Below are 71183 nucleotides of genomic sequence, written 5' to 3'. Positions count from 1 at the left end.
GTTTTTGATCATATATATTTATATCATAAATACCATTAAACACCTTGATTAATGTCCCTTTTCCTCATCCCATCCCTTTAAAAAAGGTGACTCAGTTGTCTCATTTTTTTCTTCTTACAAAATTTATTCTACCAAGGTTTTCGTTTATCCTCTTAAATCTTTGTTATAACTATTATTTGTCTTTTTTCGTTTGTTCATTTATTCTAGAAAAAGTGAATATTATAATATGTACATATTTATGATCCAATATAGTGAATAAATATATAATTAATTTTCTATCGTTGTTTCGATAAGGAGATCATCAAATTTCTCTCATTCCATGCTTTAAATTAAAAATAAGTAAAAAATAATTACATAAAAATTTATTATATGTCTGTTATCATTTGTTGATTGTTCATTGGTAGAATTCAAATGAGCTCTTAGGTTTTACTTCTGGTATAACTTTTGTATACACTCTCAACCTCGACTGTCGAAGGGGAAAGGAAAAATTTGAAAATAACTTGGTAGCTAGACTTCTCTATTTTTCTTGTTGTTAACTGTTAATTATTATTTAGAGAATAAATATTAAATATATTGAATTGATAGTGTTTCAAATGACAAAGAATAAAATGACAAGAACTCTAAACGAAGGACCTTGATGTATTATATACATACATTAATATAAATGTAATATATAATCATATCTATTACTTTTTGAGTTCATAATACATAATGTCAGCTGCTTTAAATCATAAACGAGTCAAATAATGAAATTACTAAGAGTGGCTGAAAGGAAAATACACTACTACATCTTTGTTTAATTCAAAAAGTGAGCCATGCTCCATTGAAATAAAATTTGCATTGTATTTTGTTCACAGGTATCTGTGTATGCTTTGTGAACAATTAGCACACAAAATATTAAATAATAACTCCATAGTTGAAATGGAAGGACTAACTACCAACTAATTTTGGGATTTTTTTATATTTCCTTTTGGTGAAAAGGTTACATGATACAATGAAAGTACCTAATAAAAAAAAGTTATTGTATATTTTGTTATTAGCTCTCAATTTTTCTCCATATTTTACCCTTATCAGTGTTCTGAACGTGGAGTGGTTGAATTCGATTTGGCTCAGCAGCTCTGAACAATTCCCAACAATGATTGAATATATATCTCTTTCTGTTTTCTTTCAAAGAAAGGTTGCGATATTCACTAAAGTAACGAACTTAAAAAGCCTAAGCCTAGTGTCATTTTTAAAAGAATTCGTAATTATATATTATTTGTTTTCCGAATATTAAATCCTACTTATTATCCATGAATTTTATTCCGTTTCCTTACTCTATTTGATTTTAATGCATTTCTTAAGTGAATTGTGACAACTAGAGTGAATTATTATGCAAGTGTCCACTTTGATGTGTTATGACAGGAATCACTGGCTAAATACATAATTCATCACTCGTGAAATTTGTATGAACAGAATTAATAATTAAAAAGAGTTCTCCGGGGAAAGTTTTGCATATCTTATGGTTGTTGTTTTTTAATCTAAGGAAATGTCGTTTTCTTAATTTAATTATACATAAGAAAGGGAGAATGAGGACTCTTGCAACATGATAAATTTTGCTCAATTACAAGGAGCTGGTTTAATAAAAGACAAGTCTAAATTTAACACACATTACCATCATCTGTCTTCAATTGCTTTAATCTAATTAGATATTACCGGTTGTTTAAAAAGTACTTTATCATCTCAAAATCTGACCAATTTTTAAGCTTAATTCAAATTGGCGAAGTTAAACATTATTATATCTCTTTAGAAATGTATTTTACATTTATGAAACATCCTTAAACATTCATATGATTTCAATTGGTCTCAATAATGACCTACAAGGGAGGCTCGAAAGATATAAAAACTTTTTAAATATAGTCCACATCAATTTTCTTCATCCTTTGTTGACAAATCACTTCTGGTCATCAATATTATAATGGAGTATTATTCAGCCTCTGGAATATATTTTTCGTCATTTAGATTAGTCAAATGAATGGAGGTTGAGGATGTGTGGAAGCTAATATTTCTTAACAATAATACATAAATCGTCGATATCCTCAATATTAATGCCATAATTAGGCGTTGGACTTTAATTTTCTTATATAGAAAAATAGTGTCGTAATACTATTTTATTTACCAAAATGGGCTTATTTCTGACCTCTATAGGATTTATGCATTTCTTTACTGGCATCTTCCATTCTAAAGATAGCTCATAACTATTTTTAATTTCCCTTGAGCTTTTGCAGAATCCCTCTAATCCTAATGAGTAAGTGGAGAGTGTCTTTAAAAATGTAGGCACTCCATTTTCAAAAAAAAAAAAATCATCTATCCATAACCCAAGCTATTTTATTTTCCTTCAAAGGGGCCATTCTATTTAAAAGAGTCCTTGGTATGAAGTCATAACTTATTTATTTCCTGAATTAATTTTCATAGCTAGAGCTTAAAGAAAAAAAAGTTTCAGAATTTTTTTTTAAATGATAATAATTTCAAATTTTGAGCTTATAAAAACGATTATTAAGAAAAAGCAAGAATACTTTAAGTAAAAATCTCATTTCAAACTAGTCAACCTACAAAAAAAATCCTAGTCAAGTCTCTAGTCCAGTGATGTCAAACCCGTTGGCTGGATTGCAGAGCATTTAATATTTAAGTGGGGGTCACAACTCATTCTCACTTCAAGTAATATTTTCTTAACAAAATTGTCACAATATCATTAAAACGCGTAGAACGTACATAATAAGTACAAAATTTGAAAAATATTTCACAAATTAAGGAATTTTGAAAAATTATCAGTCTTTGGAAAAAAAATTAATAAGGAAAAGAGAAAAAATAATATTTATATATAATCACGTGAATGCCCCTGAATAAGGTTGCCAGATTAGCCTTTAGTTAATAGTCTGGTTTTTATTATGCCACTTTTCATAAAACTTAATTTAATAGGTTCTGTGACCCATTAAAATATTTCAAGCGGACAAGGTTGGACATCTCTGTCCTTGTCTCTACTAAAATTTGATTTGCCTCTCCTTGGATATGATTTTGGATATAGAACTGATCAATATCTTTTATGGAATTCATTTTATTTTTCGTATATGTGTTTACTGGTTACTATTATGTAGTATGAAAATAGTCGGAGCTTATTTCTCAAGAATTCTTTAAAAAAATAGAATGTATTTGAACACTTATTTAATTCTTATTAGATATAAAGTTTTTTTTTATTATGCCCAAAAAATAAGACCCTTGAATATTGTAAGTGAAAAATCTTTCTGATTAGTTCTAGAGATTGTTTAATGAGAAAAGTTCTTAATTCATATATTTGTCAATAAAATGGAGAACTGTTCTGATTAGATACGGTTATTTATTACCCATTTATTTATTATTATTTTTTCACCGGTTGAAACTTTTTTCTTAACCTGTTTATCTTCTTCTATTTTTTTAAGCCTATTTGTGATAGATTATAAATTTTGAAAGTTTGTGTAATATAGGTACATTTAGATGTACCGTAATGACAAAAGTTGGGAATTTGGTACCTCGGGATATTTTTTACTTTGCCTTTTATTCCTTAAAAAAGAAAATAACCATCAAACGTCCAAAAAAAAGGTACTTCATGCTCGTGTTTTGATTTGAAAGTCTGTATTTGTCAAAAAAAATGAAATTTTGATGTTGTTTCTTTAAAATCAACTATTTGAATACAGTTACAGGATTTTTATTTTATTAAGTATTATAGATGAAGCATATATTTAGCCACAACATTTTAACAATCTTTCTATAAATTACCTCATGGTATGAGTATTTTAGTTCCAAACATGATGCTAATACATAAAAATTCTCTTTTGATACCGCGTATAGCGCACATTTGTGTTGATGTTTCACTTCCTTTTTACAACTCAAATCTCGTTTTTTGATAACAAGTTTCCAAAATATTATTATCAAATATACTTTTGTTGTTCATTTTTTCCAAATTTGACGCCCTATTTAACCAATTTATAATTAGACTTTAAGACTACAAAACTCTCAATTAAACTTTTAAAAATGTCATCTTCTTTTTAAATTATTCCTTTATTTCTAGGTTTGATTTTTTTTATATATGTACATTGTACATATATTTTTAGTTTGATATTCTACAAGTTTGATATTTTTCATTTATATGAATATTTAATTCCTTTCTTTTTCATAAATATAATCATTTGACTTTGAGGAATGACTATCTTAAATAAAGGCCCAGTAGCGTTGTTCCAATCCTGGATACTAATAATTGAAATAACAACCAATTGATGTTAGGTGAACAGTATGGCCTCACACTGATATCTCCCAAATCACTTCAATTTCTTATTTATCATATTTTTGATATTCCGAAATATCTATGTTCTTGCTTAGAGATTGATATTAAAAATACTTGAAAATGATATCTGTGTAAATAATAGAGAAATTTTTGGTCCATAGACTTTTTTGAATAGTATGTCAACTTCATACCAATGAATTGCTACTACATTACATAATAACTGAGCTTGATTACCTCCAAAAATGGAGGTAACTAGTTTTTATGATATATACGAATAACTATATATCAACTTCATTATGTGTTTATTTATTACAAAATAGGGAAAATAATTTTTTTAACGTTCACAACTTTGAATTTAATAATAAATATAAGTTATAATATAAGTTTCCTGCTACGTGAAATATCTGAAAGCGTCGTTGATAATTTGTCTAATGATCCATTTTATGCTTATTAGATTATAAAAATGATTATCCTAGGAATTGCAGTTGAATAACTTCTTAAAATTGTTTCAAATTTAATATGGCTTGTAACAGCAAGTGTTTTCGTATGACTCTACCTCTCAAAGCATGGGTTGCCTCAAGATGAAACAAAAAAATTGCGCGAGTCGAGTTCATTGTATACTTTTATTTCCATATGTGATTAGAAAATAAAGTAGATTCAAATATTTTAACCACTCCATCAAATACCATTAATTCAAAACATCAACAAAAAAAAAAGATATCCATGAAATTAGTAGAGGAAGGCGCGTGTCATGATCACTCCGAGCATGTTATACTATCTTTATTATCAAGCTCTAAGCTAGATAATAGGAAATTTGGGATATCAAAATCATGGCTTATTTTTGATTTATGGTTCGTTACATGGGTACAGCGTGTAATAACGCTTCAGATTTCTATGATTTTCCAGCATTCAGAGGTGGGCAGAAGTATTTACACTAGTTTTTTTATATGCAATATTTATGCCTCGTCTTTTTTAAGTGATAGTTGTTGTTTCGAAGTAGCTGCAACAAATATATATATATTAAAATGTCCAGAAATAGCTGCTCCAAATTTTTAATGCAAAAAAAAAAAACTATACTCAAAAAAGAAATATATAAAATTATGGAACTATAAAGTGTAGTGTAAATACTTCTGCAGACCTCTGTATATGATGACGAAATTACAGAATACAGTTTTTGTAGTGAAATATACATATAATCGCTTCACTTAGTAGCCAAACATTGTCATGGAGTCAACAATAGAAAATTTCAAGCCTATTGCATTTTTAGAATCAGAATACAGGTGCACTGTTGTGAAGAACAACCTAGATATTAGCAATGTTGAGGTCCAAAAGAGGACATGGATCGACAAAAGAAGGGTTTTTAGAGTTGAAAAAGATACAAGTGGAGAACAAGGACCTCAGGGGAGTGATCACAAAGAAGGAGGCGACTGACCCACTCGAAATGTGTCCTACTAGCTCCTGAGTTTGATGAATTATTTTATATTGTGCTACTTTGAGTCAAAGGTCAACAGATGTCATCACATCACCAAAAAGTCCCTGATCAACTCCATTGTCCTAGAATGCAAGAATTTTGATCAAACTTTAGTTTCCAGGTCTGCCGCTCGGTTCAGAGCCCGAGTCAAGGCCGTTATTGAGGCCAATGGAGACTACATTGAGATATATATTCTCAATGATGGTTTCTGCTGCCCATTTTTTATTTTTTTAATCAATCTTAAAAATGACCATTTTATATCAATAGGGCCGGATTCTGTTGCTATACGCCGAGTAATATATGCTGTATATGTCTCACTGAACAGAAATATGTATAAACAGCCTATACATATAAATAATATGAATAAAAATATGATATAACGATTTCATATTATACCAATATGATAAAATTTTACTAAAACCTATTCATTTATCCTCCAATGAAAAGAGTAACTATATCCAACATGAATGCAAATACGAAATTGATCAAACTTATTCTATAAGTAGACCCGTAAAATTGTATGAAGGTTAAAAACTGTTATGTATTCTCCAGAGAATACCCACGAACTACGCTAGTTCATATTCATGATGTTAAAAGAGTAAAACATGAAATATCATCTGAATTAGAAAATTGGGGTAGGAACAATACATCATCCCCCACGAGGTTGGAGTTGATTCACATGTCTGACCCGGACCTTGGAATATAGTCCATATAAGTTGTACAATTTTGTCAATTATAACTACAGATATCCATTTAGGACAATTGGATCTGTAGCTCTTGTATCGCGCATTTATATTTTGTGAAACTGTACATCTATTACACTTAATAGGAGTAGCAATAACTCTATCGATTCTTTTACGAAACAAAAGTGAGAGCATAAGTTAAGTGGGAGATTTTAGACTGCTTAAAGGAGTAACTCAATAAGATAACATTAACTCATAGAGAAGAAGCCCAGTATTTTTCTTGATGAAGTTATTTACAATCTTCAAGGGCCTATCGGCTTGTTCATTTAATTGGTAATGATATGGAGGTGAAAGAGGTATGCACCATTACATAGCTTTATATAGATCATATTCCTCTCTGCCACCCTCCAATAAGTCCATTTCACAATTACAAGTATATTTGTTGGCATGCCACATCAACAGAAAGATCAGCCACAGAACCACGAGAGAAAGCGTCTGTATTAGAGTTATATTAACCCATCACATGAACGATACTGTAATCAAACATCGCGAATATGATAACAAAGCGGACAGACATAACAAAGGCTAACTTCTTTTGGGGATTCAGACTATAACGTAAAGCCTTGTGTTCTGTCTTAATTGTAATATGTTGAACAAACATTTCGAATCTCGAATATTTCGACTTTTTGTATCCCTAATTTGAGAATATTCTTTTTTTCAGTCTAGGATAATTTTCCAGAGTCAAAAGCGACCGAACTTTCTCTACCATCATCCATCTAAGATTCAGTCCAAACGTTGATCTTTAACACACTCTAAAAACTGTAATTACAACTTTGGGGTTTATTTTCAAAGCTTGGAACCTTAAATATCGGGAGGATATTGGCTCTGGCTCACATATACAGTAGAAAAGTCACAGAGTTACCCAAAAAGTACGAAACTATGAATTTTTTCTTAAATATGTTCGGGGGAATTTATACGGAAAAAGTTATATAACAACACGCAGAATTAGAAAGACTTCATCAACATCTTTAAATCAGAAGTTGGACGCTCTTGGTGAGGATCTCCCTCTTTAGGACAACAGGAGGTCTTAGGTCCTCTATTTTCAGAAACCAGTAAAAAAAGTTACGGGACTGGGTCTGTTATCCTTGTAAGACCCAACCAGATTGAAAGACTTCCTCTAGTTTTGCTTTTTTTTTTTTCGAACACTAGTTGTCGTAAAGTTGGTGAGGAAGTGTTCTTTATTATAATTCCCCCAATCCTATACTTCTCATACAGAGCATTTTACTTGGTATATTGTAGTCTACTAAACCTAGTAGAGGCGCAATAAAGAGCAATTTTGGGTTCCTGGATAAATAGTAACTCGTGCACACATTGGTTCGTTGTTCAAACTTAGATTCACTAGACTCTGTAAAAAGTTGCATCCATACGTTCATTATCATTCCCTTACTTCAACCCAATAACAGTTTTTATGAAGATTTTTCTCCCTCCAGCGGTAATAGTCTATATGCAAATAGAATTTCATCTAGACCGGCTGTAGGATTCTTGTTATTCATGTTTTTCAAAATTACTATCTGTCAATCGTTGAAGAGGGAGAATAAGGAATTTTTATTCCCCAGTATGTAATCTTATCTTCGAATACTTCGTTGGTGAATCTTATATGAATGGACGTCTTTAGGAAATGGGAGCACGAAAACCATATGAATAGTTCATAAATGTTCACAAATCCTTTAATTCCGACAAAACTGTGAAATAAGATGGTGAATTAAATATCGGAAGTAGATCCGGCAGAGATTTTTTCCCCTTTGATATCCGATTTCACAGCAATAAGTCAGTAAGACACTATTAAACAAATTTTTTATTACTGTAAAAAAAATGATAAAGCAAAATATATTCTTCTTGTTTTTAATATGAGGCACTGAGCGTATACACGTTCGTTGCTATATCTAATTTAAAGTCACATTTATAATTTTTTTTTTAATATAATGTACTTATCTTATCTTTTCTTTTTTTCAATGCATTTTAGCTACACATGTTTGTTGTTAAAAATGAGTCATCAAAATATATTTTATACAACTTTATAGCATTATAAAGTTGTATAAAAAATGAGTTAAGTTATACACCTGTGAGATTTCATTCATTTTTACAAGCCAGCATGTCATATTTGATACAACATACACATAGGATGAAAAAAATATTACAATTGAAGAGAGAGTAGTATCTTACCTAGTTGCACTCGATTTTTTTTTTCTTTTTTTTAATTTTCCAAAGCTGTTATCATAATTCTACTATTCTAGAACAGAGAAAAATAAGTATAAAATAATCTGCTGTGCGGGAAAGTCAAACAGTAACACTGAGAATTTGTTGCAGAGTTATATGTGTAAGTTCATGTTGGACTGGGAATAGAATTGAGGATGGACATTGGAGCGATTTCTGCTTATTTTATTGCTAGATACGGAGTGGGGGTTTGAAACGTCATGAAAGCTAAGCTACTCTTCTCCCCAATAACATCCAGTTGTCAGGGTAACCAAGTTAATTTTCGGTTTCTTATTTTAGGATGCCTGTAGATCATTTTATTTTTAGCAATGTTTGAGGACGAAATCGTTATGGAAATTATGCTACAAATTATGATATACAATGTTAAGAATAGGCATGTTAAAAGAAGAAACTGAAAATCAACATGGTAATCCTGACAATTTGAAAAAATTTTAGGAAGAGAGAAAGAATAATGCTCGTGACTTTTCAATAGATCCCCTACAATCAGCTGTGATAAAGGAGGAATAATTACTCCTAATTCGATGCCCACTTCTACTCTGAGTCCAAATATAACTCCGTAACAAATCCTTGGGATTGCGCTCCCTCTTTTCTGAGCACATACGAATGTTAGATCAGATTTTGAATATAATTGAACCTATTTAGGAAAGGATGTTCACCACTCAGAAATTAAATAATAATGACAACTGCTAAGGAAACGAAAATTTATTCTTAAGATTACTAATTCCAAAAAACAGGCCTCCTAAAAAATACCCCTGATTAAGGATATCCATAGACACTTTTTTTCTTTTTAATAGGGTGCGCACATTCAATTGTATTGTTATATCTACATCGCCCTAATTTACACTCAAAAATTACTTTGCAGAAAGCTTACAAATACTTACAGACACGTATTGTTTTTCTTTCTGAGGAGGCAATTGTTATTTTTTAAGCCTCTTGTAATTTAATTCAAATTTTGTGGTTTTAAAACAAAGTCAGTGGCCATAAGGGCACTTTTAATTTTTGCATACCGTAAAAAAAAGATCTACTATCAAAATGGAGGCTCAACGAGCTCCAATGGCATAGGAAAAAAATCAAAAAGAGTTGTCTTCATAGAAAATGTCTGAACCACTAGAAGAAATTGTGGGGCATTTGAAGAGGAACAGCGAAGAGATAGGTTATACCAGGTTGTTAAATGATATGGGGTTGAGAGAAGACTGGTAAATGGTGCTCCAAACAAATTTAACAATCCCAAAAAACCAAAGAATATTGACTGTCTGTATAAAAGACTTTTAAGAAGTCCCAAGGGTGAGGTTACGAAGAGAAAGAAGGAAAAAAAGTAGCTAGTTATACGGAAAAACATCACTAGCACATCAATCAAAGAAATCATAAAGATCAACTGTTCATATATCAACACCCAGCATTGTAAAACAGCAAACTCAGAACTTACACTTAGAACATCTTAGCTTTAATAATAGAACCATACATCAATAATGGCACCACAAAAAGTCTTCATCTAAGTGGATACCCGATTCACACTAAATTAGAATCAAAACATAGGGCCTGCAGTCGAACTGTTATCACTTGCATACATGGTTTGTTCGAGAATTCTCTAACAGAGATGTTTGCACAATATGTCTACAAATTGATGAATTTATAACTTTAATGCCCATAATCATCTTTGAGGTACCAAATATATTGACACAAGAGGAGAAATTGTTAAGAACATCACTGATGAATCTAATCTTATATTAATAAATGAGGGAAGTGAGCCTACATTCGTTACTCAGCGAGCTATTTCAACCACAATTATAAATTAGCATGCCTTCAAAAAGTTACAAGATGGCATGTGGATCTTCGACCATCAATATTAGATCATCGATACATAGGTTTTAACTTTGGAAAGTACAAGCCAATAGCTGAAAATTCAAAAGACTTGAGGAAACCCCTTTGGGGCACCTTCAGATCCCACACAAAAAACGAATAACTACCTGAAAAACTTTTCAACGTAAGTATGATAGATCAATAAGCACAAATACTAAATTGAGTCAAAAAATGGCATTAGATATTTCCAGCTCACTGAGAAAAATGACACAAACAAAATCGGTGCCATGGTGGACAAAACATCTCGCCAGCTTGAGATACAAACATGGCAAACTTGAACGAAAGAGTAATTACAATTCACACAGAGAAGAATACCTAACTACTGAAAATGTGTGTCGTACAGCACTCAGAAAAGAGAAGAAAGAATCATGGAAACATATCTGCAGCAAAGCTAAAAGTCCTAAAGATATTGCCAAACTTATCAAAATTCAAAAGTCAAGTACTCACTCAATTGGTCTCCTCAAAACAGACAGGGTTACTCACAATCACCTGCTGAATCTTTAAAAATACTCATGGAAACTCACTCCTCATACTGCAGAATCGATACTACTTGTGATATACCGTTGCAAGAAACCAACTTCGATATTGATTTTGTAGACGTTAGTAAGGTCAAAGAATCATTGATCTCCTCTGAACCTCACAAGAGTTCAGGACCAGATGGACTGAACCAGCCGTACTGCAACAACTTGGAAACAACGTCGTCTAATATATCTCAGAACTTTATGAAGTAATTATCAGCATTGGCTACACACCAAAGACCTGCCTAAAGATGAGAGTGGTAAGACCGGCAAAGGTGATTAAAGCTCGGTAAAATCTTTTAGGCCAATCGCACTCTCAAAATAGATCCATAAAGGCCTCGAAAGAATTGTACAAGGGAAAGTCAGAAGATATAGCAATGGCAAAGCTTGGAATACAAGAGAGCATCATATTTTGGTATTGTGATCTTTTCAGCAGTCAAACAGCCACAGCTAAAGTAAAAGGTGAAAAAATCAACGTCAATCCAGCATGAAGTAGTCCTCAAAGGGGAGTGCTATCTCCGGTGGATTGGAACATTATTATGGGCATCCCCAGCGAAATGAAGGTGCAGTCAAATCAATGTTTGTGTGGATTAATTAAAAAGTGCAGACTTATTATAAACAGATTTATGCAGTCTCACATGAAAGATGTCAAGCAATACAAGAAGAAAATGAAAAAGTTTTATCGAATGTTAAAAAATGAAGAAAATTGTTGATAACAATTTCAATGCATTATCAGAATCTGCTGTAGTAGCAGAAAACCCCAAGTGGATCGTGTTTTCATCTTCCTGTTTTTTTATTTATTATTATTCTTTTCACATATATGTCTGTGGTAAACAGACATAAATTTTAACAAACCTTTTTTACATACAAACAAACAGCCAAATTTGTTTTATTAATAAAGATTTGATATATTTACAATTTATATCAAGTAAATAAAATTGAATATTTAAACACAAAGAAGGTCCAGTTATTTATTCCTCAAAAATTATTCTTTAGTTTAATTTTTTGAGTTGCCAAACTGAAAAGAGATTTTTTTTTTCTTAAGCTTAACCTTTAATTTAATTCCTAATGAGTGAACTACTTTTTCTACCATAAATAACATATCATTGATATATAGGAAACCGGATTGAACATTCTCGCATGCTCATAAAAGATGGAGAGTAACCCGGAGGATTTGTCGCGGAGTTATAATAAAAAATCGTTTTTGCACTCAGGGAAGAATTTGAGGATCATCATTGTAATCATTCTTCCCAATCTCCTTATCCTTTTCTTCCTCCTCCCTCCTCACAACTTATTACAGCTGATCTAATGACGCGTTTTCAACTTTAAACTTCCAAGAATAACTCATAGTATTATTTTTTGTTTTTTTAGACTTAAAATTTCTTTACTTTTTTTAAGTATAACTTAACTTTAGGAAAATTTTAAAATTATCATTTTATATCATTTAATTTTTGCTAAAAATTGCTTTTGTCAAGTTTTGTTCTTATGGGTTTTTTGATACGAATTATTATAAAAAATTCAAGAAACACATAAAAACCCAATAGAATATTAATAGATATTCTTGCGTTGACAAAATAATATATGTGTATATTTATTCTAAAATAAGAGCACAGTAATTGAAAAAAAAAAAAAACTGTAGATTTAGAGCTAAGAAGAAATATAAAACGCAATATTTATGTTCACGAACGTTACATAAAACTACTTTTTTTGTACAAAAACAAAAAATGAATACAAATTAGTATTAAGCCACATTATTTCAAAATAAGCAAAATTTTGTTCCAAGAAAAGAAATCATATTTTTTGTGATGAGAAAATACATGAATAAGAGGTTAAAAATTGTATTCATAATTAACCGTCCGCAGAAAACTGCCTTGGAGAAAATTGCACGTGGAAGATTGCCAATATTTTTGTAATTTGCAAACCGAGGCAGACCAGGTTCTAGAATAGAATGCCTTGAGGTGCATCTGATATTACAGGTGGTGCACTACTACTATACTAAAACCACCTACCCAGCTTATGTTCAGACTTTGCTTTTTTGTACCCAGGCCTTTCTACCATAGACAAGCACTTCTGCGTAGTTCTACAGACATTTTGGGACAACAAACAATTATTGTGCTTAAAAGATGGTATCATATCATGTCTTGTGATGTTGAGAAAATTTTAGTTACAGCTTTAGCTTATTAACATTTTAGATAGCTTTGCATATGATATAGGGTTTTTGATATGTGTGATGTGTGAGGTGTAAAAAATTCAATTCAAAATTAACGTTCATATTTTATAAATTGGGGCAGGATATTTGACGTAACAGACAATTTTACATTGCCACTTAAAAATAAAACACTTTCCGACTTTGAACTTTGTCCAAAAAGTAATCAGTATAATTATTAAATTTTACATAAGAGTAAATAAATACAATAAAGATAAATATGGATTCTTATAAAATAAGCTTTTGTTGACATATATGATCAGACGAATTTACAATGTCATTCAAATTGTAACAACTATCATTATGTAGACATCAGCCTATGAGCAGACATTTTCTCAAATTGTCCCAGGTTTCAAGACAGGGGCACACTTAATCCACCAGGGGGCTCAGGGTTAAACTATGTACATAACAAATTGTACATTATTATATTTAATACAGATGAGGTATTTCCCTCCCCCATAGTAGAATAAAATGACTAACATTATCCAACAACTATAGCAGTGTAGGATAGATATTCATGTAAAATTAAATATAATACTTGATACAATTAAATCTGAAATGTGATTACAAAAAAAATATTTCTTGCCCTCAGAAGAGCTACAGCCTCTTTGAAGCTCTGCTAAATATTCTAAGTAGCGTCTCTTTCCACTCTCCAGTTAACAGCTTGGTAAGTTCCTTCATCACAGTAATCTGGATGAGACAGGTTTTTCTGTGTGGAAGCATGCTACTTCTGTGTTCACTATAAACATTTTTGAGAGTTGAAAATTAATTTTCACATATTGCAGTTGATGCACCGAAGGTAAGGCTCAGCTTGAGTGTTTTTAGCAAAGCTGCTAGAGGCTCACAGTATCGTATCAAAATGTCATGTGTAGTCCAGTTTTTATTTAATTTGGTCATTTTGTCCTGCAGAAACTGCTGTGCTACAGCAAACTGAGCTTCCTTTATCTTTGTGCCTGTTAGGTCAAGCAATGACCTCACTTTGTTTGTGTTCAGGAAATATTCACGGGCTTAAGGCGCTCAGGGCCGGCACCCGTTGGTTGTTTCTTACGCTGAATCTTGCTTTAATCTCCCCACTACAACATCCAGAGTACTAAAATACAGTCTTTTACATCCAGTCCTCTCTTCGGCTTCTTTTTGACGGTGACCAACTGTGTTCATAGTCCCTCAAATGGCTCAAATTTCTTGGTAGTTTCTGAGGGGTGCTACTGCAGGGGGCTGTGTCTGTTTTGAGAAAATTGATTCCAAAATGTTTTAAACTGAGTATCACATCACAGCTTCTCAACACATGCCAAGGCACTTTGCAACAGTCTGACACCAGTGTAGATGTCTGTGGATTTTGCTTGGAGTTAAGTGTTAGGAGGATCAAGCAAACTCAATATTTGATGCGTCATGCAGGCAATGAATAGGAAGCTGGGCTGGGTAATACCTTCAAAAGCCATGTGGCCTCCATTCGCACCTCTGCTGGACTGGTTTGAGTGATTTCGATCCCACGGAGCAAGTGGACAATGTTGTCAATTGATTTCAGGATCACTATCATTTGTTGTCCGTCTACCGTTGCTCAAGTAACCTCTTTAACTTCCCTCCCGTGTATACAATGTAGTTTGTTGAAGTACTTATAGAATGAGGTACATACACTGAAAGTTTTCCAGTACGAAATCAAAAGATATGGCGTGCACCACAATCAAATGCAACTGATGATTGAATTAGTGTACGTATGGCACCTCTCTCTGAAATTGTATATTCCAGAGATGACACTTACCCCATTGTAACACTGACTGAGTACATACACTGTATTTATCCCAATGTCTCTTAACTGTGCCAAAACTGGCTGAGTCAGAGACTTGGCATTACATTGCTTGGTAGTGGATTTTGAGAAAAGTCATTCCATTACAGTGTTGCTCATGTCCACGGAGTGAAGCACTATGGAGATATTTTCGCAGCCAGTGGGATCTTTGGTGTCATCAATCTTTAATGTGTACCGAGCCGCTCCTATATCTTTCACTATTTCCTCTATGATGATTTTACTCATAATAATTTTATTTTGTATGTGATGTGTATATGGTATTCGCAGGGATGATGCTAAAAATACTAGCATTATCCTTTTCCTTTTAAGGGATGCAAGAAAAGTGTCACTCCCCACCACATCTCTTGCATCCAAAGCATAATTTAAGCCACAAAAAGGCAGCTGGTTTAAAATTATAAATTGAAGGATATCAACAATAGGTGCTACATAGGTGCAGTTCCTCTCAAGTTGTGCTGTCCTTACAGTTGTGGAGATCTCTTTATCAGTCACGCTCCTTGTACGCCTCTCCTTCTACAATGTCACTGACTTTATGTGATTTTCCCCGTACAAGAGCATAGCGCCAGTTGTTGTAGCCATTCATGGTGAAAGCATTGGTGCTATTTTTATTTGACCCAAAGTTTCTGCAGGCATAGTAGAAAATTGAATCTTTCTCACACGAACACTCTATCAGTAAACCACGACCTGCAAAAGGACCCCTTTACCCCACTGTACAGGTGAGTCGAGTATGTTTTAAGAAGTACCTGTGTAGGCTGTATTGGTTTGAGATCCCCTAGTACTTGCAGGCCGGCAACGAGTGGCAGTGATGAAGCCGAAGGTTGCTTGTCCAGGAGTGAGGGCGGCACTGGTAAAGGGAGTGAGTCGGGCAGGATTGAGCTAACGTTGTTAACGCTATCCTCTACAGCAGTTATAGTGCTGACGTTGACATAAGCCAAAGTTACGTCAACGGTTCCGGCTGTCGTGTGACCCAAACTGTCATTAATAATATTAAGCGAATTTATAATGTGTTATTATTCATTATGAAGTTTGAACTAAATACGGAAAAATTACTCTGGGGCATTTCTCCTCCATGGCAATTTTCTACAGGGCAATCTTCCACGGAGAATTTTCCCAAGGGTAGTTTTCCTATTACTATAATTAATATATCAACTATTACCTTTGTGAAAAAAAATAATTCTTTAAGTAACTTGCTAAAATATCTTTGATAAGGAATCGCTCGACATCAATATTTTTTCGAAAATATATCTTAAGAAAATTATATTGAAAGATACAGCCCAGGACTTGATGAATCATTAAACGACGAATAGGTTTTATTGTTATAAGTTACACAATTGTTCAAAACTGTAAAATACGGTAGAATGTCCTCTTTAACAAAAAACGAACAGCCTCACAATGTATGGCATGGCCTTTATGGACATCCTTCAACGTTTTTTTATTACCACTACTAAGATTGAAAATGACAAATTTGAAAAGTTTTTGCAAATATATACTGAATTTGACTGACTTTCAAGCCACATTTAGTTGTCATATTGACAGACGTCCATAGATCTAATCTAAGGGATGCAAAGAGAGAAATTTATTTTTATACATTTCATCCAATAAATTATTGTCTATAACTTAGTGGATTATATATTTTTTCATGTTACTTAGATTTACATTGGAAATTTTTATAATAATTCTACCCGTAACACTAATACGTATTTAAATCAAATGTTAAGTTTTACTTTTTAAATTCAATGCAATCACGATTACCAACAATATTTATAATGTGCTCGTATATATATAAGTTTCATTAAGTAAATTATGAGTTCAAGACGTTTTCAATTAAGGACACTAATTTACGAAAGGAAAATAATATTCCAGCATGGAATTTAAGAACAGTTTTGGACCAAAAATTGGGATGGCTGAATTCAAATTTGATCTTCTATTTCTCGACCCTAGTACGTTTTTGAGTCATAAATATATATTCTATTTTAGTGGATTTCAAGAATAACGTCCCCTTTTATTAAGTATTGTAACATCAGGGCCAGGGTTTTTTGGTCGATTTATTTATAATTCAGTCTCCCAATAAACTGGAAAATAACTTTGTTTTCTTTTAACACAATTATCTTGAATGGAATAAATATATATAATCTATTTACACATACATAGAAATCATATTTATACAAGAGTACAAGAATTTCATTGAACTATCTTCTGAAGTAAAAAAGTGATCAGTCAATTTCTTGCTTGAGTCTTATTCAAAAATCAACATGACCAAGACCAAGGAGTACAACGAGGACATTTGCCAGCTTGTAGTCTTGGCATAATCGCAGTGATGATGAACTCAACTACTTCTGCACTGTGCTGTGGTCAGATGAAACAAATCAAATCAGCACATTTGGCAACAAAAGCGTCATGCCTTCAACCCCAAAAAAATAAAAAAACTATTCCAACAGCGAAACACAGATGTGGAAGCATCATGATTTGGGCTTGTTTTGCTGCCAATAGAACTGGACAACTTCACAAAATTTATGGCACCTGAAAAAGGAAGACTACATGAGATTCTTGAGATGATTCTCCATCAATTAGCAAAGATGTTTAAGCTCGGAATACATTGGTGGTTCCAGCAACAGAATGACCCAAACACACATACAAAAAAATTCAAGAATGGCTCAATAAGATGGGCCAAAGATTGGCCAGCCCAAAATCCTGACCTTAACCTTTGTGATAATCTATGGACTACATTGAAAAAAGCAGTGTGGAAAAGACATCCAACAAATCTCAATTACTTTTTGAAATTATGTCAAGAAGAGTTAATCAAAATCGATCCCAGTGTTTGACTCAAATTTAGTAATGCCTTATCCCAAGCGTTTTCAAAAGCCATAGGCCATGTCACAAAGTATTAAATCATTTTGCTCTTTGGGTAGGAAAACTTACGAAAGGCTAAAAAGTAATATTTCTTTAATTATGTCGAAAAATGAATAAATTATTACCACTTTTTTTTTTAGATAAGAGTAGTTTTTGATTGAATAAGGATTTTCTAAATGAGTTTTTAGATCCAATATGAACATCAAATTATGTTTTATGGACATTTTTATGAGGGTAGGAATAGTTTTGGGCTCAACTGTATTTACTATCCTATAAGTACCTTTTTTAATAATAGTTTTATATACACAAGTTTGTTCCTAAAAATGAGTCCTCTGCGAGATTGCAATCATTTTTATATTAGATTAAATATATAGTCCTAAGATACAATCATAAATTACTGTACAGAGTACATAAATACAAACAGAGAAACTTCGCTTTATTAATATATAAGATGACATACGTCAATATATAGCATGTAATATTTCCATTCTTGCTGCTCTAACAATGGCCCTAAATCTAAGAGAAGAAAGTGGTCAAATGATCCAAATATATTTTTCTACATCTGCAGAAGCTTTACATTGAAGTTCAGAGGTAACAGATTACTGATTTCGTTAAGAGCGTGTATTTTGCGAACTTCAAGCGTTTGGAGACGAAAATAAACATTGGGATCCTTATAAAGTGTACAAAACCTGTGTTGAGAGTTTGAGATCATTGTCTTAAGGAAAGAATGCTGAACTTAAGTTTGGTGTATATATGATTGAGAAAGAACCAATCAATGAGTAAAATGATTGTTATTTCTGCCTTTTCAATGTAAAAGGTTTTAATAAGATAAGCAGGAAATTTTTGCAACACCGAAGTATTTTTTCAGTTATTCAACCCACAGTGAATATATTCTTGTACGATATTTATGGAACTTTAAAAAAAAGGATGATATACTATTCGGTCATCTGATGAAGATTGTGACAAACCTTTTCTGTTTACTCAGTATGTTCTGTATTATTTGGTTGGAGGTCTTTATCTACCAAAAAAGTGTCTTCTGAACTGTTGCCTTCAAGACTAAAAGAGAACCGCATCCTAAAACCCTTGCTCAAGTGTCTAGTTTATTGCTAAAGGAAAGCACAAATGCGTAATTATTTCCATTAGATCTCCAGCTTATCTATTTTACTGATGTAGAAAAGCTGAATCTTTATATTGGACTACCAGCATATGATTCAAGGGATTATAGGATTTTTATTGGCAGTTCCAAAATAAGTTTGAAATGTATTATTTCACATCATGGAAATAAGTATTGCTTTGTACCCATATGTCATTCTGTAAATATAATAACTTCAAGATTATTCTAGAGCGTTTGCAATATGATGTTCATGGGTAGTTAGTTGGTGTCGACTTGAAAATTGTTAGCTTTCTTTGAGGTCAGCAAAGAGGGTATTCAAAATACCCCAATTTAGTGTCTTACTTGGACAATATAGCTACAACAGAGTATTGGATTAAAAAAGAATGGCTCAACGACAGATTTTGACATCTGGCAATATAAATGAGTGGTTCCCAAACTTTTTTGAGTTCCACCCTTAAAATATGTTGATATACAATGATAGACCTACAACACCTCTCACGGATAGATTAATATAAAATTTTGAGTGCATTTTTTGCAAAAAAATCACTTATAGGTCATATCAAGCCTTTAAAGTTCAACCCAGAGGCAAATAATAAAACTCATTTGACTATATTGATCAAAAATGAAAATTTTAATTCTACATATATTGAAATATATATATATATAAAATAAACCATTTAGCGACGAAATAATCGAATATATTGTAAATATAAAATGAGTGATATAAATGAAATCATTTAAGTTATATCAATTCTCTTTTTACCCATAAATAAAGTAAAAATTGAGACTCACAAACAAATAACATTACAGGCTGTGGATGTGAAAATCAGTTTATAAAGGAATCAAGATCTTAATGTGACGGATGTGCATTGAGAAAAACAGGTATATTCTCGTTTAATTTTGGACACAGTAACTTGAGAGCATCCTCCACGTTAAGTCAAGATTTGTATTTATTTGTGATATAAGTCAGGACTTTTTTTCAGAATTGGATAAAATATTTTACGTAGATATACTAAAGATTATTGTTTATGTTAACTTATTTATTTCTGAAAAGTACATTTATATAGTACCCCCTTTATAAGTTAATATGGAAAAGGTTTTCTCATATAAATAAGTTGAGCCATATAAATATGTATTAAAAGTATATTTAGCCAGCAATGGGTACACATTCCTCAAAGAAATCCAGAATTTGGCAAGTCCTTTAGAATTAAAATCTATTTTTAATGTTTGGTCACATGAAAGTCTGATAAGAGAATCTTCCATAAAAGACGACAGATGATTAGCTGTGGAGGTTAAAGGGGCGTATCCAGTTATATTTTTGTGAAGCACTATCCTCTAAGAAATACTTTTTTAAATGATCCAGAAGATACTTATAAAAAATAAATAGATTTGTAGCAGAGAAAAGAGGAGAATGACTCTTTTTCCGTCCGTTAGATGCCGCTTAAACTGTTAATAAATAATAAATAACATGAATACAATAATTTCAATAAATTAAATATCAAAATAATAGCATTCATTACGTTAGCTTTATGTTTTATTTTTATATCAACATTAGTCTACACATTCATAATTATTTAAGTTTTAATGCCACTCAAAAGTAATGTCAATCTAAATTATATTTTTCTTTTTTTGGAAATCCTCTTGTGACCCCTCTGTTCTGTCCTCCAACCCCGAGAAGGGTCATGACCCCCACTTTGAGAACCATGCTTTAGGGGATATGACAAACATAGTCTTTCCTCCATTCCACATAAAATTTGGTTTGGTGAAGCAGATAATCAAAGCTCTTGATCAAAGTGGAGAATGTTTCGGCTATATGTGTTCAACTTGTCCAAGTCATAGTGTAGAGAAGAAAAAGATTAAATATGTAATGGACTTCAAATAAGAACACTAATGAGAGAAAAGAAAGAGCTTGGAATGCATTTGGTAATGTGGTGAATAATTTTCTTGGTAGTAAGAAGGCAAACAACTATAAAGAGAATGTGGAAGAGATACTAATGATCCTGTGAGATATTGGATGTAGAATGGGTATCAAAGTTAACTATTTACATAGTCATTTGGATAATTTTCTGTTGAACCTTACGGATGTGAGTGAGGAACAAGAGGAGCATTTTTATGAGGACATTAAAATAATACAATAACGCTATGTGAATACGTTGGTATTCACATATGATGGCGAGTTATTGCTGCAGCTTGATGATAGACAAACCAGAAGCTACACCTTAGAGCTTACTCAGAAGAAAAAAATTTAAAAATACTATTTGCACCATATGTATTTTTTAAATTTTAATTAGATATCTATATTTTATTGTAGTTCCTTGATTAAGAGTATACAAAATATAGTATTAAAAATCACGTGTTTTTATCTTGAAACATTGGATATATCGGCGGATGGTTAATTTTTATCCAAAATTGAAAGATTCTTTGTGTCAAAATGTTGATTTAATGAAGAAAAACTGAGTTTACATTTTTAATTAGCAGCCCACATTATTTAAAACTTCTTTTAAAACCTTTTGTCAGTGATTTTTATATCGATTTTGGATATTTTTTAGAATTTATTGCAATTGTTTGGTCTTTTATATAGGTGAAAGCAAGTAAGGCTTATGACTTGAAAAGAGCTATCCATTCATTTCCCTAATAGGATGGCGTAATAAAAAATACGTTAAATTTCTTATTTTTTTCCTACAAACTGTTTTACATTGGATCTTTTAAATTCTCTTTGAGTAATGTTAATAGCTCTATAACTTAACCTAACCTCGAAAAAAAAATCAGAATGTATATACTTAAGTATAAGATTTCAGATAGATTTATAACAATTAACGCCATAGTTTTAGAAATATGTGATTAAACTTAGCAAAATTAATATACTTTCCTACAAAAATGTTTCCTCTTCAACATTAATAACCCTCTCAATTCTTATTTAATTATGTAAAAAATTTGTGCGTAGATTAATTAAAAAATATTAATTCCAGAAATGTAAGTTTTATGCCTGTAAAATACATAAATGTCGAGAGATAATTATTTTAAAATAGCTACCCGTGATTTTCTAGACAAATTTTTATTTTTTGAAAAATAAACAATTCAATCTAAAAACAAGGAAGACATGGCATAGTCGTCCTTATTCTTCTCTTTTCACTAGGAGGGAGACTCACTCCTTCATTCCCCCCTCTTCAAAATTGTCAGCTGCCATAAAGTCTATTTTAAAGGTCCTGAATGTAATTTATATAATACTTTGTGGGCTCTGGCAATACTAATTAACTGTAATATATTTTTCATAGTAGGAGTGTGTAGTGCAGTGTATTATAATTATAGATCAACTTCGAATAAAAAGTATCCAGGCTTATCGGCCACGAAAATGTTTAATTTTCTAAAATACATCAATCGAAGGATGTTGTGGATGAATGCCATCAAATATGCGAATTGGACTCCTTTCAAAGACTCAAGAGTTTGCCAAGTAATATAATCAACTATTTTTTATTATTTAAGGGATGTGAAAATTAAATTAATGGACTGTTTTATAAGTATGTCACTGGGCTCCATATTATGATTATTATTCATACTTAAATTATAGGCTTTATGCTCTCTTTGAAGAATCAATGTTTCTGCGGAATCTTCAGAAGGACGTTAGCGTTTGTTACAATATCCAATTTGTACTTTATTTCAACATTCTAAGATAAAAAAAAAACGAAAGCTACCGTTTAATTGAAACAAAAAAAGTGCAATTATCCATGGAATTGTGTAACACATGTTTTCATTATTGGCCACATTTAATTATAATGAACTATTTAAATGTATTATTTCTTAATAATATTATTAAAGTGCAAAATTTACTTAAGTATATAATATTTAAAAAGTAAATTTGGTTGTTTTTTAACTTTATATCCATTTTTTTAAATTAGATTTTTAATCGAATTCTTTAATAAGAATAATAAAACAAAGTATTGAAAAATATTTTATAAAAAATAACCCTTTTTAATCATGAATCCTTGGAGAATAACAACTATATATTAATCGGTGTACGAAAGTACGAAAAAATTCTTGGTATTAGGGAGTTCCTCTTTACAACACTATTAAATGCCATTAATTACTTTTTTCCCAAAATTAGTGCAAAGTAGTTTTTTTGAAATATTCTTTGCGAATTTTGATTTGGCAATTTTAAGACAAAAATAAAAGACACATTTTAAAAAAATTCATAATAATACATTTCATATAAATGGAAGGGCAATGTTGCCAACTAAATCACTTATTGTAAAAGAGAAAAAAATTAGAGTTTAAATGGGTTCCTTTCTATAAAAAAATACGATTCACAAAGTTTGAACAATTTCTATCAATATTTAGAGGTAGCTCAACTGAGCCAAAATTTTGAAATTTTATACATATTTTTGGGAAAAAAACGTGATTTTGTTTTAATATCATATGTATACTACTCATTACAGCTTGTTAGTAGAATTAACAAATTCAGTTAAGTTAATCTTCTATCAAAAGTTTTTTTTGTAAACGTTTATGATAATTCATTTTTTACGTATCTCAAAGAACGACAAAAATATTTAAATTATATCTAGTATTTTTGTCTACCTGTCTACTTATCTGTGTATCGCAGCCGATGGGTAGCGCCTGATATCTACAAACATTTGAAAATACATTTTTTACTTATATTAATAAATAAAAATGCCAATTTTAATGACCTTTTTTGAGGAAAAACACCTATATAGATAAATTTTATAAAATAAATCAAAAAATATTGCAATCAATATTTTGTGGGAGCTAATTTTATATAAAAAAAAAGGACATCCGCCGTTATTTGAGGGCAAGAGCAAGGACATAAAATGCTTTTTGGTGCTGCTCCTAAGTAAGAAGTTAAATTTATGATACCTGGTGCAATCCACCATGCCCATTGGCTATCAAAATTATTCTATTGTCTTAAAATCTTAATGTTTAAATCTAAATTTATATTAAATCCCAGAGAAGAACGAGGGTTGTGAGATATATGTGTTTTGATAGTTAGAATATTTATAAAAGTTTAGATCAATGCATTTAAGGGCTCAAACGCTCCTAACAACGACCTTAATTTAATGAGGTCATTAATAAAATATTCTATTAATAGTCAAATTTCCAAATCAACATCATGCAAACCTTCAAGACATTTATTGTACTTGTAGGAAGAACTTATAGAACTCGCCTTTTTTGATAAAGGAGTAAGTTTGTCATCCAAAAGATGGATGCTGAGCTCTTTAAAAGTCAATGATAGAGAACAACAACAGGCCTATGAAAAATATGTTCATAAAAATATAGAAGATTTTGTCTCAGATAAGACAATAAATTTTGTGAAAATTATAAAGCTTCCTTATGAATTTTTAGAAGTTGACCCTGCATCATGGAAGGATAGGAATGATTACAAGCAGGGATTATAAATAATTGGATCTCTCATTATTATTAATGATCTTGCCGAACTAATACAAGAATATAGTGGGTTCTTAACTAATGTCGAATCAGAGCTGAAATTTATTCTACATGTAGTTGAAGAAAATAGAAGATTGTATCCTGACTCAAAGAAGAAAACTTTAATAAAGATACATAAGCTTTTTTTTAAATATTATGTTTATAAAAAAAATTTAAATATGAAATCATTATGTTAATAAAATATTCTATTACTGCAAAAAAAAAAAAAAAAAAAAGAATTACAAATGAATACTTTAGATTTGTTATTATATTAATTAATATAAGACAATGTGCTACAATTTAATAATACTTATTAAGTTAAAAATATATAAATTTCTATAGTAAACCCCATCCTTATTCTTGGCTTCAAATTGACTTGGATATATTTTTTTATAAAATTAGCTTCTATTAAGAAAATATTGTTTTTATTTTATTAGAAACATTTTTTTGATTTATTATTTAAAACTTGGCTATATAACTGCGTGTCAGGAGGATTTGCCTTGAATATTTTCGCCTTTTACGTTTTTCCCTTGTACGTATTTGCCTTGAGATATATGTATAATATATATATCTCATATTCACAAATACATTAGACTTTCATGGACGAGGTCCCCAGGTCGTGATCTATAACTCTAGTACAATCCTTGATCTAAGTAGATATATAAATATCTATTTATGGCATTTTGATGAAGAAATGTACTACATATGATTACTAATTAAGCCTTGCAACGAAACGTAGCAGTAGCATGGCGTGATTTCTTCACAATACTTTGAAACCTGCATATTATTTGTATATAATTAATTAAGATTTGAAGAATGGTTTTTGTCTAGCTTGTTTACAAATTGTAGGCAAATTCTCCTAGAACCATATATCTGTTTTTCCTTTTAAAAAGTCATCAAGGTTAAGGTCATCCAAATTTGCAACTTTTTTTTTTTGTTAATCCAAGTAAAAACCGTATTTTCAAATTTTAGTTGATATTTTTGCACGTTATGTAATAAAATGTTCATAAATTGAAAATACTGTAGAAATCAATTAGACTCCAAAATGTATCGTTTTGTGGCATTTCTTTTTAACAAATTCAAAATTGACTTTTGATGAAAAAAATGAAATATTATTCAGAAAATAGCAGATGTCAGTTAAACATCAATTTTTATGAGTAAAATTCATGAGCAAATAAATTTCAAGAAAAACATCTAGAAACTTTATTTATTTACTAATCCAATATTTCATTTGAAGTTCAATTTTGCACCTGAAAAAAACAAAATTGTAATTTTTACCGATTTCTTTTTTTGACCATAACTTTATATTTCTGCATAAATTTAGAAAACGTATTTTTTTTTTTAAACCAATCACCTATTGAATTATAACTCAATCTCTTATTTAGTCTCCTTGAGTTGCAAAAACTGTTTTTCTTCTGTTGTGTGTATAGGATAAGGCCCCTTATATCACCCCCCAAAAAAAAAAAAAAAAAAAATCAACGGCCCGTTTAGGCCTGACCAGATTCAAAAGAATGACCCATACAAAATCTCAGCATCCTAGGCCCAACAGTGTGAGTAAAAATAGGAAAAAAATTAAAATTTTATGATTATAAAAAATAATTGTAATTTATAGAAAAAAATTAAAAAATTTCAAAAATCTAAAGCTATACACAAAAAATAAAATTTTCTTAGAAAATTTCAAAAAAAACAACAGCTATGCAGAAAAAAATTAAATTTTATCATATAAAATTTCCAAAATTAAATTTCGAATATGAAATTTTTTGAAATAACTAAATTCCCCTATTTTTGACTAAATTTTTTCCATTTTGCTTCGTTTTTCCACAGCTTTTCGCAAAAATTATTTTTTTTTATAAGAAATTTTTTTGTAAATAACTTTAAAAATCTACAGTTCACCAAAAAATTTCAAAAAAAAAAGCTATTCTCAAAATATTAAATTTAAAAAAAAAAAATTTCGAAAAAAAAATTCAAAAATTCACAAAAGTATTTTTTTTTTCCATTCAAAAATTCATCGTATTCTAAATTTAAATTTAAAAGTTCATAGCTTTTTGTAGAAAATTAGATTATATTTAAATTATTAAATTTTCGAAAAAAAAAAAATCTTCTAATAACAAAAATTCCTTTATTCCCACTGCAGACACCCCTGAGTTATATACCACATGTAAAGTATTCTTTCAAAATCTCAAGTACTTTTGGAGTGCCTCCAAGTACCAAGGGGTACGCGTACCCCCAATTGAGAACTACTGGTCTATATAATTAATTATGCATTAAATACAAATGTAGAATTATTTTGTTTTAACTTTTGCACAGAAAAACATTCAAATAATATCCTAAGTGCATTGAGCTCATAAACAACATTAAACGTGTAGATATAAATATTATATAATTTGTAATATTAAAAGTTATAAAGATTAAAAATATCACGTTGGTAATCTTCAATAATTCAAATTTGAACAATCAACATTGTTCAGCACGGAGTTATCTCACTAAAAAAATATACCCAGTATTTATTTGTCGGCTATAGATGCCTCTTTTGCACTATTAATTAATAAGTGTTCTGATTTCTCAACATTGATTGTTGGAATTAGAATTAGTTATTGTTTAGCTGTGCGTCAAATTATTGTATAATAATTTCATAGTTGGGACAAATTTGACCTGAATTGTCTATCTACCAACTGATTTTGGGCATTATTTTTGTTTCTTTGCGTATGAAAGGTTATTTGATATAATAAAGGTAACTACTTATCAGAACACTGATTAGGCCAAGATACTTATCCAAGGTGACTAAATATAACGTGTCCGATAAGAAACTTACAACGCAGTCTGGTTGACGTTAGCTGATTTTTTTATCGCGTTACAACTGAGTCAAGTTCAGTTTTACTGACTAGTATTATGTATGAACTCCCATGATTCCAAGAATAGCGTATGAGTGAAGGATTGTGTTTAAATATTATTTATTTAGTATATTCATTTGAAAATTTATGTTCTGACCTATTTCTCATTAAACACAACTTTTAATTAATTTTTTTAAATAATTTTAGTACCTTAATCGTTCTAGTGTAAAAATGTTCAATAATAGTATTGTCCGATAAGAAAATAAAATACTATATTATAATGTATAAATGAATATGTTTTATCGAATTTACTCCTAAATTGGGTCCACTGTGACGTCATCAAAATAGCCAGTACAATTGTAAGCAAAACCAAAGAAATCTCTTATCGACAGACCTTATATATAGTGACCTTGGACTTGTCTCTATGTATCTTGGATTAGACCAGGGGAAAAGAAGCAGAAACATCGACAGCTGACAACAAAATATATTGAATTTTTTTTGTGTCAGTGAGGTCAAACCGTGATCCATACATAATATTTAAATATGCTAATGAAAATGGAATTATTTGATGAGGATTACATAATTTTTTCCGAAATGATATGCATTAACTGGATGCATATATCATATTGTATAATTTGCATCAATCATATTTCAATCATACTTTTTAAATATATATAATTGCATATGCACGCTAGTAGTAAGACACCGTTCCTAAAACTTTTGAAAGCTGTTTAATTTTTATATGTATAATGTCTATATTCATTGATTTTGAATGGTTAAAAAAAATATTCGTCCTTTTTTTGAGGAAATTGATATTTAATGTCCAATTTTCCATTTTTTAATTAGCTCAAAATAAAAATGTTTGAGCGGTATTAAATCGATAAAAATTCAAATTTTTGTGAAATATTATATGATCAAAAGTATAGCACTGCATTATTACTAAATAATCTTAGAGCTTCAATTAAAAATATTTGAAAGTAAATTTTATACAGGTTCTTTTTGTATTTTCTAGTCAAATTCGTTAATTCTTATTAAAAAGTATTTTTTGCAAATAAAATAGAATTAAGTTAAAAGAGCTTTTTGAAAATATTTGTAGAGCTAAACATGATTTCCTATAAATATTCTTTAATTTATCATTTAAAACAAGATCCATCCTATTTAAAAAAGGATAATAACAATGCAAAAACTGTAAATAAAAACGACATTATTTTAATATAAAATTTAAACTCATTTGTGTCATTAATAGGTGACTTTACTGCCTCCTGGGTTATTGAGTAGGAGCATAATTTTATCTTTTTGTTTTATTAATACAACCAGGTACGAATATTTTTTATTGATATAACTATAAAAATTACTTAAAAGGGTGTGTGTGGGAAGGGAGGGGGAGCAATGGTCTAATGGCTCTTGTATCATAGAACTAAACAATAGCTTCGGGATAATAAATAAATTATATCAATAAACAATTATGAGAATAAATATAGCTTCAATTCATAATGCTTAATAATCATAATTATGTAATATATAAACTCGTCTGAGAAGTACCTAGTTTACGACCTAGCAAAAATCTTAAATCAATCATTATAAAAGTGATTTAGGCAAAGTTTTAAACTTTTTTTTCTAATTTTGGCTCTGTTTTGACTAACATAACTTGTATTTCAAAAAGTGCTTTTCTAAACGGAATCATATAAAAAATATCCTTTCTTTTTTATGGTTCTTGCACTTAAAATATTTTATTCACCTCTGGTCTAGACAGAGCCCTTTAAGTAGAGTTACGACCCCGAGCTATCCGCTTTGACGATAGCTGACTTCCTCATATGTTTGAGTCACGGCTCAAGACATTCAAAATTTAATACTATATTTTAGGTGAAGAACTCGACAAAGGCGATATATTTTGTTAAAATACCCCAAGTATTACCCTCTTGTCGTGCACCGTGGATTACAGGAATCGATCTTGAGCTGAGGGGATGACACTTTTTCCATTCCATGGGACAAATTCCTTGTAAGACAATGAGTACTAAAAATGAAATGAAATGAAATCTTTGGAAACCATAATATAATTATCGATTTAGAAAAAATAAGGAATTCCAACTCTAAAGCCATCCCAACATTGTTTATACATCTAAAACCTAAAGTTCCAAGGCTCACCGAAGACTTCAACATACCCATTTTCATTCGGGAAAACAATGCTGAAGCTAAGAAAAATTAATAATTAAGGAAATCTCAAGCACCTTTCTTATATCGAATTTCAGGTAAAAAAAAAGATCTCCACAATTTCAAGATCATACATACTTTACTCCTTATTTGGAACCTCCTACTTCCGAAAATAAAGAAATAGACATAGTGGACATGAATCCAATTGCACCAACAATAGAAGATGAAACTTCTTATAATGATATATATATATATATTTTTTTTTTGCATTAGTTACTTTATCCTTAGAAAATAATAATTGTATGTATTATAGGTAGATATTTCTCCTGAGGTAAAACATCAAAAGGAAATAAATACCAACATACAAATCCAACTTGGAGTCTATGAAGCAGAAATAAAGGAATTAAAGAAGAAGTGGAAGGAGAAAGATGTCAAAATTTGGGATGCAGAATCAAAGTTTAAGTATTTAATTCCCACCATATAAAAAGTTTAAGTTGCAAGTCTTCACATTCCAAAATCCAACTTTGGTCTAATAAAACCATTGAGAATTCACTTCAGTTAAGATTCGTTGAGGAACTATATGGTGTCCAATTTATCTATTGCAGCAAGAACTGTTTGGATCAATTTGCAAAGTTAGAGGCTTTATTCAAATCTTATGTAAATAAATTCAAAAAAATGAAAAAAATTGTAAACTCAATAACTGAAGGAGCAGTTCCATTAATTAAGTCGTCTATAAATGCCGCGAAATGTCATCAAATTTTATGTTTACTGTGTCTAAGTATGCTAGTATAAGAATGTAATACATTTACGAATGCAAACTGCGATTATCAAAGAAAACAGAATAGATGCTTCTACTTTCGGAAGACGAAGAATGTGTATGCGAAATTCAGTAAGTTAAATAAATTATTAATAAAGTAATTATTTCATTTTTTCATATTAATTAAGCTCAATAAAATTATTTTTTAAGTATTCATTTATTGTATTAAGTTTTTTTTTTTTTTTTTTTTTGGCCATTTGGTATCTGTCACAAGGGGCGCTGAAATCTCGTGACTTAACCTTTTTAAAAGGTACCAAAAAATCGTTGTATGATATAACAGGAGCATCCACAGACGGTTGATGGAGGCGCTGTAGCTCCCCCAAGAAAAAAGAAGGAACTTTTTTCTTTTTACTAGAAAATTTAATATTTGAATTTTTTTTCCACAAGTGTGGATTTTTGAAATTGTTTTAAAAAAACTGAATTATTGAAATTTTATGTCATAGCGTAACTATAGATTCGTAATTCCATTCTATCCTAGCTATTTTAGAAACAAATACCAAAACTTTTCAATAAGAATCTGTTAATCCTGAATCTCAACCCTCTACGAGTTGACATTGTTCCTTCTCTTACATCATCCTCCTTCTTTCCTACTTTCTACCCTTTAAGAGTCAAGAATATAAATATAAATGGCCAATTCAATAGTTAAATTAAAATTTAATAAACATGATTGAAAAATCCGTAGAAATGACGACGCAGGACAAGATATCGTCCTTCTATATATCCTGGATTAACGACTCCCTGTCATCTTCAGTGGAGACGTTGACCACGCAAGGGGGCACCCACTCGAAATATAATGCAAAATTTTAAGCTTTTATGGTTGAATTTCATAAATTAACGGAGTCCCTCGATTCATAACTGGCTATTCCGATGGCAAATCCGTAATTAAGTCCCTGGAGGTAGTGCCATAATTATCACTCTAACTGATAAACACAAGAGTTTCAGGTTGTCATCTAGACCCATTATGGGGGCCTATGAGGAGTTAAGGGGTATTTCTAGAAAGTGAATTACGATCCCTACCTGTGCCGATCTTTTGGACGAAGCAGTAAGCAAGGAAGGGAAAAAATGGATGCCATGGTCATGTGATTAAAGGAATAGGAAAATTTCCATGTTTCCTTCATGGAACCCTTCACTTTTGTAGAAGCGAATGCTTTTTACTTGGTGCAATGCCTGAAAAAGAATAAAAACGCTCATTAAGAACGCTAGAAGGACAATTTAAGTCTATTCATTTAAAGAGCCCCTTAAAACGTAATCAAAAGACTAGGCTCCAAATCATCCTATATTTGGTCTTTCATCAATCAAGATGATGTTGAACAATTTTCGGAATGACCGAGCTTTGTCTATTGCGATATGGAGGGGTTCAGGGTATCAAAAGATGCCTTTTGGCCAGACAAAGGCTAACAGGCCTTCGAACCCTAACTCTTCCTTAAGGTCAACACTCCAAGAGGTTATGAAATACCTCCAAGAGAAGGATACAGAAGTACACCACCTTGAGTTATTTCTCATTTAAATATATTTTTGATTTTGAGACTTAAGATAAAGCTATTCAAATACTTTAAAATTAGGGGTTTAACTTCTTTTCTTATTACTTTTTCCAGCTACTCACCGAAGCTAGGACTATGTTCATATAACTGAGCAAATTTAATTAAAGGTAAATCTATATTTAATATTTTGAATATAGTTATAAATCACAATTTTTATTTAAATAACCCTCTTGTTCCTATGTGGGGGGGAAATCCTCCTTTATGCACTGAGACTAAACAGGCAATGGATAACAAAGAGGCAAAATTGTTGTTTTCTGGAGCTTTTGAGATATTTACTATAAGGGATTAGTCTCCTTTCTAAATTTTCGGAATATTCCCTGTTCCTAAGAAGGATAACTCTTGATGGAGAGTAACAAAAAATCTCAAAACCTTTAATAAATTTATTCTAAATTTAAATTAGAATCAGTTGATTCATTAAGATTTTGGCTAAACCAAGATTCCCCTTTTTTTTTCTTCTTCTTTTTGTTTATGCTCATTAGATCTGTTTGATACATATGCTTTTTTTTAAAGATTTTGTCCTAACCCCAGTCGTTTTTTTCAAATTTCCATGGAGAAACTGTATTATCCAATTCAGCGTTTTATGTTTTGGTCGATAATTTTTACTAAGCTATTGAAACAAGTGATTTCACATCTAAGCTCATAACTTAAGATAAGTTGCAGCATCTAGTAAGATTACTTAATTTTACAGGCCAAGGCCTTTGTACATGCCTCGCTCTCCTCATACTTAGCATCGCTGTTATACCCAATCCTTGGTTTCAAGGTCAATTTGAATAAGAGTTCTTGGATTCCAAAATTGCAATTTATTCATCTACAGTTGTTATGGGACTATGTGTCCATGACTCTTAACCTTCCTGAGGAGAAAGCGCAAAAGATCCAAGATCTTGCCGCTAAATCCCGCCATTGAACAAAGTTGTAGGTCCGAGACCTTCAACAAATAACTGCGCAAAAGGTCCGAGATCTTGCAGCTTAATTCCTCCTAAGGCGAGGGTTGTTGGTCCGATACCTTCAACAAATTACTACGCAAAAGATCCTAGATCTTGTTGCTAAATTCCGCCAAAGGCGATTGTTGTCGGTACGGGACCTTCAACAAATAACTGTGTAAATTGGAAGTGTGAAACCAGCGTTTGAGTTCTAGAAATTCAAATCTTCTCCGAGAGTGAGAAAGATATATTATGCTGGGAAGAACTATGAATGCGGTACACCAGTGAGAAGAAATTTAATCCAACGCTCGAAGTTTTTACGGATGCTTCCTTACCAGGTTGTGGCATTTCATTAACATACGGCTCCCTTGAACAGGGTCGGTGGAAAGGGAATGATCGAGATCTTCATATTAACGAGAATAACGATAAAAATTGTTTATGTCAAAAAAGGGGGAAGTTGTACTAGGACTTCATGAATAAAGGACTTAGCAATTTTATTTTCTCTCGAGTGAGGTGTACATGAGCCGGCATACACGTACATAACCATAGAAATTTATTTTCCGTCCTTTCATCTTTTTTCTCTCCTCTTATTGTTTATTGTAGTTTTAAAAGTTATATTTGTGAATCGGCTTCCTCCCTATGATCCTTGAACAATGCCTGATTGCTGTATTGTCTCTTCTTGCACTTCAGGTAACCCCAATTGTGAAAAACCAGTAGGTCTAACTTTTCACACATAACAAACTACTGAAAATTATCATTTATTTTATGTATCATTAAAGATTTCCTCATGACCCAAATGTGATAAAAAATTGGATTAAAGCAATCGAAAAAGTAAGGAAAAATTAGAAATTCAAATTGTTTCATCACCGAGAGTTGCGATTCGTTGACTCGGAGTAAGAAGAAAAGGGAGGCTCAAGTTCTTCAACGGCTGAAATTGAAAAAAGGGTAAATTCCTAATATATTCCCAAATGCACCTTTCTACCTCAGCCAACCTCTTCCTGCAAATGGAGGAATAAATAGTCTATTTCAAAATAGAAATGAAACTCTTCAACTTAGGCATGAGCTTTAGGTAGAGAGTTATTTTTATGATGCCAAAAGTGACTCCCTTTTTGACCTTAAAAAGAAATTAGGTGAGATCCATTTTAATGAAAAAAGTATTTTGTCTGCTATTTTTATGTTAATTACAGATGAGACAGAACTTGTCGATGGATTAAACGTTCTGAGGAGAAAGTGTTCAGAAGAAATCCCCTTATTCAAGATGTTTAACAATAATGATAAAGGCTCACAAATCTTGAGTTGCTTACTTATTAAGAAAAACTTGTAATATGAAGCTTTTTATAATGGTGTAAAGATCTCTTGCTCTCTCTTGAAGTTTTACATCAGCAGCCCTAATTTTACGAAAGTAAATTCCATTCATGATCTCAGGGAGTTAATTATTTTCCTCAAAAGAAAAGAGCAAAATATATCAGATATCACCCAAAATGATTCGATAACATCTGCTCTAACTTTGCTGGAGAAGGCTGATATTTGCAGCTTTGAAATTATTTAGAAGAAAAACGTAAACTTCGCATGTGAGCAAATCCTTTACGCTTTATCTAAAAAATCCAATACACATCAAGGGCATTATCTATTGCAACTTCCTTAAAAACTACAAGTTCTGCTGCGTATAGATTTCTTCGAAAGGAAAATTTGTTGATGTTGCCCCCATCCTAATAACATCAGTAAAAGGACAAAAACAATGAATGTGTCTACAGGTTTCACGGAAGTTAAAAGAGCTTACCTATCCAAAAGAATTAACTCTATCTAGTAGAGAAAAGATTTTTATTCTCATTACGGATAAAGTTTATATTGCAAAGCAAGTACAATTTCACCGCAGGAAGCTGAGTGGCCTTGAAAATGATAAAGGGACTAATATCTGTAGTGTGTTCATGCTTTCTAGTGTTGGTGGATCATATGAGGATACAATTCAAATAATACCATCTCATATGCAGTCATTCAGATATTACCAAAGATTTGAACTTTTTAACTAAAGAAGTCACCAAATTGGGATTTGAAGAAAAAAGGTTTTGGAGCAGACAATCACGCTTCGAATAGACGGGTTATTAAGCAAGACTTTTCCCAAAGAGAGTTCAAACGGTCCATTTCAAATCCAGTTGATCCAGAAACCCCATTTTTCCCTATGTTTGATGGTTCTCATATTTACAAAATGTATAAGAAACAATTGGAAAAAAGAAACAATTTTTGAATGTTCAGATTTCAATGGCAAACAAATCGGCTCTCCCAATTGGATTCATATTTTGGAACTGGTTCGGATCGATTCTGTAAATAATCCGAGGATGGCACATCGTTTGAATGAAAAAGCTCTCGATCCAACATTAACAGAAAAAAGAAATGTGAAACTTTGTGACATCATATTCCATGACATTACGATAAGTGGCATGCAGTATTATTATGAAAAAGGGTATCATGAATCGACTCGAGAGCCTTTCACATCAACAGACTATGAACAGCTCAAATTTCTCATAAAATTTGTATCATGGGTTCAATTCTGGTTTGAGGAGTCAAAGAAAAAAAAAATTTAAAATTTAACTACAAGAATGTAATTTTGGTCATAATGTCTTCAAGACTAAAGCTACTGTCATCTCAGCGAAAATGTTCAATATTTTCAAGCGTAATTTTGTTCAAACAAAAAATGACCAAATTAGAATGGAAAAAAAAGAGACCGATGAAAGATAATTCATCTTTAAATAATGAGTGAAAAATAGCGAAACTTATCAGGAAAACTAATAAGATTTGAATAAATCAGCAGAAAATTCAAGAATGACTCTTTGGGTCTGCTTTTATAAATTCGATGTATTTTAAATATAATATATATTAATAAAAATTTGATGATAGAAAAATAACCATTTGACTTCATTTCAGACCATTAGATGATACAAAAAATGCCTTCGTGCTACCGATGCTTTTTTTGAATGTGAGATTTCAGCTTAGGGGCCAGTCAAAAATCTGGAGTGGCAAATTAAAAGAATATAATTTATTATACCATTTTGAATTTAAAAAACTAATTATTTCCTTATTTTTAAATATAAATTTTCATTTGGCCAAAAAGTAACACCACTGCCTTTGTCGTCTTATTTTCTTCTACTTATTTAGGTACGTTTCTTTTTGTTATGATGGTTCTTATCCGCCTCTTCTTTTACGTGTAGCCCTTTTAATCATATAGTCCTAGATGTTGTAAATATATGTATGTTACCCTTGTCGGAGTACTTTAGCATTAGAGTACCGAAGATATATATGTATTGATAGGCAGTGAAGTATAGAACAGGAACAAGTGAAGAAGTCCCAAAATAAAGAACTTTAAGAATATATTAGTTACGGCTATCAGCAGAAAGAAGATGATGTAAGAGAAGGAACACATGTCGTAGAGGGGTGAGATTCAGGGTGATCAAATTCTTATTGTAAAGTTTTGGTGTCTGTTTCTAAAATAGCTAGGGTAGAGCGGAATTACAAATGTATAGCTACAATTTTAATAAAATATGACATTAATACAGTACTTATTTAATGTCTACTATTTTTTTTCAAAAAAACTTAATATTTCAAATTTAATTTTTGAGATTTTTCCGCTAAAAATTTAAAAAATATGTGAACAGCTGTGAATTTTTGAAAAAAATTAAAGAATAGCTATGGATTTTTGAAGAAAAAATTTAATATTTTTTTATTTTTAGTGAATAGCTGTAGATTTTGGAAATTTTTTTCTAAAAAGATTTTATTTTCCAAAAAATCATGCCCTAGAAAAATATAACTCTGCGGAAGGCCCTGTAAACCCTCGCTTTATTAACTACGGGTTCCTAAACTGACCTTTAAATTGCCTTGGATAATTTTTTTATTTATTTGGTAATATCCATATTTAAGATGCAAATAAAAACAGAAGTTGGACGATAATAAAAGGAAATAAAAATGAGTGAATTTCCCTAATTATTATAATATATTTCTGCATTAATAAATGATACATATTTAATAGGGGATGGAAAAACAGAAGGAATATAATGAGTATTATTACTATCTTTATTATATTTAAAATTATTTTTTATCTCGTAATATTTCATCTAATTGGTCCAAATCTTTTAAGGAAACATTCGGCGTTTGAGGAGCTAAGGGTTTTTTTTGTGATGGATCTGGCTTCCAACCAATCCAATAGTAAATTTGAAACGTAGCTGGAATAGCTGATTTGTCTTCATTGGCATAGAGAGTATTATAGATAGCATTAGCAGCAAGAATTGTATCTCTTTTTAAGCTATGACTTCGATTCCATACAGCATTATTTTCACCCATTCCCTTGAGATCCTTCATTAAAGCAAAGATAGAAGAATAACCTAAAATTAATTTAGAAAAATATCAATACTCTGAGGAACAAAGAGATATATGAATTGTCCGTCATACATTCCAGAAGCCCTTGAAGTACTAATATTTAATCTTATAAGTTGGCATAAAAGTAAAATTAATACATCAACTAAGGAAAAAGATAATTTAAAAAGGATTACGTATAGGTAATTCATCCGCGTCCAATGTGAGCATCGTAAATCCTGCACGGTTTAGCAAGCTACCAAGATCTGATATATCAATGAAAGGGGATACATGTACTCCAAATCCGCCCTCTCTTTCCATTTCAGCCAATTGAAGGGAGCTTCTCATTTCATAGAGGGTATCCCCTCCAAACATGGATCCCAAAAATACTCCATCTTTCTTAAGAACTCTTTTAATCTCTAAAAAAAGTCCAGGAAGATCATTTACCCAATGAAGACTCAGAGAACTTGTAATGGCACAAATAGATTCGTCATCAAAAGGAAGTTTTCCACCATCTTCATCAAAAAGTATTTTCTCAAATTGGACATCTAAAAGAGAACAATTTTAAAAAATATGTGAAAAATATAATTAAATCTAATCTTATTACAAATGGATGGACATTATTTACTAAAACAAAAAATACCTTCATCTTCAGGTGGAGTGCATTGACTTAAATAAGAAGGACTCATTTCCAAGGCTATTACTTTATCAAACGAATGACTCGATATATGCCTTGATACGAAACCTCTACCAGCTCCAATATCAACCAAAGTATTCATTTTCCTTTTAATATCAAGAATTCTATCAGCTACACGGAAACCAATCTCTTCTTTAAGAAAGTCATAATCTTCAACATCTGGAGATTTAGCAGCTCTCTCCCTTTGACTCAGTTTGGTTAAGCGATCAAATACGTTTACTTTCTTCACATTTGAACCACCAGAAAGACGCCTCAGGAAAAAGCGTGACAACATAATTTAACTAAACAATAAGCTCAATATCAGTAACACAACATCATAAAGTTTAAAGCATAAGTGTATATTTATAAGATGTGATTATCCTTATACATTAGAAAATACTTTGATGTCGGCAACAGTACAAGAATAACACTTTACTGTTATCACTAATCAAGTATTTCACATTTAGAACTGAAGGTTGTTATCATGTCTAAATACGTACTTCGAGTGGTTTTATACACTATGTTTAAAAATAACTTAGTTCCAAAAAGTATTAACATTTTAAAATACAATTATATTCTACACAAATGCTGGGGAAAATTCTACAAATAAATAACTCGTGAAATATGGTTCTAGCACTATGAGTTATGACCAATCCAGTTTTGTAATGTTTTCATTGTTTTTGAGATAGGCTTCAAGTGCCATTTTGCAATGCCTGATGGTCGCACCCGTGTAAAGTAAGCGTGGTACAGCTTTAACTCCTCTCAAGTCAGTGAGGAAAGGTATGGCAGCTCCAAGATATTCTCTGGCCTCGTGGCGACTTTGAAATATTCCTATCCCAATGTCCGGAGTCCATTGAAGAGTTCTTAAGCCGCCATTACAAGATGCAGCTCCTAATCCATAATCTCCGAAGAGTTCGTTTATTTTATCTCTGAGAATTTGGTTCAAGGTGAACTTTTGCTCCGGGAATGCATTTGAAGAGATGGGAGTAAACTGAACTAGGAAATAGCGCTTTTTATAGCGAACCATACTTATTAATTAATATATGTTATTTCAAAGTCTCTAGAATTGGATCACGTGAGCTCAGTGCTGCAAGAGAATTAAAATACCTATGAGTTCAATAGATATGACGTCATCACCAACCACTTACATCAATCTTTCTTCCTTTTCTCCTCCAGATACTCCTGGACCTTGGTTACGATAGTTTGAGGGTCTGCTAGCTGAGGAACTTTATAGTTCTGTGCTAGAAAAACTCCTACATATGTACCGCCAAGGAATCCCGTCAAAAAATTGAATAATCCCATATTTAACAATCGGAGAGCTTTTATATAAAATTTAAAATATATGAAATTTAATATAATATTTTGTATACAATAAATATAATATTTCAAATTATCTGAAAACTGAAGAGAGAGAGAGAGAGATCTATTGATAAAAAATCATTTAAGAAGTGCTATGACGTCATATATTGTATTCAAACTCGAGAAAGTAGCACACAAGATACATAGAGACAGTATTTTGGTAGCACCAAGTGACTTGTTTTTTGTGTAAAAATGCTTCATAGAGGGAGCACGCAGCTAACTATAGGGTAGACTAGGCTAGAATTTCCCATTTATTTTATTTCTCTAGTTAATATTTGGGTTCTATAATTAGATATTGCTATCATCTGAGAGATGGTTATTATAACAGTAAAAGTGTCAGATTAAATGTAACATTGATGATATATCCAACTACTTTAAATTTTTCCATTGTAAGAATATTATGTTCCATTATAGGGATTGCAATCAATGATGATGAAAACCAATTATTTGCATGTTAAACGTTATAAATGAGGGCTAATGAGTAACATGCAAATTTAACTGAGTCTCATATGTCTGATTCATGTCCTACAACATTGTTTCCTTTAAAATATTAACACTTATATATATGTTCAAATTTTTCATGAAATGACTCTGTCATGAGTTTGGATGAATGGTGACATTCTTCCCCAGCACCAGAAATCCTACTCCTTTGGGGTTATCGCAAGATCTTGAGATATTGACTTTACGTTAGAGATTATTGGTATCAAAATATTCTAATCCTAAGATTTTATACATGCAACAATATTTGATTAATTTTGTTTAATTACATTAATTATATCTTTAAACTTTATTTTATCTGCAGCGTTTACTATTCGTTTAGTTGCTTCAACTCGTTCTTGTTTCGTCTGATTTTAACTAATACTAAAAAATATGTCAGTAAATAAGGTGTAGCCTTACTAACGAAACTTGAACAGGGGAATATTCATCAACGATACAAAAATAGGCTTAGAACACATTTAGAACATCATTTTATACACTTATCAGCAGATAATGGAGTATAATAAAATAACTTATTCAAGGTCAGTGTCAAATTTTAATGACATTCTGATTCTGTAAATTATCAGTATTTTCTTGGGATTTTTAAGGGAAGATATAGGGTTATTATAAAATTATGATTGACATCCTTGCTAAGTACTCTTGTTGACTAGTTTTATCAAAATATTGCAATTAATTGCTCGAAAATATTTTCCCCTTAGTTAAACGAAATTTCGAATTGCACAAAACATAACCATATTGTATTGTCATAAATTCAAAAATAACAAAATTATCAGGGTGTAAAAATATTGTTTTTAATTTACTTCTGAATCCTAACTTTCCTCAGTCTCTCCTACGTATGAAAAAAAAAAATAATAATAATAATATTGTAAACTTCCCTTAGTAGCAAATTTAATAATATTTATTATTTATTGTTAAAAATGTTTATTAATTAGTACAATAACACCTTGCGATACGATTGCCCCAACATACGAGTCTTATTGAGATAAGAGCTGTTATTTGGCAAAAAAAAACAAGAAAAGTGAAGTACAGCTACCCAATTAATAAATAAAACATATAAAGATACTGCCTCGTTTAATTACTTTAATTTTTTGACTAAAACTGATTTAATTTTTTTACACTTCTTTCTTATGTGATATATTTTTTTTAGCTTACGTGTTCGGTCTAGGCACGAATTAAACTAGTATCAGGGGCGTCTGCAGGATTATATATATTTTTTCCGGAATATTACTTATAGTCCGTAAATAATATATAGAGCTTTTTGTTGAGTTTGCAATCGACTCGAGATGGCCTCAGCTATTTTCGAGGTTTTTCTTGATTTTCAAGGAATATATAAGTATATCATACAGCGGGGTCACTCAACAGTTGACGTGATCTTACACGACATCAACACCCACAAGCAATCTATACTTATGTGGTAATAATGTACAGGCAATTTTTTTTATCTATAAATAATAATTAATATAGTAAACATATGTTTCAAATTAATTCTTTTCAAAGTAAAAAAAGTTTTAAAAACATAAATGTTTCTTTTTCTCCTTTTTTTCATAATAGGAAATTAATGCAATAATAACGTAATAATCAAGGGTAGCTATAATTATCTTATATCACCTTCCTTGGTAATAATTTCCTTCTATAAAAATTGCATTTGTGATCACCAAACCAATTTATTTAATTAAATACTTGGGAGAAGAAAACTGTTTCAATATTGCAAATGAGTACCTAGAAACTACTTACTTTCATAAAAACAATAAAATAAAAGTACTGTATTGCTTTTACAGTGCCTATAGACTAATATTATGTCGAAATTATTGTTATGCATAAAAATATTGAAAAAACTCATATGTGCCCTCAACCTCAGTCATTTAACTAATTTCTTTTTAATAAAGCTCAGAAATTGAAACGAAAAATTATAAATTTTTTAAATAATTCTTTCTAAAATCTAATCAACACATTACTAAGCTGCTAAATTCCTAATGTGATATTAAATTATAAACTGCAGTAAAAAGTGAATTTTATTATCATTATTTAAACATACAAAATAAAATTTAGACTTACTTTCTCCCAAAGGAAACAAAATTGCAAAATGTTTAATTTGTATATTAAAACTTAATTAGAATACTTATATAGTGAAAAAAAAAAAAAAAAATTATATTATATTTCAATTAAGTATCTTCTACTTATTCCCCTTTAGTACGCTTTGGTTGGATTTGTACGGTAAAATGTTTAAAAACTGAGGAGATGAGAGAGATGATAAATAGAGCATTTACTAGGATTCTAGGAATAGGATAAAAACTCAATACACCCTCATCATTTCTTCCTCCAAAGACGTTATATCCTATCAAGAACAATAAACACCTTAGTGCCTCATATATCCATGCCTTAGGATGTTTGTCACAAATAAAGCCAAAGTTAGTTAGTGAAACCATGAGAAGAGAAATAATTCCGAAAAAAACAGACTGGGAGAGACTACTTTCAACTCTAGAAAATACTTCAAGCACATAAAGAGCCACATTGAAATGTGTAAATATGTAGAACTTGGTACTGAATGATGTTGAAGGATTGTACTTTTCCCTTTTGGGTATTTCAGGTAAACAGGACAAATCACCAGTCCAAGATGTTCCTGGAAACCATCCTGGGCCTTTGACAAAACAATATATTTTGTCTTTCCAGTTATCCATTGTAGCAGCTTTGTTCCAAAGTAGTTTATAATAATACAATTGATGTTTTATGGGGTTGAAAAATTGAGGATGGTCCACAAGCCCATAAACAATTTCTTCGTCCGTTCTTAGGTCTTCAAAAGTTCCAAACATTCTATCCCAGATTATGAGAAACCCAGCATAATTTTTATCAATACAGTATCGATTCGCTCCGTGATGAACCATATGATGTCTTGGAATGTTAAAAATATAGTTGAGAGGCCCAAGATCTTTTATCAGCTCAGTATGAATCCAGAATTGATAGAGTAAATTAAATTGATCATGAACAAGTTTATGGCTTGGAGGTATGAAAAAAGCCATAGGCAAATAGAACACCGTGGCTCCAAATTCCTAATATAGATAAATAAATCATTGGATTAGCGATAGGTTACATAATGATGAATATGAGTTGACACAGTTTATGTTTAAATTTTGCTATTTAATTAAAAAATAAGTTGGTAATGTGGCCAATTTATTTAAGACTATTTCTAACTTTTAAATGTATTTTTAATACTAAGGTAGTTGATTTATTTTACCTGAAACACAGATTGTCTCAAGGCAGTTGTCAAAACATAGTCTTCAGAGCTATGGTGAACTTGATGTGCAGACCACAGAAACCCGACTTCGTGGGATGCACGATGAACCCAGTAATAACAAAAATCAATAGCTACCATAGTTATGAGCCAAGTCCAAACAGAGTCCCAAGGTAGCCCATAAATTCGATAATGTTCGTAGATATAAATGTATGGTATATTTGTAATTCCTTTAATGATGGCATTTCGAATGAGTAAGTATGATCCATGAGTAATGGAATTGATTCCATCATTGAACCTAGGACTAATTATAATGAAATATGAACAAAAATAGTTCAATTACATAAGGGATATAATATGTATAATATTCATGGTCCATGTCAAAGGCAGAGTTTGCAAGGGGTTAGCCCCCCTTGATTCTCAAGATTTAATATATATACATAGATTTACATAATAAGTAATTTTTATAAATGGTCCTCCTCTTAGTAATTTAAACCCCCACCTATGGCTCATGGGCGTTCGCATGATTTTTGTTTGGAGCTAGTTTAGTTTATTTATATGGTAAATAGATATAAGTATAGGACAATTTTGCAGGGAACAAGATTTAAAGCTCCTGACCCTTCCCCTTGCGAACATCTCAGTATATTTACCCATTTTTACGTCCTAAGGCAGTATATACAATACTTTCAAGTAGGATGCTGCCATATAAATAAGGAATGGCTCTTGATATCCAATCTGGTTTAGGTAAATCCTCAGGTTTTTCAAAGAGGGACTCATAAGGATTTACGATATAAAATAAAACTCCAATATTTTTTAGCACTTCCATCATTCCTTCAATTCAAGAAGAGTAGAACTACTAATACAATAGAGAAAAATAATGATATTTATAAGATGATTAGGTTTTCTCTTTCTTTACTTGCCTTCCATCATACTTATCTTTATAGAATCTTATTGATTTATTCACAAATAAAGAACTTATACAATAATCATGGAGGAAGGAGCATTTAAGCTAAACACTGCTCAAGTTATTAAATTACGTACGCTTATCTTCTCTTTGTTCTTCGTTCCAGTAATACGTAGAATATAATTATTAATTTGTACGTCTCTCTTTCTAATTCCACACCAAAGGAATACATGGTCGGGAGTAGTGGCGATTATAGGGTTAACATTGGGAACTTAAATCTGTAGTTATATAAATTCAAAATTATCTTTTTTTTTAAACAAAACAATCGAAAGTGGATTAAGTAATACAAAATATATAACTTTTTAAAAACAAGTTTCCAGTTTACACTCGCATTTATTAGTGCGGCGGAGCAAAGTATGTAGTTACTAAATGACTCAATTAGTAGTTAATAAAAAATACTAAATAGTTACAATGAAAACAAAACGAGTTAGATTTTCCAGTAGTTAGCCAAAATCATAGAACCACGTAATTTTATCAAGGAATATTAAATGCTAAACCTGGGTAGTGACCACATGGGGGCGGGATGAAACCCCCCTATGGGTTATTAGAGTTGGATTTTTTTATTACTTATGAAGTTAGTTTTAAAAAATGAAATGAAGGTATTTTGTAAAACTAAAATGTACATTTTCACACAGAATTTTTTTTTTTAAAGAAGCAATAAAAAAATCTACAAAAACCATCATTTAATAATTCATTTAAGATGGCATTCTATTATTAGAGCAAGGTGCATAAGTCTTACTCTTAAAGATTATAATAACTATATATTTTTTTAAAATAAAATAACCTTAAATTAGAGTAGTAAAAATGGGATGTCATTTTTGAAAATTTGAAAAAAATATTTATCCATTATTTGGAGGAACTATCTATCTAATGATATCAGTTAACATGTTATTGTGAAAAATTTAATTCTTAGGATTTTCATATTCTAATAAATCAATCTTGTTAAAAAAGTTTTGAGGGACTCACTTCAATTAATTAAATTGTAAAATTCCATATAAAAAATCAACACTGTTTTTATAAACAGTGATAGTTATCTTATAGAAAATAATTTTTTATCTATGTTTGAAAGATTTATCGCTGATATCTTTAGTTATTTACTATTTATGCATTCATAGTGAGATAAACAAACATTGGAGGGAGGATTAAGGTTGTATTGGGTATAATCAGTTCCGATTCCTTCTTGTCTAGTTCAATTTGTCAGTCTTAAAAAAAGTAAAGTCCATCCCTCATTGACATGATTACAGTTTTTTTTTCTTTTTTAAATACTCTGTTTTACAATAAAATAAATTATACAACTATGTGAGGTTCGTTTTATATGGCGTTATGATGAAATAATTAATATTTTTAGAAAAATATTGTCCATGTTCTCATATATCTTATTTGGGTTAATAACAATCGATATTTTATAAACAATTCCAAGTACAGACGATGCTAAGACTGGACGGGACAGAATAAATAATGAACGACACAACACCAGTAATGATGGGAAGATCAGATGGAGTTGATACTATTGTTGTGGCATTCCTTATTTATTTGGTCCAGTCCAATCTTAGGATCGGTCCTTATGACTGTTTTTTTCATTTAAATATGTTGATGTTTTATTAAAACAAATACCTATATATTGGATATGTATTAAAAGTATTGCACATATCTTACAAAAAATATTCCTGTTATCATTATATAGCAATTTAGTACGAATATTAGTATTGGATCAGTCCTAGGACTGATTGCTTAATCAGTCTCCCCCCCCCCCTTCATTCTTTTTTTTATCGGTCTAATCTTTTTTACCATTCAACTGCCCTCAGGACTGATACCTTGGTCCACAGAGGATATGCATATAGATGTCTAGCTATTGGTCAAGTGCTATTGGCAAATGCGCGACAGTAGCGCTCCAAAGTCAAATAGATAAATAACGAGCAAAAAAAAAAAATATCAAAAAGAACCAAAAGAAACTAAAAATTATAAAGCATTCGTGATTGTTGTCACATGTTAATATCCTGTCATAGAAATTTGCAATAAATACCCTTTTAGGTCATACTTTAAATCATCATTGCGATTGTTCATAAGATTAGTTATATACACTGGGCGCATGAGGGAGCCACTATCAACATTAGTCACAATATTGTCTTATTAGACTTCTATATGTATATGTTCTGCGCCTTTCTCCTAGCTATCTTTATAGGTATTTTACAATCATAGCCTAGGATTGAATAATATAAATACGAAAGAAATAATTAATGATAGCTAGGACGTATAATAATAAGTTCCAGCCACACACATCCTACTCTAAACTTCAGCTTTTTTTGTCTCTTGAAAGAGGATATGTTGAACAGCCGAAAGGAATTAGCTAGTAACTACCAAGGTGAGGTGTTGCGTGTTTATTTATGTATACTAAGCTGCGTTACATTTTATGCAAAGCCATTTCGTATATATTATATTGTATATAATATAATAAAGAAGTAACTCGATAGGTTATAGAAGTGAAGAATTATTCCTAAGTGCAAGAACCTAGTCACTGCAATTAACTACATATCATGGCCCAGTAGGTAATTACTGATAATTACAGCTAAGGATCTTTAAAAACTTTTATTTGAAAAAAATATTACGTGGATTTGAAGTTATAAAAATTGATAAGTGAAAATGGTTGGACGAGGCGATGACTTAAGGAAGCGATCACCTAGTAAGAAGGCTCAAGTAACCAAAGCTGTTAATGGCATAAACAGTTTGTGTAAGTCCCTATTAGCACGGAAACCATCTGAAGGTAAATTATTCCTAGATGAAGCAAGGATTCGTCTTCAAAAAGCCTATGAATCATTGGAATTGATGGACATAGATCCAGATCAAACAGATGAATACAATTCCCAATTGGAGGAATATAATTATTTGCTTGCAGAAATACACCCCGGGTAGATGGATTTAGTCCGGCGCAAATGATATTCAGCAGAAGACAACGTGGTTATTTGCCAACACTACCTAATGCTTATGAAAAAATCGATTCAAATGATGTTTATGAGAAACGAAAGAAAACAATAACTACCGAGAATTCAAACGGTGATCCACCATAGTTCTAGATTGGGAACAATGTATTGGTACAAACCCCTATTTCCAAAACATGGGACACTGAAGCCGTGATCAAAGACATCCGATATCATGGGAGATCATATATATTGATTAAGAACAATCGTGAATTGATTCGAAATATGAAGTTCCTAAGGCTAAATAAATCAGGGATATTGTCTGAGAATCTCAAATCTGGAGAAGAAAACATAGAACATAGAATGTTGAGGAGGAGTGACCGGAATAGAAAGAAAACTGTTAGATTTAATATTGATTTCTAAATTGTGTATATTCGTTTTTTTGAAAAAGATTTAATGTTATTTAAAACCTTATGTATATTCCCTTAAAATCTTTGGAGGGCATGAGGAGTTGCGTATTTATTTATGTATATTAAGTTGCGTTACATTTTATGGAAAGTCATTTCGTATATATTATTTTGTATATAATATAATAAATTAGTAACTCAATAGGTGAAGATGCTAAGAATTATTCCTAAGTGCAAGAACCTAATCACTGCAATTAATTACATATCGCAAGGTTCGACCATCATGTGATCGGGCTTGCTAGAATTTTCAATCTGATGAATTGTACCGACTGCTGGGCAAGACAGGCAGATTTTGACAAAACACGCAACCATTTTTACTCTATGACATCAGTATTGCTCGAATTTTCAATTTAATGAATCGTACCAACTGCTGGGGGAAAAAAACAGATTTTACAAAATACGCAACCACTCATCTACTATGACCTCAATATTAAAAGCGTGGTGGTTGTCAAACATCATTCGTATACACATTATGGTATAACCTTGTATTTCTATTGACCTTGGTAGTTATTAGCTATGTCCTTTCTAGAACAGGGTTAGGCAACAAGAAAAGGACTGGGAAGCACAGCAGATTTTAAAAAAATGGTTACAAATTTAATTTTCAATGTATGCGCCTTCGTTAGGCATACATTTTCCCCATCTTTCAGACAATTTATGATTGCCTTTCAAAAAAAAAAAAAAATCTTCGTCTTGGGCTGCAAACCAGCCATCGATCCATTTTTTGACTTCAGCATGAGAATTGAAGTGTAAATCATTGAGTGGGCGTCCCATCGATGCAAAAAAGTTATAATCGGAAGGCGCCAGGTCCGATGAGTAAGGCGCATGAGCAAGAGGTTCCCAGTTGTACGATTCAACAAGCTGGTGGGTAACTATAGAGGGATGCGTTGTCATCAAGGAAAATTACCTTGTGTTACCTGGTTTCATGTTTTGGACATTTTTGACGTATAGCATGGTTCAAATCGGCCAATTGTTGTTGGTAGCGATCATTATTAACGGGTTTGATAATATTAACCTTGAATTGCTGGAAGATTGCATGGTCTGACTGGAGCTGCTCGAGTTCAAGTATGTAGTGATTGGCGACACGCTCAATGATACAGGTCTCCACTTCACTGTCATTGACGATTGTAATGAGATCCATTGTGATGTTTGTATCGTCGGTGGCAAATCTGCTCTCAAGCTCTAATACAATCTTATTGATTGTAACATTGAAATGTGTTTCACGGAATTAGGATTCAGTTGTTCCTTTCCACTTTATTCTCCTTGGAATCTTCGCCTCCTTGAATTCCAAATTAATTGAGTCCTCCTGGTCAAATACTGATTTCATCTCAGACGACTTCAACTCAGCAAGTTTCCAGATTGATTCAAAGATGTTCTCATTCTTAAAATCTTCAAGAGTCCTAATCACTAGGTTGACGTGTTTCCGGGCCTTTGTTAGGTCAACCTTTCTGCCTTGAAGTTCATCTGACAAGCTAGATGTGTGTCTGAGGAGTGTCTTTAACAGTTCAATGCCGAAAACAAATTCGTGACTAAAGATGCTGTTGAGCAGAGAAGTTGCTGTTGAACTCGACAATGTATCTTTATCTTTTCTCATTATTATGAGGGTCTTCATGATTCTGACCATCCCTAGAGATACAGCGTGTAGCAGACTGGTTCTTCAGGGTCATCACCTTGGCATGCTCCTCATCTTTACTTGTTATCTTCACCGACTTGTAGATTGCTGACCTCTTTGGTGACCCTTCAATGAAGTTGTATAAAATTTGTACTGTCCCCATTGTATTTTTGTTGTGTTGAATGAACTTTCAACGAGGAACTGTTTTTCCATGTTTTGAACTCAAATTTCCCAAGGTTGGAAATGGAAAATTTGGAACAGGCGAAACACTTGGCTGACTTTTCAACCTCGTCATATTCTAGCCACGGGAACTTACGGAACCAATCATATTGAAAGTCTCTGGAGTATTTTTCACCTATCTGAGGACTGTATGTTTGTAACTTGGCCTGTAGAGGATGATCTCTCTCGACTTTAGGCACAGTTTCCCGCTCAGTCTCCACTCTGGTTCTGGTCTGGATGTCCTTCCGCTTTGGCTCCCGCCCGGTAAGTATCGGGTCACCCAGCTGGCTCGTGAAGACAACAGGGTACTCTGGGCCTCCTCAGTCTTGCTCTTCTCACCTTCCTGGACATTGTCGCTAGTCTCAGAGTCCTCTGCAGAGGGAATATTGTTGTTGTTGACTACAGAGAAAATGTATTCCATGTTCAATTTTGAGAAAAATTATCTAGCTTCCTTTTGGGTGGACGTGCTACAAATATGTAATTTTATTATAATGACTCAGTACTATTATGAGTTGGTCATAAGTTACATATATATAATAGATTTTAATAATTAATTATGACTTAATTCATCTATATTTACATACCTATATGATTGGTAGACGGTTGAGTAAGGTTTTTTTTTTTGGTCCGCTGAAGCGGACAAAGCGCAATACTGACGTACGGCCCTGATCATAACTCCTAATTATATCTCCAAATGATAACTAAACAATACCTCTAGCCTGAAATATAATCAATAAATTTATCATATCCCAGTCTAAAGTCACATTCATTATTTTATATAATGCTATGTCCAATGATGAAAATCCAGTGTAGAATGGGCATGGGCAAGAAACCAAAAATCAACATAGTAACCTTGAAAGTTTGAAGAATGTTTAGGAGGAGAGAAAGAATAATAATCATGACGTTTCATTAGATCAGCAATAATCAGCTGTTACAAGAGAAGAAGGAAAAAAGGAAATTTCCTAGAATTACTATTATGTCGATACCCAATTCAACTGTGAGTCCAACAAGGGCTTACAATTATAACTCCGTCTTTGATCAGCACACACGAATGTTCAATCAGATTTTGAATATAATTGAACCTATTTAGGAAAATACGTTCACTACTCAGGAATTCAATAATAATGTCAACTGCTAAGGAAAAGAACATTCCTTATATTACCAATTACAAATTAACAGGCCAGCTAAAAAACACGCTGGATTTACATAACTGGCCATTTCCATTTCTTTACTAATATGCTTCATTATTTTATAGAATGTACTTCCTTTTTTTTATCTTTTAAAATAAAATTTAAATACACACACTCGTTGGTCAAAATAAGGCTCATATTTTATAGTATAGAGTTGCATAAAATATTAGTTGACCTAAGTTTATGCAAGATTTCATTCATTTTTAAATATAGTTTTTATACAATTCCATACATCTACACTCCCTTTTCTTTTGTAATGTGACGCACACGTTCGATTACATGGTTATTTCGTAGACCAAGTATCGATATAGTCCTAAGATATACCTAAAAATGACTTCACGGAAAAGATACACATATACATACATAGAAACTTTGTATTATTAATATATAAGATGGCTTCACAGCATAAAAACAATGATGGTGATTTTTTTAAATGACTCGTAATCATTCTAATCTTGCATAAATCAAAATAACTATTTGAATCATAAATTTGAAGACAACAGTTAATTCAAACACTTCTTCGACGCATTGAATAAGTAGAAAATTGTAATAACGTATACATAAGTTTATTCATACTATTTAAAAATAAATAAATTCTACAACCAGAGAAAAATATAACATTTGTATATAATTTTTTTATTTTTTTAAATGAAATAATATATATATATATGAATATGTAATGATATTTAAATGATTTGATTTTTTTTTAAATTTTCATATGTTTTATCAAATATGTACCGATTAAAATGCTTTTATAAAACAGATATTTAAAGCCATTTGTATGTACATCTACCGTAAATATTTATGTATGTAAAACGTACATTTTATTAAATTTCTTTAATGAGGGCTTCTTAATAATAATAATTACCATCTTGGTTTATACAAAATGTTAAGACTCATTATATTTTAGAACAAAATACCCTATGACAATATATCAGTATACAGATTGGGGACCTAATATGTTATCATCACCTTTTTGAATAAAGATGACAAAAAAATTACTAATGAAAACGAAATTGAATTCATTCGCATCTATTTTTAACAGTGAGCATGAGTTGATTGGTTTGAAATATCAAATAGGTAGCGGATGTAAAGACGGAATTAGGTCTGCAATAAATTAATGATTAATAAATACACAATCACATACGAACGAAACTTACTGTCCCTCCTTAAAATACTCCTTGAGAGTAAGAGAAAATCGTTTTGAATACTTAACAAACTCCCTTTTCCTTTGATCCAGAGCTTGTTTCCCTTGAGATCCCGGAATATAAGCACTAACATCATTAACAGCATCCAGTAGCTTCTTTATCGCACTTGCTATTTCTCTAAAATGAAGGGAAAAATGGATTCAACATGAATAACTCAAACACAATCACAAGAAATGTACTTGATTGTCTCCAAAAAGGTTTTTCGATCCGTTATTTCAGCAGGTATTCGAGACAGAATTCTTTTTAGGGATGCAGACTTCTTATTAAATTCTTGAAAGGGTTCCTCCGTCCTAGAGGATCTATACTCGATACATTCAGAATCGGAAATGCTACCCTGAAGGTGTAGAAGACTTTCATTCATGTTCACAACAGAGGAAAGGTCAGCCTTTTGAACAAGGTGTGAGACAAGGTCATAGGAGAAACCGGGATATGAGGCCTCCACTTTGCATAAAGCAGAACGTAAGGTTTGAGCGGCTTTAACATCTCTTTGTTCAAGCTATAATAAACATAGTTGAATTTATGTAGGTACATAGATTAGGTAATATTTATTAATAAATATAAAAATAAGTGTTAAAATCATTAATACTTTTAATGGGATTTATCTACTCACATACGCAGTCAAATAGAGACAAATTCCTTTAAAATCCAGTCAAAAACAAATAATCTAATACGATGTTAAAAATGCAGAAGAGCGATATCTCATCCAACCACTATTCCCCTCATTTAAATTGTTAAATATTTTTTTATTAAATATTGAATTTTAAATGGCTCACTATTACTCAAAAAATATTTTAAAAGCTACGACTGTACCTAGTGTGGAGCTTGTGAAGAAACCATGGAACTTATTTGAATTAATTGCAAATTCATACATGAAAACTATAACGTTCAAAATACTTTTAAAGATATCAAACTTCAACAAAAGTATATTTTTCAATCAGAAAACGGAGGAGATTTTATCATTAATGGATGAATCATCCACAGAGATTGCTACATTTGCCTAAATTGCTTCGTCTCCTACGCCTATGATTTTCTTAGATTATATCAAGGCTAATAGAAATACAAGTTTATACCATAACGCGTAAATAATGTAAATAGTGACGTCATAAAGATTGGTTGCGTGTTTTCTCAAAATCTGTCTGTCTTGCTCAGGAGTCGGTACAACACATAAAATTGATAATTTTAGCAATAGGGACGTCATAGAATATTATAGGTTTAATTTTTGTTTGTTTTTTCAAAATCTGTCTGTCTTACCCTACAGTAAGTATGATACATCAAATTGAAAATTCTAGCATGACCAATTATATGATAGTCTGACCTTGTATTTCTATTAACCTTGGATTATACCATTTCTTAAAATTTATTTTATTCCTTTATAATTCTTTTTAGAGTACTTTTTTCATTGCCTACCACCTGAGAAAATATCAGTGTTTTAAGTGCCATATCATTATTCAAAATGTTTAAAATTTGACAAAACGATATGATAAATTTTAGATGACTTTTATATATTTGTATATAAAAGATGATATTTTTGGATGACATTCTTCTTTTTACAAACGACAGATTTGTATATATATGGGTGATTCTATGATAAATTTTCACAAGGAAACGGATTTCACTCACATTTGATATGTGGTATAATTGACAGTAGACCAGCTCAGAAATAAAATTTTGGATCCTTTACTCAAACCAATTGTGAGTTTTAAGGTCTTAAAAATAAAGAAACTCGCATTTTAATGAACGTTTGATAAGCGATATCTTGTGCACCAAAGCAATTATAGCCAAATTGAGTAAATCATTAAAATCTATCAAATAGCTAAACAAAACTTATGTTACTTTAAAAATATATTTGGTTATGAAAAAAGAAAGTAAACGTTAGTTTTTGCCCTTAAATTTATCAAGGTTTATGGTCTTGGATTTTTTTTAAATTTTAACTATCTAAAGATAACACACATATAAACTTAGAGTGGATTTATTTACAAACTTACTTTATCGAGTAAAATAAGAAAATAAGGGTTCGTCCCCTTTAAAGTAAAATATAATAAAAGTACAAAAAAAAACAAAAAACTATTTAAATGAACTTAAGACACCATTGCCCCTGATTACATGAACTTTCCACTCGAGACTTTTTTTAGTATTATTTATAAGTTTTTTATCTTTAAATGGTTAATATTTAAAAAAAATCAAAGACCATAAACCTTGTTTGAACTCTTTTCTGATTTTTTTTTTTTTTTTTTTTTTTTTTTTTTTTTTTTTTTTTTTTTTTTTTGGTAACATGAATGTAGAAAAAATATTTTTTCAAAAAAGAAGTTAATTTTATCAGAGTTTTGCTGTTATTTTGAATTTTAAGTGGCCCTTTAAGACCACACAATCGGAGGGGGGACGTTGATGATGTGTAGCAAGATTTTTTATATTTAATACAAATAATCAATTGAAGATATCTCTAGTTAAGAGACAAGGTATAAATAATGGACCGCGTGCTTACAGATCTATATTTCTATCTTTGTATTGTACATACATAAAGCAGTAGATGAGTATACTTAAAAATATACGGATATTATAACATAATATGCATTATTGAAGTAACAGGTGTTTTATCATCATCATCAATATCATTGAATAGCAATTGTTGAAAAGATATTCTCTCCAATGAGAGCAGTTTAAAACGAGAGCAAAAGGCCCTTATACCTTGGCTTATATTCATCAACATCTCCTTTAACTACTAATACTACTACTATTTAATATTTATTTTGAAAAGCAAATCAGTAAACGTGAATATCATCTCTTATTTATTCTCTGAATTAATTGTTCCCACAAACAAAATCCTGATACATCACCAAACTTCTTTTTCACAACTATTTTAATTAGTATTAATACTACTATTAGTATTTTAACAGTTATTATTATTTGATTTTTTTTGAAAAAATAAATTTATAATGATGAAGGGAGGAAGCAATTTCTTTCAAAGCTTAGTTTAGAGTCTTAGACATAAAGCTACGAGGATAGATAAATAAAAAGTAAGTCAATCCACACTCATACCTTCTTTCAGAAATACACAGTGATACTATGTCAATATGACTTATAAATCATTTTAGTGTAACATTATTAAACACCTATAAGCTCTTAACTTACTGACACCATGATTCACAGCTTTCAGATACATATTTATTATACATATACTTAATAATCAAACACGATTAAAATTATGGAAAGGAGACTATTACAAAGGAAAATCCGTTCAGACTCTCAAAAAATGTTAAATGATGGAGGAGATGAAGATGAATACTTGACAGATGGATTGAGTCACACATCAAGAAGTCGCTCGGACTCTCTACCAACGGAATCCGTTTTTTCAACACAAGCTGGAAAGAGACGCCAATCACTACCTTCCTCTCAACAAGGGCAAGGGATAGAAAACACGGAAAAATTGCTCAAAGTATTGGATAATTCTATGTTTGTGAGAGTTTTGAAATTTGAAATTGTCTTAAAATATATTTAAATAACTTACTAATACTAACATTTAATCATTTTCATGTCTTTATGAAGTGTGGATTCTTGTGTCATTTGTCTAATCATACTTAGTTGTATAAAAATACATATACGACGTAGAAAAAAACACTTTTAATCATAATGAGCCAACACTAAGATAAATAATCACTATATATTGTAGCAATGGCAATCAGTATTAATTATTATTATTTTTAGAATTTTTCAATAGTAACTCAAGAAGCTAATCCATAATTACTTCTATAATCTATTAACAGGAGGGAATTTTAAAACTTCAGAATTCCGTCCGAAACCTCGACTCCGCCAAAAAGACGGTTCAGGATATCCTTGATAGTCGACGTCACTCCTCAGTAGGACAGGGCGAAAATGAAGAGAACATATCATCAAGAATGGAGTCTTCAAAACAGGAGCAGCAGCCAAGAAATGCTTCTCTCTCAATCTCTTCGCCACGAAAAAGTCCTCCAACCCTCATAATACAATCTCCTCAATCATCAAACCATTCAAATGAAAGTAGTAATTTCATGAGTAAATTTGGACGATGGATGAAATCAAAGTGGGATGACAAATATGCATCCAAGTCCGCTGATAAAGACGTTAAAAAAGCAGTGAAAGGAGTAGAAGAAGCTGGAGAAGTTATAAACCAGATGGAGGATTCTCTCCTTAAAGCAGAAGAGGAGTTGAGAGTGAGGGCCTTGGCTCTTCGGAGGCAAAGTGCGGATGCATTTAAACTTGTTTCGTCAGGGATTAAAACAATAAATATCTCTTATGATGAGGAGGAAGAAGAAAATATGAGCTCCAAGTCGGAGGAAAGGATTTGTTATTCACCCAAAAGAGTTGTTGATAATGACAATGAGGAGGATGATATCGATGAAGTCATCAAGCAATTTGAGAATAAAAACAATAATAATAATAATGGGAAGAAGTACTATGAGCAACAAGTGACGAATCTATGATATTATTATTCAATGTCAAATTTAACTCCATGTCTTTTTTTATATATATAAATGTTCGTTGTTGCTCTAAATCTCATCATTTAGAAGTATGACATAAAATAAATCTTGAAATACATATTAGTGAGGGTAATTTCACGAAGTCTCAATAATAATAATTTGGTCATTAAAACTAGTAAGAGAAAATAAATGAGATTGGAACATTGATATAGCGTTCAAATTTGATATGTTTTTGTTGGTATAATTTATAAGTATCAAGAATGAAATCAACGGATATGTTTACTTTTAATGTATTACCAGTGGGTAGAGCGTGCATAATTCCATCCCCAAGCTATACATAAATAAACCAAGATGTCCATAATTAGTAATTACTGATACTTTTCTACCACTGCTTCGTTGTTAATTATTAGTAAGTTATTAACCCAGAAACTCTAGCCTTACAAATCTGAAATCCTTGTTCAACAAATCAATTACCTGCGTCAAAATAGGACGGATTAAGATGGGTAGTACTAAGGAGGATGTCGGGAGATCCACTTCCATAGTCATGGTGCACTCTTTTAATTATATTTACTTTAAAAAAATCTTTGCAATAGTCAATAAATAACAATTGTCAATTGGGACTTTTTATCGTTAATAAATATGAAATAATATTAATAGCTGTTATTGTCGATGGTCCCTAGCAGCTCTCTCTCTCTCTTCACTTTTCTTTATACTCTTAGCAGTCAGCTCACACTTTTTTCTCTTTCTAATTATTGTCGAAAAAATAAACAAAGTCTACTCACAATATGTTCAGGAAAAAGTACGCGTACTTCCAAGTTTAGCTGTTGATTTTTTTATAGTAACTCTCAAATAACAAGGGAACTGTCAATTGAATAATGATTCTTGGAGCCTACTAAAGAAATATATGGGAAAAATCTTCCCCCACCCCAAACGAATGCCATACATTAGTAGTCCCTTGTATAATTTACATTGATATAAAATGTTGTTCTTATTCGATTTTTAAAAACAGGGTTAAACAAATAAAACTTAGTTCACAATTAAACTTGCAACTTATTAACTATTTAGTCTATAATGTCAGCCATTTGTCTTTGTTTTTGCTAATACAGTTTAATATAGAATTTTTTTACCTATAAATCTCACCCAACAGCAAAATTAATAGTCAATGTTTAAAGTATGCTGTGTCTGTATGGTTATCATGACCGGACAGTACACTCAGAGGGGAGAATTAGGGGCTCTTGCTCTAGCCTAGAATCCACACAAAATTATTTTACTTCAAAAGAGACTCGAAATTTAAAAAAAGAAAAAAAAAGAACTTGCCATATCCCATATGCCTCAATCTCAGTAAAACCGACATTGAGCATACTTGAGAAATTCATTTAAGAAATATGTTCAAGAAGTTATTTTTGAGAACAATTTTTCATAATTGTGAATTAATAATGATTAAGTTAAATTAATAATTACGTTTGTATGGTTGTTAAAAGATTGAATGTTTGGTCGTATGGTTGTTATTTGTTGTACAGGTGGTGAAATGCTGGGGGGCAGGGTGAAAGTCTTGGGGGTAAAAGAAGGTAATTGATCGGGGGGGGGGGAGGGGGGTAAGAGCCTAACAACCTTAAAGAAGAAATTTATGAAATGAACTTGAATTAAAACAATCGTGCAATGAATTTATTAAGAAATTAAAATAATATTTTATTTATTAACGATTATTCTGAAGATATAAAATTAATAGATAAACAAAAAAATATATATATTTAAATTCCTTAATACTTTCATTATAGATTATTTTTTAATTCAATCTTCTTCATTTCGTAACTATAACGTGTTCACGAATATGCTGAATGGTTATTATGGACGGCAAAGACGAGAAATACATTTGAGGAATATGTCCTAAAAACTATTTTTGATATCGTGATACTTATAAAGGTAATGAAACGTTGAATAATGGATTACACAAGAGTTTATCCTAAGATATATTGAATCAATGACTACTGAATCTAGTTCTCTTGGGTTCCATCGAGAATAAATTAAAATTTAAATCCTTCTTTATTTGACCGATAGCTATTGTAATTGTTATTACAGTCTTCGAACAAGTGTCTTTAGTAATGGAAGGAATGAGGCAATTTCAAATTTAGGAATCAACCATTATAACTATATTTTGAGTATGGAAAAAAGTGAAACAATCAGAATTAATTATCAACTGAAACAATTAGCAATGTTGGCATCAGGTATTTAGAGAGAGAGAGAGAGAAAAAAAAAATTGTTTTTAAGTTGACTTTTATTAGAAGAATAATATAGTTAAAAAATCTATAACGCCACATATAAAGAAATAGTTGAATAGCATAATTTTTCAAGCTTGTCCTTTCATAGCTATTTGAAACCATTCTTCTTCTCACGTATCCATATAATAACTGAGAACACAAAATCATGGGTATACTTGTATGTTAGAATAATGTTATGCAAATTTGTATGTAAGCTCCTCAATGTTGCTACAGTATCTATGAGTGCCTTTATATATTATCCTGGAAAGCTTTTTATACATTTTTAATATGAAGAATATGATGTTTTTTGAGTAATTGTTTTTGAATGAATGCATTGTAATAAAAATATAGAGGAAAAGGGGATCCAATGATATGAATAAATGCTATAAGGATAAGGAAAAAAATATATATTACGGGGAATGAGAGTAAAATAGACAAATAGTATTATTATTTTGATGTATGGCTGGCAATGTGAATATATTTTTCTTGCACGACTTCCAGAAGAGACTTGACTCCGCTTACTTTAATGCCCTTATATCTTAATTCTGAAATTTTCCTATCAAAAGGTTTTTTAGATTGTCCAAGGGCCTCAGCCAAATTAGAAGCCAGAAGCAAAAAAGGTACTCTGAATACTTCTGCTTCTTGAAGCCCAGATAAAAGCTCAAAAGATTTGACAGCGATGAGACAGTGAGCAAAAGCGGCTTCCTTTTTACCCGCTGCATTTTGACAAGCAATGAGTTCACACAGTACAGACAGGACATAAAACGATGAAATTGTGAGAAGTTTCTCTCGGACATTAAATATATTCTCCAAGAGAGGAACAGCGTCTGCAAAGTGACTCAATTTAATATAGGAAACAGCTTCATTATGTTCATCTGATGAGAGGAAAGAATAAAAATAATCCGAATAAAGTAAATTCTCCGATGCAGCGATGAGATTCAGGAACTTATGAAATGCTTCCGTTCTTTCAGTAATGACTTCAGCTTTAAAATTTCCAATGAGCACTTTTTTAGGGAACTGAAAGTCGCCAAGAACTGAAGGGTGATAGGAGCGTAAAATACATTCATAAATATTATTAAAGTCATTATATCTTCTGTTGATAATAGCAGGGCGGGAGTTATCATTGATCCTTTTCATCATGATGGTATATAACTGAAATATCAAATAGTAATCCTTGAAATGAGGGAAGGGGAATGTAAAAAAGGAAAAGAAACCTACGACATGTTTTTTACCACCAGCCTCAGTAACATGAGCAGTAACCACTTGAAATTTGATTTTAGAACGAATCCTCGGATCACCAATGGGAATTTCTTTAATAACTATAGATACAGGGGCTGGGGAAGGGACCCTCTCCTCCTGCTCTTCCACTTCTCCCTCCACATCACAGCAGTCATCATTCAAATCTTCAGGAGCAGATTCTTCAATCGTCTCTCTGGAGACATTCGAGTTAATGTCTATCTCAGATGGATTACATACTCCAGGATTCTCCTCGATTTCTGTCATTCTTTTACTGCAATAATTATTAATTATAAATTTTCAATTCATTAAGTAAAACAATTAGAGAATGAAGATGACGACTGGAGCAAGGAAAGATAGAGCAGAAGCTGGATAGAAACGGTAGATCAAGGAATTATATGACGTCATAAATTTTATATGCTGCTTCAAAACATCTCATCACTGTCATCAGAAATGGGCTAGTTAGCTCCGCCTTCTCCGCCTACGCTCTTTCTCTTTCTATCTCTAATGACGTAATGTTTACTCTGTATGTTCATTTTTCTAGTATCTGTCAAATAGCTAGGAAAATAACTCCTCACCTCGGAATCAAGATGGTTGTCGTTCCTCCAATCAATACCATGGCTTAGAATTACGAATATAACCATATGATTTCTAATTTGTTATTTCTTTAGACTTTCACAACAATAATTCATATTTAATACCCTTGAGTGTTGAGTTGTTTAACCACTTACTTAGTTAGGGTTGTATTATGATGACTGATTTGTGTGAACAGCATTTTTGACAAGGGTACCACATCATTGAACTACATTCTCAAAAATCATAATTTCCTAGTCAGTTGTCAGTATATTCCAAAAATATGAATCTCTTAAATAGAAAACAGGTGGACAGGCACTTGCACCCATGATCTTAAATGTAAAATGAATCATTTTAAATGTTGTATCATTTAATGTACTGAGTTAAATGATAAATGTTAATAGTTAATAGAATCGATGAGTTGTTAGATATAGTATTAAATTTAGTCTTAATTATCTCCCTATGAATTTCATTTTGACAGGTCATTTTAATTATCTATCAAGTTCAAATGAAATTGATAATAATGGTAATTATTAAAGACATTCACGAATAGGTAGAAAAAAGAAATTCATTGAAAGAAGTAGAAGGTAAATATTCTGAATATCTAATGACTATGGTTTATTATCTTTACTGTATTTTATGCTGAGTCTCAGTCTCTACGTACACATACGTACAAACTATAATAGTGTTTTTACTCATTTTGTAGGCCAATGAGAAGATGGACCGTAAGAGTAGAAATCTTGAGCCAATAGGAAGACAACACGGATCCTCTTCTTCTTTCTCCTTGTATGAATCACGCAACTTCTTCAACTCATTCCGGCTCGATTATTATAATTTATCAAAATATATATAACATGACAAGACTCTTAGGGCTTGACACTTAGTTGCTGACTTGTGAAGATTTCAATCGACTTGAAGATTTGAATTAGACTAAGGGCAAAGATGGGTGAAGAGTGTCGGTATGTGTATTGGAGTCGATTAAGACGGAAAACGGGTGCATTCCTTCTCTTTTTGATGTGCTTCGATTCATTCATCTCATGTAAGTTTGAGTTCTCTTGGATTTCATATTTATTCCAATGATGAAAAGACTCATGATCTGTACTCTTTAGGGGTTGAAGCGGCGTCCAAAGATTCCAAAGGAGTAGATGAGCATCTTAAAATGGGCATGACCCTCCTTGGGAAAGGGCAATACTCTGATGCACTCTCCCACTTTCATTCTGCGATAGGTAAAGCTTTGACCATTCTTCCATTTCCGCATTGAGTCCCTTTGACACACTCTTTCATTTTTATCTTACAGATGCAGATCCCAATAATTACATGTCCTATTATAAAAGAGCTACAGTGTTCCTTGCCTTAAGTCGAAGCAGATCTGCATTGGCAGATCTGGATCGAGTATTAGAAATCAACTCCAATTTTCTTAGCGCACGTCTTCAAAGGGGAACAGTGCTTTTCAAGATGGGACGCTTGGATGAAGCTCATATAGATTTGGAAAAGCTTCTTACTAAAGATCCTGGCAATGAGGAAGCCAGCAAAAAATATATAGAAATTGAGAATTTAAAAACAAGGGTGAATATGGTTCATGATCTAATGGAGTATCAAAATTATAAAGGTGTAATAGATGAGTTAAATGAACTGATAGAGGTATTCATTTTCCCCCACAAGTATGCAATTATGTGTAAATGACTATCGATTGCTCTTTCAGCACATCCCTTGGGATCCTACTCTTCGTGAAATGCGGGCTGATGCATACATTCATATTGGTAATACATTCCGTGCCATTTCTGATATTCGCTCTGTAACAAAATTGACTAGTGATAATACTGACGGATATTTCAAGCTTGCTGATCTTTATTATCAAACGGGTTCAACGGACGAATCTCTACATGAAGTAAGAGAGTGTCTCAAATTGGATCCTGAACATCGTCAATGTTACCCATTTTACAAGACACTAAAAAAAGTTGTTAAGTTTGTCAATTTAGCTGCAGAATCTGTAGAGAGTCAAGATTGGGCAGAGTGTATTAACGCTGCTAATAAAATTCTAAAGATAGAACCATCCGTCAAAAACGTTAGATATATTGCGTATGATCGCAAATGCAAATGCTTACTTGAAAATAATGAGCCCAAAGAGGCACAAAATGCATGTTCACTTGCTCTCGAGATCAACGAAGAACCTAGACTTTACTGTGATAAAGCAGAGGCTTATCTCCAAGAAGATCTCTATAATGAAGCAATTGAAGAATACCGCAAAGCTTTAAATATTGAGGAAAATTTCCAACGAGCTAAAGAGGGAATGCTTCGTGCTCAGAAACGACAAAAACAAGCTAGTAAAAGAGACTATTATAAAATCCTCGGTCTCTCTCGGTCTGCATCCAAAAGAGATGTCGTTAAATCCTATCGAAAACTTGCTCAAAAGTGGCATCCAGATAATTTTCAGGAAGAAAGTGAAAAGAAAGCGGCTGAAAAAAAATTTATGGACATTGCTGCAGCAAAGGAAGTCCTCAGTGATAAAGGTTAGTTAGAAGTAGTCTTTTGAGAACTTTGGATTTTTGAAATAGATCATCAAAGTTTAAATATATATATAACACCTGTTATGTTACATGACGTTCAAAACAAGATAAACTCCCTCAATACATAATAAATATTTTTTTTTTTAGAATTAAAGGAAAAGTATGATAACGGAGAAGATCCATTAGATCCGGAAGCTCAACAAGGACATCATCATTCTTATGATGGTCAGCCATTCCCCTTCCAAGGGGATCCATTTGGAGGTGCTAGATTTAAGTTTCACTTCAACTAATTCCTCGTTCTCTGATCTGAGCATTTTAGAGGAAGAATATGTGTATTAAAAAAATCAACAATTATAGTCAAAAAAACTAAATAAATACAAACAATAATATAGTTTTTTTTTTTTTTTTTTTTCAAATCTTACATCACCTTTGCGTCATTATTTTATTGTTAATGAATATTAATGAAATAGAAGAAAATTTTAATGAATACTACATAGTTCTCAAACGATATTTTATTTATTTATTGAATTCACTGTTGATTAAGAGTTATTATTATTTTGTTTGTAAAGTACCTGCATGCATGCATTGTATCATCACATAAAATTATTTCACAAACTACAATGTTACAAAGTATTATGAATTAAATCTATTAAGTTTGCAATTGGAGTTATGTAGGTTACAAATTTTTAACTAAGTAAATATACATACATATGTACCTAATAGTTAAATATTATACTGCCCTATTTTTGATAGCTTAGTTATCTAGAAAAAGAATATAACTACATTTCCACGCCTTTATCAATGTTTTCCTTAGCACTATTTTGACTTTCATCATCTGAACGATTGATTTATTTCTTTGAATTTTTTTATCATGCAACTTACCTGTGTTTACTAGTTGGTAGTAATCAGTACGATAAAGTGGAGTGACGTCATCAAGGACAGAACTTTATATGCTTAAGGACTGATATATGTGGGACTGAACCAGATCGAGACTAAACTGGGATCTTCAGTCCTAAATAAGGATCGACATATCACTAATTATCTATCTGAAATTGTGTCTCTCCAAGTCTTTCAAAGAAAAAGCAGTATTGTTAAATTAGTACAATTTAATATGTATTATTAACGACTTTTAATTCAAAATTGACATAGGGACACAATTTAGTTCCATTGTAACTTAGTTATAATAGAAAACATTTCACACACAAACGCCTCTTTTAACTTCTACATAAAATCAACTTTGTTTCAAAATACAATTTAAATCTAAGTTATTTGTAAGATTTAAATGTATTATTACAAGACAGTAAAAGAAATCAGCTTTCCAGTTTTCCAAATCTCTGATCTTTTCTCACCATCCACTTTGATCAACTTGCCTTCGCCGTGTCTTTCATTGTTATCGTACGTTCCTTCAAAAACATCACCTGAACCGAATGTATACTGACCACTTCCTTTTTTTATTCCCTCTACCCATTCGCCTTCATATCTAGGTAGAAATATGAAGCAAGTATAGATTAATTATACTTCTGTAAACATTTTATGTTTTGTTAATATTTTAAAGAAGTGTTATCAAAAATTTTGCATTCAAGTGAGATATAATTAATATTGAACGTTCATTAGTATATCTTTATAGATCAGTCTTTTTATTATTAAATATTGTTTAGACATATTATACTAACATAAATTTAGACATCATAAGGACATTTTCTAATCGAACGTGTCGTAACTTATCTAAAAGAGAAGTCTTAATTTATATTTTTGTAGCAGGAGATCCACTCTATACATTAACATAGATATGTTAATGTATAGTTGGTCTATTTCTCCATACGTAGACAATAAATATGTAGCTACGCTTTTAATAAAATATGACATTAATACAGTAGACTTAGTTAATGTCTACTATTATCCAATGATTGACACTATTTTGTTACACCTTTGATTCAAATCTAAAATGATTACGTAGTTATACTTAAGTCTTCAACTTATACACAACCTTCTTTATGATGAGAAGACGTGTTAATTATCGTATCATTATTGTTAATTAATCGTTGATTTGGGTTTATGAGGAATATAACTAATAATTATGTTAGTTTTTTAATTATCTTATTTACTCAAGAGTCAGAAGTGTATTAGTTAAATTAATACTTGACAATAGTGAATGATATGTTTTAATAGTTGTCTAAATTAATCTGGTAATTTTTTTTTTAAAGTATGACGTACAATGTACATGAAAGTAAAATTTCTCTCGAAAGTTGAATACAATTATGATCGATGCTTTTATCCAATTAAAATATTGCATTACTTATATGAGATAAGTTATATCATATAAGCACTAAGAAGATTTGGAGATTTAACGGGAAAACGAACGGTGTTCACGTTTTTCGTTCATTTTTGAACGAATGAACGGAGTTTGCTCATTTTTATTGTTTCTAATTACTATTTTTTCCAAAGATTACTTCAATTATTTTTTTTGAATAATGGTATAATTGACAAATTATGGATCTAATTGAATGTGTACAATTATCAATTACTATGTAAATTGATTACTTTTTATGAAATATCTCACGAGTCACAGCACACCATTTGACTATGATATTATCGTGTGTGAAATAAGTATTCTAGGTTAGATTAAAGATCCATTTTCTACATACCCATTCATTTCTGATTGGTAAATACTTAAATAAAAATAGAATTTTATTTAAGACATTATGGCGAATGTAGTGTAAAATCAAAAATATTCATGGGGATGCTTGTAAATATGTAAGGTAGCAATTTTTTGGTGCGCCAAACTGATTGGTCTTGGATTATGTGTTATGTATCACCATTGTTATAATTATATGGCGTAGGGATTAGTTTTGGCAATAAATATAACTTTTAGCGATAGACTATCGGGTAACGCCGATAGTGTATACTTGTGAATATATTTTAGTATTATATATATCTTTTAAATGTTAATCCAAATAATATATTATTCAGCGTATGATTGTACCCCAAAGCAATAGTCTTATTTACAAGCTCTTCCCCGGTCCGTTGATTTCCATAATTAAGTAGTCTTTCTTGGACCACTACATTATGTATCACCAGGGCAGTGATGTTAAGAACGAGTAGTGCGTAATAAGTAAGGTCTCGAAATTTTTAAATAATGCCATAGATTATTTTGATTCCTTTACTTCTGATATTATTGAACTGGCTGATTTATTTTTAAACAAGGGACTCCGAATCTGTTAAAAAGTTGAAGTTACAGCAAAGTTTCCTCTTTCGTAATCATAATCATTGGTATTTAGAGAAGTGTCTTATTATAATACCATTTCAGTAAACATATCATATAAATTTAAACTATCAAGTCTTACTCATTATGAACAGGACCCTCGCCTTCAAAGGTCCTATAGGGAACACCTATAACAAGGGTTCTATCTTTAATTTAAAAAAATACTATCTTTATTAAAATTAAGCAAAGTTTTACGGGCTCTCGGACTGTGGAAGACATACTTTGACGAACGTCTGTTGCTAAAGCTCAGCACCTCATATTAAATAGAAAAGAGAAATACATATTTGGTGCGACAACATAAAAAAAATCTTGAACAGAAATCAAGAAAAGGACAAAATAACATTTTTTTTTTGCATCATATATACTGACACTTTAATATTTCAGACACATATGAGTCAATTATGGACATTGTATATAAAATTTGTGGGATGAGTTAAAATACCCAAGATTTTGAACTATAGTTTAAAAACTTTGTTTGATTTAAAAGACTTATATTGTCCCCGAGTTGGTCTTTCAAATAAAATCTATCAATTTTTCAGTCTTTTATGATGATAATCAATTTAGGGTACTTTAAGTACATCTTTGGTACACCCAAAGAGTTAATAAAAATAATCTGTTGATATAAATGCATGATAATTTGTTGATGAATATAAATTTAATCCCGCCTCATTTTTGAGAAAATTCCTTCTAGCTTGCTTTTGTCTACATATATTAAATAAAAAATGATGAATGTAACTTTATGTGAGGTTTGGCAACAAACGCGTGTAGCTGAAGCCCAGTACATCATAAAAATAATGGGAAAACTCGTACATTTCTACATTTTTAAATCAAAATTTATCGACGCTGTATGACTTCGACCAATATTGATTACTACTCCCTGTAGTACACCTATATTGACAAGCTCTGACTTGACTGTATTTTTGACATTTTGTGGAAACATTAGCTCTGATTGTTCCCACAAAACCCACGGTTTTTTTCAAAGTTCAAAAATGAACGAGAAAAAAAAGTGAACGACGAGCGGAAACTTTTCAGAAAATGAACGAAATAATGGGAAAAGGGTGAACGGGTCCAAGTCGGCATATAAGTTGTATGTATACAAACATATACTAAGACCAAACACTGTCTGAGCATGTGCATCTTTAGTTTAATCTATTTTAGCCGTAACAATAGGGAGCTGTAATTTTTTTGTTTAAAAAACCCCCAATGTTTGAGCCCCTTACTTCAAATGTATGTCTACACATAACTGAAAATTTATTGCATTAAAATTGCAGAATTGGAGGGGTGTTCTTCTGTTGAGTGACCACCTCCTCACAGATTATTGTTTTTAAGAATTGTTAATTATAAAACTGCTATTTATTTGCTGCATCTTCCAAGTTGCGATATTAAGAACCGTTCCGTTTAATTCAAAAATAAACTTATACACCAATTTTTCAAATAGTCAACATATTAAAACGTTTAAAATAATTTTTGGTCCCTTAGAAGTATGTTAGGTAGTAATGGGAAAATATAAGTCCTAATATATCTCGAAAGTTGTTAACACGTTGAAGGCGGTACATCTTTTTACACGTTAAACTGGGTCTAATTTCAAATTTAATTTGATCTCATAGGGAATTAATTTGCATAAAATTCATACACGTATAAGTATATCATAAGTGTATAACTTAGCTTATAGATATATATATATTACATCTTGTCTGACATAATTTATCAGGGGCGTCCGCAGGGGGAGGGCTGGGGAGGCTGTACCCCCCTAGATGTTTTTTTAAATTTGAATTTTGATGTGGATTAACCAGATTATTATTATTGTTAGAATCAATTCATAATTTTTATGTTAAATTTAAGGACGTGAGTTAACATTTCAAAAAATAACTAATTTTTTAATTATTAATTGGAGTCAATATTCCTTTAATAATATATTCAGAAAGTTTGTGATGCATGTATTGATGAAATACATACACTGAATATAATCTGGACTTACACTCCACCATCTTCTTTACGAGTGTATTTCCCTTTTCCATGCCTTTTTCCATTAACCCAATCTCCAGTAAAAATATCTCCATTAGGGTACACGTACTTTCCTTTCCCATGCTTTACATCATTCTGATACTGGCCCTCATATCTTGCACCAGTGGCCTATTAAAAAAGGACAGAGAAAATGGAAGAAGGTTCAAGGGGGTTAAAATTAGATAAGTCATTATACGTATTCAGGGGCGTCCGCAGGATTATATATATATATATATATTGTGGGGGGCTCGGAGTTGGGAATTTTTTTGGAAAAAAATAGAAAATTATTTGATACATTAAATTTTTCTGAAAAAAAAAAATTAAAAAATTAGATTTTTTGAAAAATAATTTCGAATATTAAATTTTTCGGAAACTAATTTCAAAAATCTTTTTTTAAAAAATAAATCAAAAATTCAGAGCTACTCAGAAAAAACTGAATTTTTTGGAAATATCGAATATAAAATTAAAAAAAAAAAAAATCAAATATTAAATTTTCTGTAGAAAAATTTCAAAACACCATAGCTTTTCACAGAAAATTATATTTTTTGAAAAAAAAATCAAATATTACATATTTAAAAAAAAAAAAATCAAATATTACATTTTCAAGTAAGAATACAACATTCCTTAATTTGGGGGGGGGGAGTTCTACCCCCTCCAGCCTTCCTCTTGTGGACGCCCTGCTTTGTCGTATTCGGTAAAAGGGAGGAGGGAAAGCATAACATACGAGTAATAAACTTGAGTTATGTATTTAGTTATTTTATAGTCATTTAATAGTTTTATACGAGTCATTAATTTATGAAAATGTTGAGGAACAGTAATACCTCAATATCAAGACACATTTAACTTAACATTCAAATAGAGAGTGATGTTACAAACAATAATTCTCAATAACATTAATATTCAAATAAAATTAAATTACCTTGTGAGTATAACTCCCTGTTCCGTGACGAAGACCTTTTTCCCATTCTCCATCAAATTTGTCACCTAAATTTTACAAGGATTTAAGAAAAATTAGTTAATTCAAATTTAATTTCTTCATTTCTTTTGTTTGTTGATACATTTTTAATTAGGGATTTTTTTCTAATGGCTTCAATGTAACAAAATATATACCTAGGTATTTCTAAATTTATTCTTTAGATTGTCATAATGATATTATTGAAATGAAGAATGAAACACAAATTCACATATTATACTTTTTTATTTATGAAAATATATTATTGCATATTTGCAAATTTAAAAGAAATGAAAAAAAGTCTTGCTTCACTTCGAATGCAAAGAAGTCAAATATAAAAAATATATTTAAACTGACCTCATTACTCTAAAAAAGAGTAAGTAACTATACATACATATATTATATTATTAAAGACAATAACATTTAAAATAGCGTTGTTAAAGGTGAAACAGCGCATAGCAAGACGACCTGGGAATTATTAGAAATCCCAAGGGGAAGAAAAAAGGCCACAAGAGGGGGCATGGGATCCTGACCCCAAGCTTGATTATAAAATAATAATAAATGTCTTTTTTATTTATGATCATCAAGTGTCCCGCATTTTATTTTCTAAAAAAACAATGATTCGAAATTATTTTCTTAAGAACAAAATTTGGACAAGAACATCGAGAGCTTCTCTCACGATCATACCACACCGGGGAAAAGGAGATAATTGTCTTCCCTTAGAACAATTTGAAGGACAAAACATAAAAAAAAGTATATAATGAAATTACAGGGCTGAAATTTAATTTTTAATTCATTTGGAACATCAAATAAAATAAAATACATATTAATTATATTTCATTATGTGAAAAGATTCTTACCTTCCCTCCATCTCATGGATCCCTTTCCATGAGCCATCTTTTTCAGAAAACCGCCCTCATAGGATTGCCTTGTTTGTTGATCATTACCAGGGTATTCAAGGATACCTTCCCCCTCTGGTTCATTTGTAGAAGGATTTACTTCACCAGTGTAGCGACCCTCCACATATTTAATCACGACTTCTGGCATGTTTTAAAAGAAATTGAAATCTACTAATAAAGCCTTTTATTGTAAAAGTGTGAGAATAATATTTTGTGATATAAGATGAAATTTACGTCTATGACTGAGTCTAAAGGGCAAAAAAAAAAAAAAACGAGTCCGTGAAAAAAAGTATTTTTAAAAGTATGAATTAATTTTGAAATTTAAAGGAAGATATACTTAAACACACACACGAGGGAGGGGAAAGTCAAAAAGATATGCTTTCAAGCTTCTTGAAAATTGGAGATGCTCGTCTTCCAATGTCTGATTAGAGTAGTGATGCATCAAATATTCAAAAAGGTGCAAATATCAAAAATTGAAATTTTGCAGGTGGAAATACCAACTGTGCTTAGGAATATTTGTAAAATTCCGAATAATTAACGTATGTAAATACGAATGCCAATTTTCTCTACATCATTAAATTATAGTACTTCACTTAGGGGTAAACTTTACGTATTACATTATTTATGCCCAACAACATTTTCTTAGCTTACATTAGACAATTTTAGATGTTAGAATCTTATACATAAAGTAATTTATAAACGTAATATATTGTGGAGAGCTAGATAGTATGTAGAAGTAAACATGAAACATGGAAATAATAACATTGAAAAATGTTGTGTGTAGAGTAAGAAAATATAAGAATTCCCTATTTTTGAATAAAATTAGGAAACAGATTCAAAATCTGGATTACTTCTAAGTAAAGTAGCTATACTGCGGGCTTGGACCCTTTCTCTCTTTTCCTGTTCATTTAAGAAAAATTGTCAAGACACAACATTACACTTCAGGTACTCGTTCGTTAATTTATTTCCGTTCATTGGTTCTTTTTTTTAAACAGAACGATTACCACGTGATAAATACTGGTCCAAATTGAGTAGACTACAAAAAAAAAAAAAAAAAAAAAAAAAAAAAAAAATCCTCGCGAGATGTCAATTTTGAGGTAGGATAGATCATCAAGATCTTAGGACAGAATATGCCGAAAAATCATTTTCCCTCATAATGATGATGTTTGTATTTTTTGAAGAATTCATGGAAATTGAGTAGTCTGTTAACTATAGAATAATTCATGATACCCTCAGCGCCCCTAGCGAACAAAAAAGGATTATTGTAGTCCATTAATTATAGAAAAAATCATTATTAAGGGGTTTTTCGTTTAACCGCTTAGTTTTAGCCTTGGTTCTAGAGTAATTTTGCCCTTGAAGAACGATAAAAAAACAAGTGATACAATTAAAAGTAGAAGTTTATAAACTTTTAAAAAACAAATATGAATCTTACATGAAAGTCTTCAAGTTATTAAGCAGTAAATTACAAAAAAAAAAAAAAAAAAAAAAAAAAAAAAAAAAAAAAAATACGTGGCTATGAATGAAACAATAACCTCTGTTATTATTCAAAACAAATTACGGATCGTTATAGATTTATAATACAATTTGAAT

The 71183-nt window shown here is 31.1% G+C and overlaps 9 protein-coding genes and 1 long non-coding RNA gene across 12 annotated transcripts in view; 3 read left to right on the top strand and 7 right to left on the bottom strand.

Annotated features, from left to right (window-relative positions):
- The window catches only part of LOC121115861 (uncharacterized), a 9601-nt gene extending 9236 nt beyond the window's left edge, over positions 1–365 (top strand). Inside the window, exon 2 of the mRNA XM_040710027.2 lies at positions 1–365. This exon is cut by the window's left edge and continues 671 nt beyond it. The gene's annotated coding sequence lies outside the window, so the exon portion shown is untranslated.
- A 36367-nt stretch (positions 366–36732) lies between these two features.
- LOC121115860 (arginine-hydroxylase NDUFAF5, mitochondrial) lies at positions 36733–39186 on the bottom strand. Its single transcript, XM_040710025.2, has 4 exons — positions 38939–39186; positions 37758–38877; positions 37312–37662; positions 36733–37143 (listed from the first exon to the last, which is right to left on the bottom strand). Exons 2-4 carry the CDS (start codon positions 38083–38085, stop codon positions 36851–36853), a joined length of 972 nt encoding a protein of 323 aa, XP_040565959.1. The 5' UTR covers positions 38086–38877; positions 38939–39186; the 3' UTR covers positions 36733–36850.
- On the bottom strand, positions 38434–38817 carry Pop5 (POP5 ribonuclease P/MRP subunit). The gene has a single exon (XM_040710864.1). It carries the CDS (start codon positions 38815–38817, stop codon positions 38434–38436), a length of 384 nt encoding a protein of 127 aa, XP_040566798.1.
- Positions 39187–41641: 2455 nt separating the features above from the next.
- Positions 41642–44230, bottom strand: LOC121115858 (alkylglycerol monooxygenase). The gene is made up of 4 exons (XM_040710024.2): positions 43797–44230; positions 43527–43729; positions 42880–43180; positions 41642–42694 (listed from the first exon to the last, which is right to left on the bottom strand). The coding sequence occupies exons 2-4, from the start codon at positions 43703–43705 to the stop codon at positions 41825–41827; spliced, it is 1350 nt and encodes a 449-aa protein (XP_040565958.1). The 5' UTR covers positions 43706–43729; positions 43797–44230; the 3' UTR covers positions 41642–41824.
- A 2937-nt stretch (positions 44231–47167) lies between these two features.
- Positions 47168–50154, bottom strand: LOC139905208 (uncharacterized). Its single transcript, XR_011779801.1, has 2 exons — positions 49635–50154; positions 47168–49517 (listed from the first exon to the last, which is right to left on the bottom strand). It is a non-coding gene; the product is annotated as an uncharacterized lncRNA (long non-coding RNA).
- A 714-nt stretch (positions 50155–50868) lies between these two features.
- On the bottom strand, positions 50869–56617 carry Ccm3 (programmed cell death protein 10 Ccm3). Its single transcript, XM_040710023.2, has 4 exons — positions 56377–56617; positions 51628–51944; positions 51401–51565; positions 50869–51347 (listed from the first exon to the last, which is right to left on the bottom strand). The coding sequence occupies exons 1-4, from the start codon at positions 56446–56448 to the stop codon at positions 51263–51265; spliced, it is 639 nt and encodes a 212-aa protein (XP_040565957.1). The 5' UTR covers positions 56449–56617; the 3' UTR covers positions 50869–51262.
- Positions 53971–56035, top strand: LOC121115855 (uncharacterized). Of its 2 annotated transcripts, none has more exons than XM_040710022.2 (3): positions 53971–54462; positions 54596–54881; positions 55210–56035. In XM_040710022.2, exons 2-3 carry the CDS (start codon positions 54651–54653, stop codon positions 55903–55905), a joined length of 927 nt encoding a protein of 308 aa, XP_040565956.1. In that variant the 5' UTR covers positions 53971–54462; positions 54596–54650; the 3' UTR covers positions 55906–56035. The 2 variants fall into 2 exon arrangements, with proteins under 2 accessions (XP_040565956.1, XP_040565954.1); XM_040710020.2 differs by having other exon boundaries at positions 54596–54902.
- Positions 56618–58159: 1542 nt separating the features above from the next.
- On the bottom strand, positions 58160–60117 carry Snx21 (Sorting nexin 21). The gene is made up of 3 exons (XM_040710018.2): positions 59975–60117; positions 59379–59670; positions 58160–59312 (listed from the first exon to the last, which is right to left on the bottom strand). The coding sequence occupies exons 1-3, from the start codon at positions 60013–60015 to the stop codon at positions 58608–58610; spliced, it is 1038 nt and encodes a 345-aa protein (XP_040565952.1). The 5' UTR covers positions 60016–60117; the 3' UTR covers positions 58160–58607.
- A 34-nt stretch (positions 60118–60151) lies between these two features.
- Positions 60152–62968, top strand: P58IPK (dnaJ homolog subfamily C member P58IPK). 2 transcript variants are annotated; one of them, XM_071887876.1, is made up of 6 exons: positions 60152–60556; positions 60676–61008; positions 61079–61195; positions 61267–61610; positions 61672–62479; positions 62624–62968. In XM_071887876.1, exons 2-6 carry the CDS (start codon positions 60912–60914, stop codon positions 62764–62766), a joined length of 1509 nt encoding a protein of 502 aa, XP_071743977.1. In that variant the 5' UTR covers positions 60152–60556; positions 60676–60911; the 3' UTR covers positions 62767–62968. The 2 variants fall into 2 exon arrangements, with proteins under 2 accessions (XP_071743977.1, XP_040565951.1); XM_040710017.2 differs by lacking the exon at positions 60152–60556 and having other exon boundaries at positions 60559–61008.
- Positions 62969–63590: 622 nt separating this feature from the next.
- Positions 63591–69970, bottom strand: LOC121115854 (uncharacterized). The gene is made up of 4 exons (XM_040710019.2): positions 69555–69970; positions 68662–68726; positions 67717–67871; positions 63591–63956 (listed from the first exon to the last, which is right to left on the bottom strand). The coding sequence occupies exons 1-4, from the start codon at positions 69739–69741 to the stop codon at positions 63767–63769; spliced, it is 597 nt and encodes a 198-aa protein (XP_040565953.1). The 5' UTR covers positions 69742–69970; the 3' UTR covers positions 63591–63766.
- Positions 69971–71183: the final 1213 nt, after the last annotated feature.

This window comes from Lepeophtheirus salmonis, chromosome 4 (genome assembly GCF_016086655.4).
Source record: "Lepeophtheirus salmonis chromosome 4, UVic_Lsal_1.4, whole genome shotgun sequence".
In the NCBI taxonomy this organism is placed as follows: Eukaryota; Metazoa; Arthropoda; class Copepoda; order Siphonostomatoida; family Caligidae; genus Lepeophtheirus; species Lepeophtheirus salmonis.
Note: the sequence above shows the minus strand (reverse complement) of the source record. Positions and strands in the feature narration are given on the sequence as shown.

What these genes read in the sequence shown, in the direction of transcription:
- LOC121115855 (XM_040710020.2), top strand. Translation starts at nt 54,651, where the DNA reads ATGGAAAGGAGACTATTACAAAGGAAAATCCGTTCAGACTCTCAAAAA. An exon ending in TATTGGATAATTCTATGTTT is followed by an intron (nt 54,903 to 55,209) that starts GTGAGAGTTTTG and finishes ATCTATTAACAG; the next exon opens with GAGGGAATTTTAAAACTTCA.
- LOC121115858 (XM_040710024.2), bottom strand. Translation starts at nt 43,705, where the DNA reads ATGATGGAAGTGCTAAAAAATATTGGAGTTTTATTTTATATCGTAAAT. An exon ending in GCCTTAGGACGTAAAAATGG is followed by an intron (nt 43,181 to 43,526) that starts GTAAATATACTG and finishes CATTATAATTAG; the next exon opens with TCCTAGGTTCAATGATGGAA. An exon ending in TGAGACAATCTGTGTTTCAG is followed by an intron (nt 42,695 to 42,879) that starts GTAAAATAAATC and finishes TATCTATATTAG; the next exon opens with GAATTTGGAGCCACGGTGTT.
- LOC121115860 (XM_040710025.2), bottom strand. Translation starts at nt 38,085, where the DNA reads ATGTTGTCACGCTTTTTCCTGAGGCGTCTTTCTGGTGGTTCAAATGTG. An exon ending in CACTCCACCTGAAGATGAAG is followed by an intron (nt 37,663 to 37,757) that starts GTATTTTTTGTT and finishes GTTCTCTTTTAG; the next exon opens with ATGTCCAATTTGAGAAAATA. An exon ending in CGCGGATGAATTACCTATAC is followed by an intron (nt 37,144 to 37,311) that starts GTAATCCTTTTT and finishes AATTAATTTTAG; the next exon opens with GTTATTCTTCTATCTTTGCT.
- Snx21 (XM_040710018.2), bottom strand. Translation starts at nt 60,015, where the DNA reads ATGGTATTGATTGGAGGAACGACAACCATCTTGATTCCGAG. An exon ending in ACAACCATCTTGATTCCGAG is followed by an intron (nt 59,671 to 59,974) that starts GTGAGGAGTTAT and finishes TAATTATTGCAG; the next exon opens with TAAAAGAATGACAGAAATCG. An exon ending in CTGGTGGTAAAAAACATGTC is followed by an intron (nt 59,313 to 59,378) that starts GTAGGTTTCTTT and finishes TTGATATTTCAG; the next exon opens with TTATATACCATCATGATGAA.
- Ccm3 (XM_040710023.2), bottom strand. Translation starts at nt 56,448, where the DNA reads ATGACTATGGAAGTGGATCTCCCGACATCCTCCTTAGTACTACCCATC. An exon ending in TCCGTCCTATTTTGACGCAG is followed by an intron (nt 51,945 to 56,376) that starts GTAATTGATTTG and finishes TGTTTATTATAG; the next exon opens with CTTGAACAAAGAGATGTTAA. An exon ending in GAGTATTTTAAGGAGGGACA is followed by an intron (nt 51,348 to 51,400) that starts GTAAGTTTCGTT and finishes AATTTATTGCAG; the next exon opens with ACCTAATTCCGTCTTTACAT.
- P58IPK (XM_071887876.1), top strand. Translation starts at nt 60,912, where the DNA reads ATGGGTGAAGAGTGTCGGTATGTGTATTGGAGTCGATTAAGACGGAAA. An exon ending in CCACTTTCATTCTGCGATAG is followed by an intron (nt 61,196 to 61,266) that starts GTAAAGCTTTGA and finishes TTTATCTTACAG; the next exon opens with ATGCAGATCCCAATAATTAC. An exon ending in AGTTAAATGAACTGATAGAG is followed by an intron (nt 61,611 to 61,671) that starts GTATTCATTTTC and finishes TTGCTCTTTCAG; the next exon opens with CACATCCCTTGGGATCCTAC.
- LOC121115854 (XM_040710019.2), bottom strand. Translation starts at nt 69,741, where the DNA reads ATGCCAGAAGTCGTGATTAAATATGTGGAGGGTCGCTACACTGGTGAA. An exon ending in CAGGGAGTTATACTCACAAG is followed by an intron (nt 67,872 to 68,661) that starts GTAATTTAATTT and finishes CTTTTTTAATAG; the next exon opens with GCCACTGGTGCAAGATATGA. An exon ending in CGTAAAGAAGATGGTGGAGT is followed by an intron (nt 63,957 to 67,716) that starts GTAAGTCCAGAT and finishes ATTTCTACCTAG; the next exon opens with ATATGAAGGCGAATGGGTAG.
- Pop5 (XM_040710864.1), bottom strand. Translation starts at nt 38,817, where the DNA reads ATGGTTCGCTATAAAAAGCGCTATTTCCTAGTTCAGTTTACTCCCATC.